The following is a 72,089-nucleotide window of genomic DNA, read 5'->3' as shown; positions in this document are numbered from 1 at the left end:
TATTATTCAATACAATATGGTCATAGTGGATCATTTGAAATTTGTGTGTTGTGGTTATCTTGGCTCAAAGAAAGTAATCAGCGAATAACTAACACATACTAACACAAACAATACCTTTGAACAAAAATGAAAAGAATTACAGAGGAAAAAATTATAAAATGTTTTTGTTCAGAGCTGTGTAGCACCCTGTTCAAATATTAATAAAAAGAAAAGGGATGGGCCCTCCATGTCCCCCCCCCCCCCGCCAGACACCCAAAAGGAATTGCTCATCTAAAAAAATATATAAAAAAAAGGCAAGGTCAAGCATCTAATCTAATTGGAGGCTCTCCAGACGCATTCTGCATCATATACCATGAAGGATTCTGCAATGTTCTATGAAGCTGGAGATGAAGAGTTCCTGAAAGAGTATCTATGTAGCTCTCCCACATACCAAAAATTCTTTCTATCTTAGTTTCTTTTTCCATTATTACTTCCACTAATTAATTCTGAAGAAATGATGCAATTTGCCTTAAAAAGAGGCAGAGGAGGTGGTTGCGAATCTATTCATGTATGTAGGATTGTTTTACAGGCTGCTGCACTTATGGCTAATAACAGACGTTTTCCTCCTGCAGAGATACGAATATTATCAGAAGAACGCCAAATATCGCCCATTCAGGCGTTAGTGGGACAAAATGTTCTAATTGCGTGGTAACATATGTCCGCACCTGTATCCAGAGCCCTCGTACCACCGGGCAGGACCACAGACAGTGGAAGATATCTGCCTCAGGAGTCCCACATCTATAACAGTTTGAAACTTTGCGACATGCCTATTAGAAAGCTCCTGTGAGGTGAAATATAGGATCTATGCCAAATATTCAGAAACATAGTAGTACAGGTTGAGTCTCCATATCCAAAATGCTTGGGACCAGGGGTATTTTGGATAACGGAATATTCTGTATTTTGGAATATTTGCATACCATAATGAGATACCTTGGGAATAGGACCCAAATATACACACAGAATGCATTTATGTATTATATACACCTTATACACACAGCCTGCAGGTAATTTTATACAATATTTTCAATAATTTTGTGGCTCAAACAAAGTTTGTGTACAGAAATTAAACTAATTTATGTTTCATATACAACTTATACACACAGCCTGAAGGTAATTGTATGCAATATTTTTAATAATTTGTGCCTTAGACAAAGTTTGTGTACATTGAACCAGCAAAAATCAAAGGTTTCATTATCTGAGTCATGCCAAAATAATTCCGTATTTCGGAATATTCCGTATTTCGGAATATTTGGATATGGGAGACTCAACCTGTATATGATGAGTAATGGGGGGTATCCACTTAGCGATTCAGCCAAGCGATTGCACGATAATGACATTGTTATCGTGCAATTGTTTTCCAATCGCGCATGCTTTGGTCTGAAGCGACCTGCGATGCGCGTGCCCGCTAGCCGCTTCTGACATCCGACATCGCCCGTACATGCAGGTCAACCTGACAATCTCGTCAGGTTCAACATGTGCGGGGATGAGGGATGTGCCAGGACTGAACGAGTGAACGTTCAGTCTAGGCACATCACTAGCTATACAAACGACAGCACGATTGCAATGTCGTAATCGTGCTGTCGTTTGTATATCGTCAAGTGGATACCCCCCTTAAGGCATTAGTGCACAGGCTTTGTCGTAGGATCGATTTAAGTTGTCTAACTGTAGAGCTGGAATCTGGGACACCCACTTAGCATAGCTTGCTGGAGATTTGTCAGGTATAAAAACTGCGCAGAAGATTATACATTTGTGATATAGTTTTTATTTCTAATGAGTATGAGCTTAGAAAGTCGTCTAAGGAGTTATTCCTATCCATGGCCGAAAAACACTGCACTGTTACTTCAATGTAATGTTTAGCCTGCCAAAATGCAAGTGGATGTCTCGTTAGTATAGGATACCTGTCCCTAGCCTCCTGGAATGTAAGGGGCCTCCCATCTTCTCTTTGTGTCAACATGCCAATATTGCTAATTTCTATGGTTTGTCATAGTGTGAATGGGTATTTAGCACCACCCTGTTGGAACTCTGGGTTTGCATGAAAAAGCAGATATAGCCAGGGGCGGATTGGGCCGCCGGGAAAGCGGGAGAGTTCCCGCTGGGCCGGTCCCATTCTCCCCTCATCAGGGCCGGCTCACCCTGTACTCATTCATAGATCAGCCGGGCCAGCTGCAGAGCTTCCTGGATTTGCGTTCTGCTGTGGATCGCAAACCAGAAGCTTAAACAGTCATCTACTCAGGCTAGCTCCGGGATCAGAGCAGCGGGGTAGTGTCCTTATTACCTTCATCCATTATTAGCTGTACCGATTAGTGTGTGTAGAGCACGCTGCTGCATGCCCTGGCTCTGCATATGAACGGTGGCCTCATGGGAGTTGTAGTGTGCTTTCCAATCCGTGGAGTGTTAGTCTGTGGCTTGGGAAACTCCATTTCCCAGCATGCTCCAGGACCCGAAAGCTTGCTAGAGCTGGAACATGTTTTAACAGGAACTGTCAGGGATCACCGAGGAGAGCTGCCGATCTACCTACGCACAGGAGACAATCTGATCTGCACAGCCCTTTTTATGTAAGCCTTCTGCTCTGGACAACTATAGTAAATGTGATTACAACACACTTAACTCAGCTCTGTCCTTCTATCACACACTATCCACCTCTGCTACATCTATCACCCTACACACTATCCTCCTCTGCTACATCTATCACCCTACATACTATCCTCCTCTGCTACATCTATCACCCTACACACTATCCTCCTCTGCTACATCTATCACCCTACACACTATCCTCCTCTGCTACATCTATCACGCTACACACTATCCTCCTCTGCTACATCTATTACACTCTGTTACACACTATCCTCCTCTGCTACATCTATCACCCTACACACTATCCTCCTCTGCTACATCTATCACCCTACACACTATCCTCCGCTGCTACATCTATCACCCTACACACTATCCTCCTCTGCTACATCTATCACCATACACACTGTCCTTCGTTGCTACATCTATCACCCTACACACTATCCTCCTCTGCTACATCTATCACACTCTGTTACACACTATCCTCCTCTGCTACATCTATCACCCTACATACTATCCTCCTCTGCTACATCTATCACCCTACACACTATCCTCCTCTGCTACATCTATCACCCTACACACTATCCTCCTTTGCTACATCTATCACCCTATACACTATCCTCCTCTGCTACATATATCACCCTACACACTATCCTCCTCTGCTACATCTATCACCCTACACACTATCCTCCTCTGCTACATCTATCACACTCTGTTACACACTATCGTCCTCTGCTACATCTATCACCCTACACACTATCCACCTCTGCTACATCTATCACCCTCAGTTACACACAATGGGGTAGATGTATTATAGCGGCACTTAGCGTGCCGCTATACCGCTTCCTCCTTCGCCTCTTTACCGAGGCGAAGCAGGAAGCACTACCGATGAGATGTAAGAACATCTCATCGGCCGGAAAGGGGGAGTGTTAACTCCCCCCTCCGGCGCTACCCGCTAGAGACAGCAGCGCATCAGCCTAGTGCTGATACGCTGTGTGTCTCTGTCCCGGCCGGCTCCACTGAGCATGCGCGGGATCTCGCAAGTATCGCGAGATCCCAGCGTGCAGCCTTGAGCCGGCAGCCACCGCAGCAGGGACAGCACTGTCCCTGCTGTGGGGATAGGCTAGCGCCAGGCTGTAGCTGTCGATAACGACAGCTACAGCCGGCCGAACGGTCATGCGGTATGACCGTTCGTTCATGGCCCTGCCGCTCGGCGCTGCTATCTGTAGATAGCAGCGCCGATAATGACAGGGGAGTATAGCGCCCCTGTCATTTACCGCCCAGACCCCCGATCATACATCGGGGAGAAGCAGTATCAGCGCACATAACGTGCGCTGATACCGCTTCAGGGCTTCATACATCTCCCACAATATACCCTACTGCTGTATCACCTCTCTACTATATCAACCCCCCCACTCCTTACCCTACCTCTCGGTTACCTAGACACAGTACTCAACATCCCAGGGGCAAGCACTAATCACCATATCACACATTCCCCACCCCCCAAAGACATACACTGCCCACCCTACTCCTGTCCCAGGTTTTTATATTTTTCCTGGGGGGCCATTGTATTTTATATTTACCTATTGTGACCAATATGTATGTTTGTTTGTTTTTTCCTGGAGGGACAATGTGTTTTAATTTATTCTTGTGCAATGTATTTTTTGTCAGCGCTTGCATTGCAGCATCTGTACACACTACTGTAGGCCCTCAGTCCTTGCATATTCAGATGTACACCAGGGAAGGACTGCGTAGTGGCGTTAGCATAAAGTTGCAGACACAGATTCAGCAAAATATGCAAGGAAAGCTACAACTGCGTCCAATTCAGAATTAGGCCCTCCCCCTTTGACAGACCCTGCCCCATTAGGGCTGCTTCCATAAATTTCCCGGGCTGGTTCTCTGACCCAATCCGCCCCTGGATATAGCGTTTTATGTGCGTTTAAAGTGAATTTATGCCTAATAATGTGCCAGGCTTTTCTTGTGAACCAAAGCTAGGGGTTTTCTTTGATCTTCTGCGGTATTTCTTGATCAGGGGCGTGTAAGAAACTAATAAGACAGCCTGAATCCAAAAATTCCTCTTCAAGAGAGGAATTAGCATATAAATCACGGTGAAACAACCAATCCTTGATGTACCTGAGATGTGCTGCATAAGAGTACACCTGCACATTGGGAAAGTTAATACCTCCCTGACTTCTAAGTTACTGCAATTTATGTAGGCCAATGCGAGACCTTTTTCCATTCCACACAAATTTCCTGAAAATGTAATTAAGTTGTTGGGCATCTTTGTTAGAAATCAAAAATGGCAAAACTTGTATGGGATACATCATTTTCGGGGAAGAAACCATCTTAATTAGGCTTGCCCTTCCTGTGTATGAAAGCAATAATTTCTTCCATCCCTCTAATTCCAAAGAAATTGATTTAATGGCAACAGTAAAGTTCAACTCATAGAGTAGGTGTGGGTTGTTAGAAATCTGTACCCCCAGGTATGTGATCTGTCTGTACGGCCCGTCGGGCAGCTCAGACGTAATGCCACTGATTTATTTACATTGACTTTAAAGCCTGATATTTCACCGAACACAGATAAAGTTTTAAAAATGTGATTCAGGGATTGCGAGGGATTCAATACAAATAATAGTGCATCATCGGCGAATGCCGTAATTTTAATCTCCTTTCTACCTATCCTAATGCCCTGAAAGGAACTGCTAGATTGTAGTATTCTAAGCAACGGGTCCAGGCTGATGTTGAATAGTAGGGGAGAGAGGGGACAGCCCTGCCTTGTACCCCTGTGCATGGTAATGGGGGAGCTACAGTAGCCATTGATCAATAAAGAGGTATGAGGGTTAGTGTAAAGAAATCTTACAAAGTTTATAAATAAAAGTGGGAACTTCCATCTTTGTAAAATTTTAAACAAGTGTACCGTATCAAACGCTTTTTTTGTATCTAAGCTGATTAATACATTGTTAGTTTTATCTGCACCATGTGAAGCGACAACAGCTGCCACCGCTGTCCTAATTCCCCTTACTGTTTGTTTGCCTCTTATAAATCCCTACTGATGAACCGTCAATATTTGTGGCATTAGCAATTGCAGTCTATCTGCCATTATCTTGGCCATTAATTTAATGTCTGTATTTAATAGGGTTTTGGGCCTATAAGAGTCTACCAGTTGAGAATTTCTATCAGGTTTCAGGATTAAAACCGCATAAGCTTTATTAAATTGTGGGGCGACCGTATCATATTTTAGAATTGAGTTAAATAGTTCGAGCAAGGCCTGGGCTAAGTAACCCTGTAGTATCTTATAATATTCATTTGTAAGCCCGTCTGGGCCAGGGGATTTATGGAGTTTCAATGAGGAGATAGCATGTGCTATCTCCTCTAGGGTTATTTCCTGACTTAGAATTTCCCCATCTCCATCAGTGAGCAAAGGGAGGTTGATGTCTGAGATCAAACGTTCATGCATCTCCTCATTGAAAGGACGGGTGTCATATAGGTTAGCATAATAATCTTCAAAATGTTGAAGAATACGTTTTGTTGAGGTGTCTATAGAATCAGAATTGGGGTCCTTAATAGCAGTAATAAACCTTTTCGATGTTCCTGGTCTAGACATGTTGGCCAACAATCTACCAGTCTTGTTGCCCCAACGAAAATACTTAAACTTTGAAAAAGTTAAATGTTTATTTGACTGCAATAACAGGAAATCATCCAATAATTGTCTGGCGTTTAGGTAGGATGTCTGGGTATCCGGATTCGGAGTGTCTATATATGTTTGCATTGTTCTAGTCAGGGAACTGTGAAGCTCCTGATATTGCGCTGAAGATTTCTTTTTTTGTCAAGCTATATATTGAATGATATGGCCCCGCATTGTAGCTTGCACTACATCTATTTAAATTCTTTGGGATGCTTTTAAATAATTTCTCAGAGGGTCTTTAATCCAAAGAGTAGCTGGTTTAAAATCTTCTATAAAAAAACTGAATTGGAGGCTTCCTGTAGGTCTTTAGAAGTGGCTTATATATGGGTCAGATTCAACTAAAGAAGCATAGATGGCTGCCCAAAACTCATGGAAAGATAGTAAGTTGGATAAGACGCACTACAAATTACTTTTTAACTCGCATTTGCAATATGCATCTGGCAATAGGCCTGGGTCTTACTTAGATAACCTGGCACGAACCGAGCATTCGTCGCCCAATACAGTGGTTAAAATAATTGGTTCTGATGATGTGCGAACTTCAGATATCGCAGAGGAATTTGTCAGCTATTATCATCAATTATATAAATCTAGATCAGTTTATACTCAACAGGAATTCATTATTTTTTATCTACTATATCCTTTCCAACACTCTCTCCAGAGGCAAGGGACTTTCTTGATTCTCCTTTGACGTTAGAGGAATTTGAGGTGGCCTTAAATTCCTTTCCTAACGGTAAAGCGCCAGGGATCGACAGGATTCCCCTCGAGCTATATAAAAAAACTTAAAAAATGTTTGTACCACAATTGTTTGATCGTTTTATCCAAATTTACAAAAACAGATGTGAAAATCCTAGCAAAAATACTGGCCTACAGGTTTAATCAGGTTATAACCCAACTGATTCATCCTGATCAGACAGGCTTTTATGGCGGTAAATCTTCATCGCTTATTCAAACAGGTCCAGCGTGGGGATGCACAAACTTCTATTATTGTGTCACTAGATGCCACTAAGGCGTTCGATTTGGTGGTATGGGCATTTCTATGGGAAACCATGGACCGTTTTGTAGTGATGAGCGGTTCAGATTCCTCAGAACGCAAGTTCGGGTGTTCCCGCCTGACTCGGATTCCACCTCGAGGCCGAACGTCAACCGTCCGGCGTCGGATTCTCGCGACACCTCGCGAGAGCCGGGTGACGTTCGGCCTCAATAAAAGGCGCGCCGCCCGGCTGTCGGCGCCATTTCGCGTGACTGTATCCAGACGGAACAGTCACGTTTAGTTAGGTAGTGATAGAGAAGGGAAAAGCGAGACTAGAGTTAGATTAGTTAGAGAGAGTAGTTCTACTTCTTGCCACTGTGTCCTCCGTGACTGGGCTTAGCCCACTGTGTGTATATTATACAAGCTCCGTGACTGGACTTAGCCAACTGTGTGCACTGTGTATTATACAAGCTCCATGACTGGACTTAGCCCACTGAGTGTATTATTTATATTATACAAGCTCCGTGACTGGGCTTAGCCCACTGTGTGTATATTATACAAGCTCCGTGACTGGACTTAGCCAACTATGTGCACTGTGTGTATATTATACAAGCTCCGTGACTGGACTTAGCCCACTGAGTGTATTATACAAGCTCCGTGACTGGTCTTAGCCCACTGAGTGTATTATTTATATTATACAAGCTCCGTGACTGGAATTAGCCCACTGAGTGTATTATTTATATTATACAAGCTCTGTGACTGGGCTTAGCCCACTGTGTGTATATTATACAAGCTCCGTGACTGGACTTAGCCAACTGTGTGCACTGTGTATTATACAAGCTCCAAGAAAGGGCTTAAGCCCACTGAGTGTATTATACAAGCTCTGTGACAGGGCATAAACCCACTGAATGTATTATACAAGCTCCGTGACAGGGCATAAGCCCACTGAGTGTATTATACAAGCTCCGTGACAGGGCATAAGCCCAGTGAGTGCATACATGCTCCGTGAAAGGGCATAGCCCACTGTGTGTATTATACAAGCTCTGTGAAAGGGCATAAACCCACTGAATGTATTATACAAGCTCCGTGACAGGGCTTAAGCCCACTGAGTGTATTATACAAGCTCTGTGACAGGGCATAAACCCACTGAATGTATTATACAAGCTCCGTGACAGGGCATAAGCCCACTGAGTGTATTATACAAGCTCCGTGACAGGGCATAAGCCCAGTGAGTGCATACATGCTCCGTGAAAGGGCATAGCCCACTGTGTGTATTATACAAGCTCTGTGAAAGGGCATAAGCCCACTGTGTCTATTATACAAGATCCGTGACAGGGCATAAGCCCACTGTGTCTTTTATACAAGATCCGTGACAGGGCATAAGCCCACTGAGTGTATTATACAAACTCCGTGACTGGGCTTAGCCCACTGTGTGTATATTATACAAACTGTGTATTATACAAGCTCCGTGACTGGACTTAGCCAACTGTGTGCACTGTGTATTATACAAGCTCTGTGACTGGACTTAGCCCACTGAGTGTATTATACAAACTCCGTGACTGGACTTAGGGCCTGATTCAGAGCTGCTCGTAACCTGCCGCTCGTTCGCACATCTGCGCATGCGTATGGGTTGTAATGCGCATGCGTCAACCTGTCAGTGCCGTCGGAAATCGTGTGCTCGCAAAATAGCGAATGCCTGCTAATTTGAGTGACAGGATGAGGCGTTTGTGGGTGGTAACAGGGGAAGGTGCTTGAAAACGGGGAGTGGAGATCCGAACGCAGGCATGCCAAACGGTCAAAACGGGCGTTTTAAGGGTGTGCATAATTAACAAAGCAGCGTCATCGACCACGTCACTTGGTTGTCTTTTAGCCTGAACTGCTCGCATGATTGCGGTAGGAAAATGCTACCACAAGCACTGCGAGCAGTTCATACGCCTTTCGATGTACTCGATTGATCTAATAAATAGCGGAGATGACGTATGATGCGAACGGTCAGGGGGCGTCTTTACAAAATAGCGAGTGCATGTTTTGTTCGCTCGTTCAGACATAGAGGCGTCAACAGACCGCAAAGAGCGAGCGCTCTATTTAAATATCCGGCCCCTTTTTCTGAAAGAGCGAGCGCAAATAGCGTCCGGCTCTGAATCAGGCCCTTAGCCCACTGTGTGTATTATACAAGCTCCGTGACTGGGCTTAGCCCACTGTGTGTATAATACAAGCTCCGTGACTGGACTTAGCCCACTGAGTGTATTATACAAACTCCGTGACTGGACTTAGCCCACTGTGTGTATTATACAAGCTCCGTGACTGGACTTAGGGTCTGATTCAGAGCCGGACGCTATTTGCGCTCGCTCGTTCAAAAAAATGGGGTGGCTATTCAAATGAACCGTTCGTTCTTTGCGGTCTGTTCACGCCTCTATGTCTGAATGAGCGAACAAAACTTGCGGTCGTAGATTTGAAAAAAACGCCCCCTGGCCGCTCGCACCATAGGTCATGTCCGCTATTTATTAGATTAATCGAGTACATCGAACAGCGTATGAACTGCTCGCTGTTCTTGTGGTTGGTTTTTCCTACCGCAATCTTGCGAGCAGTTCTGACTATAAATCAACCAAGTGACGTGGTCAATGACGCTGCTGTATTAATTATGCACACCCTTAAAACGCCCGTTTTGACCTTTAAGCACGCCTGCGTTCTGAATTCCACTTCCCGTTTTCAAGCACCTTCCCCTGTTACCACCCACATACGCCTCCTCCTGTCACTTAAAATAGTAGGCATTCGCTAATTAGAGAACAAACGATTTTCTGCCGCACTGACTGGTTCGCGCATGCGTATTACAATCCGTACGCATGTGCAGATGTGCGAACATCACTCATAACGAACGAGCGTCCGCTTACGAGCGGCTCTGAATGAATGCCTTAGCCCACTGTGTGTATATTATACAAGCTCCGTGACTGGACTTAGCCCACTGAGTGTATTATACAAGCTCCGTGACTGGGCTTAGCCCACTGAGTGTATTATACAAACTCCGTGACTGGACTTAGCCCACTGTGTGTATTATACAAGCTCCGTGACTGGGCTTAGCCCACTGTGTGAATATTATACAAGCTCCGTGACTGGACTTAGCCCACTGTGTGTATTATACAAGCTCCGTGACAGGGCATAAGCCCACTGTGTCTATTATACAAGCTCCGTGAAAGGGCATAAGCCCACTGAGTGTATTATACAAGCTCCGTGACAGGGCATAAGCCCACTAAGTGTATTATACAAGCTCCGTGACAGGGCATAAGCCCACTGAGTGTATTATACAAGCTCCGTGACAGGGCATAGCCCACTGTGTCTATTTTACAAGCTCTGTAACAGAGCATAAGCCCAGTGAGTGTATTATACAAGCTCCGTTACAGGGCATAAGCCCACTGAGTGTATTATACAAGCTCCGTGACAGGGCATAGCCCACTGTGTCTATTATACAAGCTCCGTGAAAGGGCATAAGCCCACTGAGTGTATTATACAAGCTCCGTGACAGGGCATAAGCCCAGTGAGTGCATACAAGCTCCGTGAAAGGGCATAGCCCACTGTGTCTATTATACAAGCTCCGTGAAAGGGTATAAGCCCACTGTGTGTATTATACAAGCTCCGTGACTGGACTTAGGGTCTGATTCAAAGCCGGACGCTATTTGCGCTCGCTCGTTCAAAAAAAAGGGGTGGCTATTCAAATGAACCGTTCGTTCTTTGCGGTCTGTTCACGCCTCTATGTCTCAACGAGCGAACAAAACTTGCGGACGCAAATTTAAGAAAAACGCCCCCTGGCCCCTCGCACCATAGGTCATGTCCGCTATTTATTAGATTAATCGAGTACATCGAACAGCGTATGAACTGCTCGCTATTCTTGTGGTTGGTTTTTCCTACCGCAATCTTGTGAGCAGTTCTGACTATAAATCAACCAAGTGACGTGGTCAATGACGGTGCTGTATTATTTATGCACACCCTTAAAAAGCCCGTTTTGACCTTTAAGCACGCCTGCGTTCTGATCTCCACTCCCCGGGGATCTTGCGGGTCAATGGCAGAAAAAAAGGTGGATGGCCAGGATTTCCTGTACTACAGTAGCTTTAGCACCTTGGCAGACCCTCCAGTCATTCAGTGGCAGAAGGGCTAAACAAGCCTAGGGGGGTTTACGACGAGTTGAACGGGATGATGTCAGCATTCTGGTTCAGGATTCTTCTTCCTCCACACCACTCGAGTGTGCAGCACTGAGTGACATTGAGATCAGCACCACTTTTTACAACGCACAGGAAAAACACAACTTCTTCGAATGCTGTGTGACAGAAAACTAACTGTACTAGAGGGGTGAAACTTGCAAAACCGCTTTGGGATAGTCCAAGGTCAATGTTCCCCCACTCCCTTTTAATTCACGCAGTATAGTTTATATTTTTACAAGTACAGTCTTGTTTTTTAATAGTCACACCTGTATACTCACTGAGCTGTTTAGAATCCTGCTCGGCTCAAGTTTTGCTCCATTACCAGTCTGCATGTAACAGTGAGTACAGCTGTACCTACTATATTTAAACAAATCAACACCACTGGTTAAGTTACTAGGCTTTTCAAAGAGTCATCTGCTGGTGTGTGCCTACATAACTCTGCAATAACAACACCTGCACACAAGTAATTTCCAACACTAGAATCCGATTGGTTGCTATTGGCAACTTCTCCACTTTATCTCTCTACAAGGCTTGATAAATCTCCACTAGAATGAGGTTAGCATACTCACTGGTGACATCATCACTGACAACCTCCTATACACATCCCATAAATGTTGCAGTCCTCATATGTATTTATCAGCATTTATACTTTCTTATGTTACTGGGGATACATTCAATCTCATTTTTACTGATACCCATTTATATTAATCTAATCAAATTATCTCCACTCGGCTCAAAGATCTGTAACTAAACAAAGAATCCACAAAATCACTAACCCATTTACAGAGGGCGGGTTGCAGATTTGCAGCTATTGTACTGTATATCGTGCCAAGACTTTTGTAATGATTTACAAATAAGACATCACACAAACTGGTCTCTGCTGCATATGTACATGCAGGTCTTTATTGTTTTAGAAAAACCTGTTTATGGATCGACGTCCAATTTAGAAAGCAAATTTCTATTTTTTTCGGCTTTTCTAAACAATACTAAAGATTGTGTAAAGACCATGGCCCTGATTGTTTTTTTTTGAGTCCGTCCTTCTGGACGCTCGCTTTAGCGAGCGGCCAGGTGATGGTCGCGATTGTCCCGACCATCGCGGCTTGCGACGAGATCCTTGTGGTAGGGTCTCGTCTGCCACAAGCCCCAGTGAGCTTCCGGCTCTAATAGAGCCGGAAGCTCACCTCTGACATCACTCGTGATGTCAGTGGGGCCATCCCCAAAAGGCAGGCGTTCCTTCGGGAACGCCTCCGTTTGACCAGCCACCCCCCCCACCCGCCTACCAAACGGGGCGAGCTGTCGATCAACATCGACAGCCGCCCCTTTTGGATGTGAGCCCCATAGCAAGTGATGTCTCGCTCGCTCCGGGGCTCGCGCGTGCGCACTGCCCGGCCATCGACCCGCTTGTGAGCGCATAGCGCTTGCGAGCGGGTCTGAATCAGGCACCATGTGCATACAACAGTGTGAAATGGACCTAAAACAGGGAGCCAAATTCATAAATGACTGATTTCCTTGAGAACATTAAACAAGTTTCTACAGGTCTCCTTTATGTGGAAACCTTGTTGTAGTTGGTTTATAGATGGTATCTTGAGCCATTAAAACTTCACATCCTTCTTTCTCATTCAAACTTATGATGGAGAACCTTTAACAATATATGTTGTTTATCTCGTCTGTTATGGGACTGTACAAAAGTCAAACCAACACGAAAATTTGTATATCATCACGAGAGGCATTTTGGAGGGGGATTGTGTGCAGACGTCCGTGGGCCCCCTCTCCCAAAGAAAAAAAAGCAGGCGCCAGCAGATTATGATATTATGTGCATATCTCCAGTATAGTCTACAGAAACATGGCGCCTGTGCCATAATTACAAAGCCAGTGCCGGAGACCTGCACATGCAGCGGCCAGGTGGTAGGTAAAATGATGGGTGCAGGGTGTGCAGTGTAGGCCCCTCTGGACCAAGAGGGCCATGTGCACGGTGCCCATTATAGATATGCCTATGATCATAACCATTCAACTGGTCTGCTAATGTTTTGTAAGATACATTCTGACCCGTACTCCCTATCCTGCAATCAGACAAGATCTTCAATCAAATTGTTAATGCAACTAAATACACCGTCACCAGTGTTGGAGGATACCAAACCCTCTGGTTCTGGTACAGCGTTGGACGCAATTTACTCTTAAATGCTGATATAAATTGATTCCAGAAAAGATCTGCATTTTGCGCAACGGGGAGAACCTGCAATTCTGCATAGTATTAAAAATGCTAATTTTTCAGCATGATACATTAATAGTGTAATATGTGCTTTAAATATATCGGAACTGAATCAGAGTAGTACGCAAACACAATGGCTTGCGTACAACTCCGATGTTTGAAGTTCTGCGCATACGCAAGATCTGTACTGCGCATGTGCAGATCTCTCCTGATCAATAAGCTGCGGCTGCTGAGTGGCGATGCCAGGCAGCGTCCCAGAAAACAGAGTATTGTCGACCCACGTTTTCTGGGCATTCTAAAGTCAGTAGCTTCACTGGCTTGCAAACACCGACCGTCCTGAGTAACCTGAAGGTTCACGAAAACAGTGATCTGATGCTGCGTCTACACAGTGGCTGCGCCTTTAACGTCGATCTCTGAATCAGTCTATGAGTCGGCAATTGCATCGCCCCTCGAAAAAGCACTTATGGAGCAAGTCAAAATGCTTGCCCACTTTCCCACTTATTCTAGGTACACATTGAGATGACAGGGCCTGATTCAGAGCCGCTCATAAGCGGCTGCTCATTCGCGCCGAGCGATGTTCGCACATCTGCGCATGTGTATGGGTCGTAATGCGCATGCGCCAACCAGTCAGTGCGGTCAGAAATCGTGTGCTCGCAAAATAGCGAATGCCTGCTAATTTGAGTGACAGGATGAGGCGTTTGTGGGTGGTAACAGGGGAAGGTGATTGAAAACAGGGAGTGGAGATCCGAACGCAGGCGTGCCAAACGGTCAAAACGGGCGTTTTAAGGGTGTGCATAATTAACAAAGCAGCGTCATCGACCACGTCACTTGGTTGTCTTTTAGTCTGAACTGTTCGCATGATTGCGTTAGGAAAATCCAACCACAAGCACTGCGAGCAGTTCAGGCGCCTTTCGATGTACTCGATTAATCAAATAAATAGCGGAGATGACGTATGATGCGAGCGGCCAAGGGGCGTCTTTACAAAATAGCGAGCACATGTTTCGTTCGCTCGCTCAGACATAGAGGCGTCAACAGACCGCAAAGAGCGAGCGCTCAATTTAAATATCCAGACCCTTTTTCTGAACGAGCATCCGCAAATAGCGTCCGGCTCTGAATCAGGCCCAGAATGTTTTTTTTTCAGATGTGGGCACCATTCTTGAGCATTGGAGCAAGTCCGGGAGTCTGAGGGAGCAGCAGAAGAACTTAGCACTGCCCTGGACATATATGTGCATATCGGTCTCCTTATGTACTGGATAGTGTATTATTTTACAGTATTAATTATTAACCCTATTGATGGTCTATAGCAGTGCACCCCTAACAGTGCATGTTTTCCACATCTCCTAGTTGGTGCACAGGTATATTTATTACTGGCTGACACATTTTAAAAGATCCACAGTTGGTGCTAATCATTTCATTTGTGATACTGAGAAGAACATGCAGCACTAGTAACATTCTATTATATTACTATTTCTATTGTGGTCATGGTGTGTGCTGGAGAGGGGGGTTTCCAGGCAGACAGAACCCCCCCCTGCGTTTGCCTATGAGCATCCCGGCAGCAGTGGAAATCCTGATCGTCCTCAGGTAAGTATTAGCTAACCTAATTCTACCCCCTAACCCTCCCTTAGGGGTGCCTAACCCTAACCTCCCCCCCAGTACCTAACCCTAATCCCCCATCTAAGTGGCTAACCCTAAACCCCCTTCCCCTAGCCTAAACCTAACCTCCCGGGGGAGTGCCTACTAGGTACTCCCGGGAACCCTAAACCTAATCCTCCCCCCCCGCGGCTATCCACGCTCGGCGTCCCTTCGATCGGGATGCCGGGCGTCGAGCTCCTGCTGTATGTCTAATGACAGGCGTCGGCATATCGACGCCTGTCTTTAGACCCTTGCCGGGATATGACAGTCGGGAAGTCGGCTGTCAGGATTAAGCCTGCCGGCTTCCCGACTGCATACCTTTGAAATATGGCTTCCATATGTACACACCTTATCAACCACAATAAGGGAGGTTTAAGGAAATGCTTCAATCTCACATCATGGTACAATATGGAAGTACTTAGTTCTAGAGTCCCTTTTTGAGATGTGTATCAGATTACGTTCCTTTTTATTTTTCTCATACTATGTATATCGTTAATTGGTGTACTTTATGGTGTAATTCACCCATATTTGAATGTTTCAATTTATATTGAGTGGATAATTATATAATTTTTCTAGATTGTTGTAATATGACTGTCATGTTACTGTATTTTGGTTGTGAAACACATGCCTTATGAATTATATATACCTGTCAATAAAAATTTGTTGAAAAAAAAAAAAAGTTGAAAAAAAAAAGTTTTCTTTTGCTTCTGATATCCACCAGGGGGCAGTGCAGTCTCACTTTAAACTACACAGCAGCCAGTGTGCTTGGCTCAGAACTGAAATTGCTTTATATCTGTACAATTCCTCTCACGTCTGACAAACTACTGAAAAGCGCAGTGTTTTTCTGCATTGAAAAAACAGGGAGGATTGTAGCCGCTGGGAGGGACAGTGCAAGGTATTAGCATGCATATAGATGTTTTGCTGCATTCAGCCTGCTTAATGAATATGTTAATACATAACATGTACACTTGACAATAAATATGTTTACAAGAAACATGTGTAAGCCAATTCCATCTTTATTTTGTTTGCTGCACTCATGTATATAAAAAATGTGTATGTTTAACTATTCCATCTTAGATTACAAGGATTTCATTATAAAACAAACAAACAAAACATTGAAGTGATTTCCGCAGGACGTAATCTCCAGTTCACATCAAATCTCTATTTTGCAACACTCCCGAGATGTAAAGAAAATTATGCATTTTAGGAACACAGAAGCACTATACCAGGGATGGGGAACCTCAGGCCCGGAGGCATTTGGTCTGGCCCTCAGAGCTCTTTTCTGCTAGCCTCATCTGCCTAGCAGGGTGCCTAGAATGGCACACTGCAGCTAGAATCTATGCAGCAGTGCTGTCTGCAGCATCCTTAGGACACTTCAGACAGTCACACCGCTGCCCTTACATCTTCAGGATGCTCCGGGCATTGCTGTAATCACAAGCGATTGTGGCCCCGCCCTATGTAATGTCACATGCAGGGGGCGTGGCTTGCACCAGGCCCGCAAATAATGTTATATATATAGCAAAATGGCCCTCGGCAGCAAAAAGGTTCCCCACCCCTGCACTATACAAACATTATTGCATGTTACAATGGCTCCAGAACAAACAAGTGTATTTAGAGATGTTTGGTTCCAGAATGTTTGAGGACAGACCACAGAAGGCTTACTAGATCACTTTGACATGGTTATTACATTTGATAAAAGGGTGGAGTGGAGATGATCTATTATAGAATAACTCAACTGATTTCCCAGAGCGTCCTGGAGACTCCCGAATTTCAGGAATGGACAGGAGACCAGCCCTCGAGATACTTCTCACTTCCCCAGGGAAGAGGGCAGTCCGGGACCTATGACTTGCAAATTGTGGTGCTACGCTTAGAGCTCTGATCACTTGGGCGTATCCTCGGGTATTCTTGCAGAGTGTAAATTTAGAAAGTCATAAAGAAGTATGTATTACAGCATTGCAGTGATGGTCAACTGTAGGCACATTATTCTGTGTACAATTTTTAAAAAATGGCCATACTTTTGGACTGGATATCAGCTTACTGTATTTGAAAGTGAATGGGGAGGTTTGAGAGGATGTCGGGAGAAGAAAGCATATGATTGGGCCTCATCAGAGGCTAATAATTCAGAGGACACCTTCATCCCAAGACATCACAATACACCGGTTAAAGCTTCCTTGTTCCAAGAGATTAGGAATATGTATACAGCATGCACATGTGTGGAGTTTAGTCACTGGATGTGTAATGTCAATTGTAGACAATGTGCTGTTCCTGGACGGCACATCGCTAACACCTGTATCGCAAATTTCCTGCCCCACTCTAGAGAGGTGCGAGGGAAAACGCAGTAACTGGCTGATATGTGCTTGGCAACATACAAATGAATTCCCCCAAAGACAGAGGTTCCCAAATGCGGTCCTCAAGATTCCCCAGCAGTTCAGGTTTTTCAGATATCCATGGTTGAGCACAAGTGGTTAAAACAAATTGACTGCGGTACTAATTAAGTCACCTGTGCTCAACCATGGATAGCTCTAAAACCTGAACTGTTGGTGAGCCTTGAGGACTGTGTTTGGGGACCTCTGCCCTAAGAGGTAGATTTACTACCACTTCTAAAAAAGAACACTGGAGGTGTCGCCCCACAACAACCAATCAGGTACATTCTAGAAAGGATTGGCTGCAATGGGAAACTCCTTCACGTCTTCTTTTAAGTACATCCACAACAGGGATGGGGAACCTTTTCTCTGCCGAGGGCCATTTTGGTATACAGAACATTATTCACGGGCCTGGTGCAAGCCGTGCCCCTTCCGTGTGACATGGGGGCAGGACCACAATCGTCGATGATTACAGCAATGCCTGGAATATCGTTAGGATGCTCCGGAGAGCTATAAGGGCAGCGGTGTGACCATCTGAAGCATCCTAAGGACCCTCCAGGCGGCCCTGCTGCCTAGATTCTGGCTGCATGATGCCATTCTAGCCACCCAGCTAGCCAGAGGAGTTTAGCAGAAAAAAGCTCAGAGGGCCAGACCAAATGATTCCGCGGGCCTTATACGGCCAGTGCTCAGGACCCCGGTGGTGAGAATCCCTACGCTGGCATCCCAGTTAGAAATCCGACGCCCCCAGGTAAGTAAGCCTAACCTAACCCCTAACCCTAAGCCTCTCTCCCCGATGCCTAAACCTAACCACCCCCCTAGTGCCTAACCCTCCCTCCCCGCAGCCTAACCCTAAACCTCCCCCTAGTGCCTTACCTTAACCCTAACCACAGTACTTAACTTCGGGATTCCCGGCATTCTCACCTCATCCCCTTTCAGATATATCGCTTCTGCCATGCTGCATGACCGATGCGATATATCAGTAAAAGACATTGTACACAGATATATCGTTCAGTGCATCGGGTCGTGTGTGCACGCGATACATCATTTGTCGGCTGTACGCACGATATGCCACCCAGTGTGTACCCAGCATAAGGGAAGCAGCTACTGTCTCTATTGGAATAGCTACAGTATTTATTCTCAACTAATACCAAATAAATGTGATGCGCTTAGATCGGATCATGTAATAGTCATCTTACAATAGCATTCAAAGATTTATACTATACCCGATAACAACATGTAAAAAATTCAATAAAAAAAAATCACATTTCTAAAATCTTCTAACAATTAGAAATACCTGTTGGTAACTATATAGGAGACTTCCATGTGAAAAATAGCATCATAAACACACACAAGTGTATTTTTCCAGACTAAGGGGGAAATTTACTAGGATGGAAGTTCTATTTAACCAATCAGATTCCAGGTATTATCTTCTAGAAGGTGCTAGATAAATGAGAAGTAGAATCTGATTGGCTGCTTTAGGCAACATCACTTCTTAAATATAACTCCCATCTTAGTAAATTTACCCCTAGGTGTAATGTTATGCTGCACAAATCCAAGATAATTAAATTGTGTGTACTTTTATAAGGTATATAACACAGCAGTCCAACAACTGGAGAAGAGACGTAATATCCAGGTGAATGTAGATCAAGAAGAGTCCTCCAGTATTAAATGGTGAATACGCCACTAACTTCCGAAATGTTTCTACGGGATAAAATTGTCCGCCTTGTGCCCCGCTGGGGGGTCTTACTTTGGGGACTGATGTGAGCACTCCAGTTTCACGTTAGATGTCTTAAGAGTAGTGGTGTAAATTTGTCAGAGACAATCAATACGAGTAGGTGGGATTGGGTTCACAATTGAATAGACCCACGGGTTCCAATCTTCCCTTTTGGGACCTAGAATGAGACTTTTGCCGGATATAGTCAGTGCCGGAAATGTTAATGCTTCAATGTTGTATGTGACCATACTTTTGCCGCACAGCGGGAACACTAGCTGAAGAACAAGGGGTTAGCGAGTATCAGCCACAGAGTTAGTCCAGCAACAACAGTGCCAGGAGCCATTTAGCGAGCTCACAGGCTGAAGGGAAACGTCCTTCCCCCTCTCTCGATCTCCATCATGACCTTTCTATATGGGGTATATTTAGTAATGTTAATTTAGATTATTTTTTTTTTGTGATTTGCTAGGGGGGGGGGGGCTGGCTCCTGCAGCGCCCTCCCCATTCCCACTTTCCCCCACACAACTAAGTCGTTTGTGGCATTTTTATTTTTTACGGAGAGCAGCAGCAGCATTGCTGCTGTCTCCTTCAGGTTAGGTTGAGCCAGCGGCGAGCACTAGGACCCATCGCGGCTCTAACAGCCGTGTTCCATCCTGCAGCGCACAGGCGTGCCAATGCCCCAAATAGGAGACAGCACTGCAGTGGCACGCAAAGCAGGTAAGTTCAAATGCACTGACAGCATGCAGTGCTGTGCCTTTAAAAGAGGAGGGAGGGGGCTCGATACACAGAAGGGGCCTGGCTGTACACTCATGAGATGGGGGCCTGGCTGGACACTCATGAGATGGGGCCTGGCTGGACACTCATGAAAGGGGTTCCTGGCTAGACACATAGACAGGGGCTGGATGGACACAGACAGGGGCTGGCTGGACACACAGAAGGAGACTGGATGGACACATAGAAGGGGGCAGACTGGACACACAGATGGGGGCTGGCTGGACACAGATGTGGGCTGGCTGGATACACATGAAAGGGAGGCCTGGCTGGACAGACATGAAAGGGAGGCCTGGCTGGACACTCATGAAAGGGAGGCCTGGCTGGACACTCATGAAAGGGGTTCCTGGCTAGACACATAGACAGGGCCTGGATGGACACACAGACAGGGCCTGGCTGGACACACAGACGGGGGGCTGGCTGGACACATAGAAGGGGGCTGACTGGACACAGATGGGGGCTGGGTGGACACAGACAGGGGCTGGCTGGATACACATGAAAGGGGGGGCTGGCTGGACACACAGATGGGAGCTGGCTGGACACACAGACAGGGGCTGGCTGGACTCACATAAGGGGGGTGGCTGGACACACAGATGGGGGCTGGCTGGACACAGACAGGGGCTGGCTGGACACACAGATGGGGGCTGGCTGGACACAGACGGGAGTTGGCTGGATACACATGAAAGGGGGGGCTGCTGGACACACATAAGGGGGCTGGCTGGACACACATAAGGGGGCTGGCTGGACACACATAAGGGGGGCTGGCTGGACAGATATAAGGGGGCTGGCTGGACACACATAAGGGGGGCTGGCTGGACACATTAGGGGGGTTGGTAGTACACACATTAGGGGGCCTGGCTGGATGCAGAGAAATGGGGTCTGGCAGGTTGCACATATAGTAGGGGCTGGCTTAAATCAGAAGATGGCAGGTTTGATATTTTTTGGGCAATTTTTTTTTTGTGTAGGAATAAGGTAGCGGGGGAGGGCCTGCCGATTTTGTCAGTCCTGGGCCCCACAATTTCTGATGGCAGCCCTGGTGATTTGTCATTAGATTTGCATTTGATTTTGCCTTTGTAGATTTACTTAAGGCAAAACCGAATGTCAAATCCAAAATAAAACCAAATCCCACCCAATATCGAACATCGGCAAAACATCTGTATCTTTTACATAGACCAACATACAAATCCCACATCTACTAATATTTGATTTGAAAAAGAACACCAAATCGAACTTCAAATCCCCAAAATAGTAGACCTGCTTCAACATAAAATCAACTGCAAAATCAAACTTTGATAAATATACAGCGCCCCTATATCTCCCTCACTGTCCCTCCCTCTCTGTCTCCCTCCCTCTATTTATGTTTCTCTCTCCCCCACCCTCCATCAGGGTACATCTATGGAAAGGGATCTTGCTATAACCCTGCAGCAAAAGGACCCGGGCACCTCCTCGATTCGTTAGGCTCCGCCCTCTCAAAGTAATGACCCGATTCACAGGGATATGGGGGTGGGGCTTTACATATTGGCTCTGACCCCAATGTGGCCAGTGGAGAGGAGGTATCGGTGGGGGGGGTTATGCGCTAGTGTAAAGCTGGCTCCTCACCCCCCACTAACTGTGCTGCTGCATGCAGTTTGTCGAACAGCCACGACTTCAGAGCCACTACCCGGGTGCCGCAGGACACTTGTTCTCGACAGGGCCACATAGATCCTGTGTGTGGGCTCCTCTGTATGTGGGGGCCCTGGGATGACTACTCCTGTCGCCCCCCCACCTTAATCCAGCCCTGATTGTGGATAATATTATATTGTGGTGACTGGTGAGTGCTTGCAGATAATATATTATGGGGACTGGTGTGTGCTTGCAGATAATATATTGTGGGGACTGGTGTGTGCTTGTGGATAATATATTGTGGGGACTGGTGAGGGCTTGCATATATTATATTGTGTGGACAGGTGTGTGCTTGTGGATAATATATTGTTGGGACTGGTGAGTGCTTGCAGATAATATATTGTGGGGACTGGTGAGGGTTTGCAGATAAAATATTGTGGGGACTGGTGTGTGCTTGCGGATAATATATTGTGGGGACTGGTGTGTGCTTGCAGATAATATATTGTGGGGACTGGTGTGCACTTGCAGATAATATATTGTGGGGACTGGTGTGTGCTTGTGGATAATATATTGTGGGGACTGGTGAGGGCTTGCATATATTATATTGTGTGGACAGGTGTGTGCTTGTGGATAATATATTGTGGGGACTGGTGAGGGTTTGCGGATAATATATTGTGGGGACTCGTGTGTGCTTGCAGATAATATATTGTGGGGACTTGTGTGCGCTTGCAGATAATATATTGTGGGGACTGGTGTGTGCTTGTGGATAATATATTGTGGGGACTGGTGAGGGCTTGCATATATTATATTGTGTGGACAGGTGTGTGCTTGTGGATAATATTTTGTGGGGACTGGTGAGTGCTTGCAGATAATATATTGTGGGGACTGGTGAGGGTTTGCAGATAATATATTGTGGGGACTGGTGGGTGCTTGCGGTTAATATATTGTGGGGACTGGTGTGCGCTTGCAGATAATATATTGTGGGGACTGGTGTGTGCTAGAGGATAATATATTGTGGGGACTGGTGAGGGCTTGCATATATTGTATTGTGTGGACAGGTGTGTGCTTGTGGATAATATATTGTTGGGACTGGTGAGTGCTTGCAGATAATATATTGTGGGGACTGGTGAGGGTTTGCAGATAATATATTGTGAGGACTGGTGTGTGCTTGCGGATAATATATTGTGGGGACTGGTGTGCGCTTGCAGATAATATATTGTGGGTACTCTTGTGTGCTTGTGGATAATATATTGTGGGGACTGGTCTGCACTTGCAGATAATATATTGTGGGGACTGGTGTGTGCTTGTGGATAATATATTGTGGGAACTGGTGAGGGCTTGCATATATTATATTGTGTGGACAGGTGTGTGCTTGTGGATAATATATTGTGGGGACTGGTGAGGGTTTGCGGATAATATATTGTGGGGACTCGTGTGTGCTTGCAGATAATATATTGTGGGGACTTGTGTGCGCTTGCAGATAATATATTGTGGGGACTGGTGTGTGCTTGTGGATAATATATTGTGGGGACTGGTGAGGGCTTGCATATATTATATTGTGTGGACAGGTGTGTGCTTGTGGATAATATATTGTGGGGACTGGTGAGGGTTTGCAGATAATATATTGTGGGGACTGGTGTGTGCTTGCGGATAATATATTGTGGGGACTGGTGTGCGCTTGTGGATAATATATTGTGGGGACTGGTGTGTGCTAGAGGATAATATATTGTGGGGACTGGTGAGGGCTTGCATATATTATATTGTGTGGACAGGTGTGTGCTTGTGGATAATATATTGTTGGGACTGGTGAGTGCTTGCAGATAATATATTGTGGGGACTGGTGAGGGTTTGCAGATAATATATTGTGAGGACTGGTGTGTGCTTGCGGATAATATATTGTGGGGACTGGTGTGCGCTTGCAGATAATATATTGTGGGTACTGGTGTGTGCTTGTGGATAATATATTGTGGGGACTGTTGAGGGCTTGCATATATTATATTGTGTGGACAGGTGTGTGCTTGTGGATAATTTATTGTTGGGACTGGTGAGTGCTTGCAGATAATATATTGTGAGGACTGGTGAGGGTTTGCAGATAATATATTGTGGGGACTGGTGTGTGCTTGCGGATAATATATTGTGGGGACTGGTGTGCGCTTGTGGATAATATATTGTGGGGACTGGTGAGGGCTTGCATATATTATATTGTGTGGACAGGTGTGTGCTTGTGGATAATATTTTGTGGGGACTGGTGTGTGCTTGCGGATAATATATTGTGGGGACTGGTGAGGGTTTGCAGATAATATATTGTGGGGACTGGTGTGTGCTTGCGGATAATATATTGTGGGGACTGGTGTGTGCTTGCAGATAACATATTGTGGGAACTGGTGTGTGCTTGCGGATAATTTATTGTGGGGACTGGTGAGGGCTTGCATATATTATATTGTGTGGACAGGTGTGTGCTTGTGGATAATATATTGTTGGGACTGGTGAGTGCTTCAGATGATAAGATAATATTTTGTGGGGACTGGTGAGTGCTTGTGGATAATATATTGTGGGGACTGGTGTGCGCTTGTGGATAATATATTGTGGGCACTGTTGTGAACTTGCAGATAATATATTGTTGGACTGGTGTGTGCTTGCAGATAATATATTGTGGGACTGGTGTGTGCTTGTGGATAATATATTATGGGGACTGGTGTGTGCTTGCAGATAATATATTTTAGGGACTGGTGTGTGCTTGCAGATAATATATTGTGGGGACTGGTGAGTGCTTGCGGATATTATATTGTGGGGACTGTTGTGTGCTTTCAGATAATATATAGGGCTCTATTTATTAACATTATTTTTACTAAAATAAAGTGAAAAAGGGTGTTTTCACACCCTTTTCACATTATTTTAGTTTCACCTGTTGTTATTACAGGGCAATTGGAGTAGAATTAGTAAAATTCTACTCCAACCCCCAGTATCACTTATTTTTAGTAAAGTAGATCGCATTTCCCATAATTGTAATAGGAAATGTGATCCGACCATAGTTACTAAAAATAAATTGTAAAAAAATACCGGGGGAAGTCCTGTGATAATAACACCACCTGGAGGTGGCGTTATCCAGGGTCTTCCCCGGTTACCGGGCTCCCACTCTGCTCTAACGGGGAGAGGAGAGGCGGGAGCAGGTACCAGTAATCAGCTGTGTGGTCTAAGCAGACCGCAAGCTGATTGCTGTAAAAAAAAGAAAAAAAAATTAAACATTTTTTTTTTACTTACCTGAATCCAGGGACTGGTTATTGGGCCTCCGGTGATGGCTCCTCTCCGGTCAGCTGGTCTCCCATAGTACACTGGGGCCTGGTCATCAGGTGATCGGGCCCCAGTGCAGTATGGGAGACCACCTGATCGGGAAGCCCCGAGAAGATCACCGGAGGCCAGGAGGATGCAGGTAAGTGTAATGAAGGGAGGGGGGGGCGCGGGGGGGAGGGGGGGTCACGGGGGTCCGCGATCACGGGGGGTGGAGCTTAGTGCCAGGGGCGGGGCTTAGCATTGGTGGGGGGTAGTAGCGGTGGTCGGTTGGCGCATGCGCGGGCTCTTAGTCGCGGTATTTTTTCCGAGAATACCGCGACTAGAGTGCGGATGGGATCCGCAGGGACAGAGCAGTATCGCAAGCTCTGTCCCTGCAAGGGATTTATAGTAAATCCCTGTGATATTGCCTGAATTCGCAGTGTGAATTCACTCGGTAATATCACACTACAATCTGCATTCAATATGTGGATTGTAGTAAATAGAGCCGTCAGTGAGGACTGGGGTTAATATGGGGTTGAAATTATTTCTTTCTTGTGTCAGTAAATAAATGCAGTTTTGCAGAAAACTGGAGGCAGCCCAGGGGCACAGTGATTAGCATTGCTGCCTCACTGCCCTAGGGTCAATAGTTTAAATCCCAAGCAGGACCTTTTTTGTGTGAAGTTTGTGTTCTCCCTCCGGGTGCTCTGGCTTCCTCAGACTCCGAAAACTGATGTGCATAACAATTATTCTCTTTATAGCGCTATTTAGTGGCATTATAATACTACTACTACTACTACTACTTATAATAATAATAAAAAGCTTATAGTGTCAATTGGAGCAGTACCTCAAGGCAACTGTAGATGTCACCATTGTATGCAGTAGCCACTGCTGACCTGCACTGTACAAAACTTTAGGATCATTTTCCATTGCTTTTGGTGTCATTTCAGGTAGCCAGAACAGTGTTTAAAAAGTGACACATTATTTTATTTATTGCAGATTCAATAGAGCAGTGGTTCTCAAACTGGAAAACATGCACTGTTTGGGGTCCTGAGGACCCAGTTTGAGAACCTGTGCAATAGTGGTTCCAGCACAGAAATGTACAGCATACAGAAACAGAAAATAAGCGTATAGTGTACACTGTGGGGTTCAATGCAGAGCAGAGTTGCCCACCCCGGGAGAAGCCTGGGGAGGGGAAGCAGGTGGGCGGAGCTGGGGATGGGGTCGGCCGAGTCACATAATTAAGCCCCGCAACCCCCATGGGAATTGCCCGTGACTGCCAGATATTTCCAAGAGGGGGTAAGGCCTAATGACGCGATTCTCATAGAATTGCATCATTAGGTCCTGCCCCCAACATGCGGACCCGCTGATACATGGTAATATCTCCCCATTCTGCCCACTTCACTAGGAAGTGGGCAGAATGCGAGAGAAGTGCCTACCCTTCAGGGGGTGTGAGGGGTTACCCAAAGAATCGGGAGCCTCCTGCGACTTCCGGGGGGTAGGCAAGTATGATGCAGAGTTGAATACAAATCATCCATATTTGTGTGCATGGAACTAAGGGCCTCATTCTGAGATGTATGCTGTTCCGATTTCTATGCAGTTGAGCAATTATTGGTGCAATGTGCATGCCGCCAAGCCCCCTGTGCTATGCCTAAAGGGATCGCAGTGTGGCTGACAAGAAGACATCGTTTGGGGGAGGAAACTTTGGAGTGTTCGGCAAAACGCAGCCAGGTCGCTGCCGTTTTGGGGTCAGGTCGTAGCAGGTGTCTCTAATTCCCTACATAAGACAGGGGTGCCGATATTTTGGCTGCCCCTTCCGGGAGGAAGCAGCCAGACCGGAAGGCAGGGGGTGTGGCCATAATAGGGGGCGTGGCCGGACAGGTTTGTGAGCAGCGCAATCAGGTCATTTTGGCCCCAATGCACAATGCAGAGATTACCGCCATTGTGAAGCAAGGGGCGGGGCCAAAATTACATGAATTGCATCATTGGCTGTGGGGGTTTCTCTTAAAACTGCGCGGGAGGGGGGCCGGAGCACCTGCCTTGTTTGGGGGCCAGGAGCACCACCCGATTTTCATCCAAATTGGGAGGGTAGGCAAGTATGACATAAGATGGCACCAGCGTCTCAGTCTAGACGGCCATGCTGCATGACCATAAGGTTGCGCACAAGGGCTATTATCGGAGATCCTGTGTACAGGTTGCGAATGTGTACACAGTGCTGTTTGTGTTTACTCCGGTGGGCGTCTCAGTACTGTTAGAGGAGGGATCTCAGTACTGTTAGAGGAGGGATCTCAGTACCATTAGAAGAGGGATCTCAGTAATGTTAGAGGAAGGATCTCAGTACCGTTAGAGGAGGGATCTCAGTACTGTTAGAGGAGAGATCTCAGTACTGTTAGAGGAGAGATCTCAGTACTGTTAGAGGAGGGATCTCAGTACTGTTAGTGGAGAGATCTCAGTACAGTTAGAGGAGGCATCTCAGTACTGTTAGAGGAGGGATCTCAGTACTGTTAGAGGAGGGACCTCAGTACTGTTAGAGGAAGGATCTCAGTACTGTTAGAGGAAGGATCTCAGCACTATTAGAGGAGGGATCTCAGTACTGTTAGAGGGATCTCAGTACTGTTAGAGGAGGGATCTCAGTACCATTAGAGGAGGGATCTCAGTACTGTTAGAGGAGAGATCTCAGTACCGTTAGAGGAGGGATCTCAGTACTGTTAGAGGAGAGATCTCAGTACTGTTAGAGGAGGGATCTCAGTACTGTTAGAGGGATCTCAGTACTGTTAGAGGAGCGATGTCAGTACTATTAGAGATCTCAGTACTGTTAGAGGAGGCATCTCAGTACTGTTAGAGGAGGGATCTCAGTACTGTTAGAGGAAGGATCTCAGTACTGTTAGAGGAAGGATCTCAGTACCATTAGAGGAGAGATCTCAGTACTGTTAGAGGAGGGATCTCAGTACTGTTAGAGGAGGGATCTCAGTACTGTTAGAGGAGGGATCTCAGTAATGCTAGAGGAGGGATCTCAGTACTGTTAGAGGAGGGATCTCAGTACTGTTAGAGTAAAGATCTCAGTAATGTTAGAGGAGGGTCTCAGTACTGTTAGAGCAGGTATCTCAATACTGTTAGAGGAGGGATCTCAGTACTGTTAGAGGAGGGATCTCAGTACTGTTAGAGGAGGGATCTCAGTACTGTTAGAGGAGAGATCTCAGTACTGTTAGAGGAGGGATCTCAGTACTGTTAGAGGAGGGATCTCAGTACTGTTAGAGGAGGGATCTCAGTAATGCTAGAGGAGGGATCTCAGTACTGTTAGAGGAGGGATCTCAGTACTGTTAGAGTAAAGATCTCAGTAATGTTAGAGGAGGGTCTCAGTACTGTTAGAGCAGGTATCTCAATACTGTTAGAGGAGGGATCTCAGTACTGTTAGAGGAGGGATCTCAGTACTGTTAGAGGAGGGTCTCAGTACTGTTAAAGGAGGGATCTTAGTACTGTTAAAGGAGGGATCTCAGTACTGTTGGAGGAGGGATCTCAGTACTGTTAGAGGAGGGATCTCAGTACTTTTAGAGGAGGGTGTTATTTTACAAACAATCGCACGTTCGCAGTATACAAAATCGCAGCTGTGATTGCAACACCATCTCTGAACCGGGCCCTAGATGGGTACATTCGTTCATATGCAAATTTGTATACATCTGCGTCCGGACCGCAGCTATCCATGTGCTTGGTTCACCGCCATCATCGTTATCAGTGCGCACTTATACCATCTCTATGACTGGTGCAGATCTGTCTGAAAACAGTTATAATTACGCTTACACACAACTCTACATCATACTTGCCGGGGAGTAGAAGCAGCTGGGTAGCAATGGGGGTTGGGGACATGACGGTCCGCATCATTAAGCCCCGCTCCCTCACGGTAAATTGCTGTGATGCATGCATATTTAAATATGGGGTGGAGCCAAATGACAAGATTCTATTAAACCCCGCCCCATACACGGGGACCCGCGATCGCCGCATAAATTCTCCCCATTCTGCCCACTTCACTAGGAAGTGGGCAGGAATGCGGGAGAAATGCCTACTCTACCGAGGGTGCAGGGGGTTACCCGAAAAAACGGTGACTTCCGGGAGAGTAGGCATGTATGCTCTACATATACTGCTATTCTGTTGATGATCCCCCTCCAAATTTTGCCTACACCCCGTTGCAATCCAGTTACTCCCCACCAGCTGCAAGTGGAGATGCAACTGGATCGTGTACGACTCTGTATGATCCATACTTGTGTACGATTGGTTCCAGAGCACGTGCAGTACAAAAAAACGCAAGTAATGCTTGTCAGACAGACTTGCAATGAACTCAGCCCGTGTTCCTCCACAAAAATGTATTCAATAATTGAAGCACTCAACACGGGATGGGAGAGTGGTAAGATATATTGGTATGGTCGGCTTCTCCAATAATGTCCTCGGCGCTAAAGATTTCTATAAACCTTCTATCGGATGAGGTGTTGTCATGTGTGCAAACCACTTATCATACTAAGATAAAATAAAGACACTGAGACGTGGATTTGGCAGATAACTTGATGGCGATTTATTGGAGCAATAATAATTATTATTTATTTATTATTTATTTAAGGATGTATGGTGGCAAAGAAAGGACGGCCAGAAATCAGCCAGATCTGCTATGCCCACACACAAACAACAAAAGGCATAGCAGGCGTAGATCGCCCAGAGTGCATACACATAACCATGTAAATCATGTCAACAACAAAAGGTAACGCTCACCCCCATCTTGACTTCCCACCCGTTTAGGTGGTGATACTGCCCCCCGTTAGGTTGGTACAGCCAACTACCAGTCAACGAAGGTAGCGCCCTTAAATCATAATTGCACCCGGACTGGCGACCTGCCGTTCTTTCCCGCCACCCAAAACCAAACCCACCACATACAAAATTTATAGGGGAGGGAGGGTGGGGAATCTGGAACAAAGAGGCTTTGGCCCACACTTTTAGCCGACTATATAATGTTCCTGTTACAAACCCGCCCCTGCTTGCCATAGGCTAACTCCCACAAGTAATTTGCATACATGCCTGCCCCCATCCTAGATTTTTAAAACACCTCTTTTCTTATGCAATCTTTCGGTTTCTCTGACCTAAAATGAGAATCTATCATCGTGTAATATTTGGTGTGATCAAATTTAAAAATGTCATTTCTTACGGCTCTCTCCCCACTGAGGAGCTTCATTTATACAGCTCTACATTTTTGCACAGAATCATGGGGCAAACTTACCTACTTTCAATACAAAGAATTCGGGAGAATCCCGTAGGGGCAACCAGATGTGAGGTGCAGGAGTGAAGGTGGGCACGGCGTCACAATTGCGTCATTGTTGCTCATCACCCCGCGGTATAAAGTCACGTTATGTAATATTGTGCAATGTGAGCAGGACCAGGATAATGTGATTCGCAATAAATTGCGTCATCAAGCCCCCGGACTGCCCACTTCACTCAGGAAATGGGCAGCATTCAAGAAAGTGGCTAGCACTCTAAAGGGGTATATTTACTAAAGTGCGGGTTATTAGAAGTGGAGTTGTTGCCCATAGCAACCAATCAGATTCTACTTATTTATCTAGCATCTTCTAGAAGATAAAGGCTAGAAGCTGATTGGTTGCTATGTGCAACAACACCACTTCTAAAACCCACACTTTAGTAAATATACCTCTTAGGAGGCCAGGACAGTTCCCCAAAATGAGTGAGTATCCCGACCATTCCTGGAGAGTAAGTAAGTAGGAGATAGGGGTGAGCAATTAGCCCACATTTCGTGCTCTAAAACATTTGGGGATCTTTGCCTGTATTCAGATTTTGCTTCATCTACTGTACAGTATGTAACTAGACAGCCCTATACATCCGTTTGTGAGAGTAGCACTCTTCATTATCGGTGCACAGACACGAGTGGCGTCACAAGAGGGGTGTGGGCCGCACACGGATGTCACCCGGGGTGACACCAAAGTACAGACTCCCCCTCAGTGACAGAAGCCGAGTGCTGCACTGTAGTATTAAGTGCAGCACTCGGCCCCTGACATTGTGAGGGAGCCGGCACACTGCACACAACACAGTCCGCACTTCTTGCACCCCCCCAGTAGAAGAACTGGACCACAGGGGTTCATTGCAGGGCCGGATTAAGCCCTTGGGGGGCCCGGGGCATTTAATACAGAGGGGCCCTCCCCCTCTTCTCAGCACTGCCCCCTGGCTTTGCCTGCTGTGTGCCTCCTCCCCCAAACATTTTCATGAGGCAGCAGCGCAGGTGCTACCTGCACTGGGGGTAGACTTGGAAACCTCCTCCAGGCTCCATCACCAGCAGCGTGCCATTTTGTTGTGTTGCTGCTGGGAGAGCTGCTGCTGGCAGCTGAGGCTGGAAAGGAGTAGAATCGTCCGTGGACCTGTGGCAAACACAGGAAGGGGAGGGTTTATATATATATATATATATATATAATATATATATACATACACACACACACATACATACACACTGTACATGAAAAGTCATGCGCACTGATTGCAGCTGAATACATTATCTTTTACCTTGTAGCCAATCAGGTCGGTTTCTATGATATTGGAGGTTCAGTAGCACATAATTCATTTAGAGACAGGAGAAGACTTATGGAACATATTGTAATTAGTGCATAATGCTACAGCCATTACCCTGGAGGGAAATCCGCCTCCCAGACAGACAGTGGAGCATGGTGCCCACACTACTCACCTCCTGAAGTCAAATGGCAATGGCAATGTGTAGTGTACTGTCTGCCACCGACACTAGCTGCTGACTTGCAGGGGCTCCTGCGTGCGAGTCACAGTCTCTGCAGGGTAGACACAGAGGAACTGGCATCCGCAGTGGGTTGATAGTAGAATCTATCCGACCTAACCATCAGCGGTGCTCAGGAGCTCGCTGTGATTGGGAGCTGAGCGGAAGGCAGAAAAGAAGCATCCGGCCTTGGATACATGATAAATTCAAGTCAGAGAGCTCTGCTCTGAGGAGCTGCCGTCTGCCACGCATGCGCAGCAGTGCCGATCAAGCACCGCAGGCAGCGCAGTGACAGTCCCCAACCAGTGTGAGAAGGAGTGTGTCCAGATCGGACAGCAGTGCAAGTACTCAGTCAAGGTGTCTCTGAGTATGGCTGGGAAGGGGGCCCCTTAAGAAAGGGGGGCCCGGGGGTACTAGCCTCCTATGCCCCCCCCTTAATCCGGCTCTGGTTCATTGTCACCCAGTTACACCCATTTAGCCAGAAGTGGAGATGTGGCTAAATAGCCTGCAGGTCCACAGAGGTACATATGCCCGCCTCGGACACATCCGCAGTGCGAAAACTTGCAGATGCAGCCAATTTGCGTACGACTCTTACTCAGGCCTACAGTGAGCTCTTTACGCGTATTGACTTTTTACACATGTAGTACATTTCTGCGCCAGAATCACTACTGGGTTTGTCAGGTAATTGAGATTGAAAATCTATTACATCTGGCTTACACCAAAGCCACCATTTAAAAAAAAAAAAATTATATCGTATTAATAGGTGGAAAGTATTTTTATCGGGTTTCCAGGGAACATGTCGACAATTCAAATGTTGACACAGGAATGTCAACATGTTCTGAATGTCAGCAGACCACATGAGAATATCCACAATGTCAAAATTTTCAGTATGTCGACATTGTGAATGCGGACAGTAACGGCATATGCAATTAGGGTTAGCGTTACATTACAACTAGGGTTAAACTGTAATTAGAGTTATGGATAAGCTGCAATTAGGGTTAGGCTGCAATTAGGGTTAGGGATAGGCTGAAATTAAGGTTAAATATAGGCTGCAATTACGGTTAGGCTGCAATTAGGGTTATGGATTAGCTGCAATTAGGGTTAGGCTGCAATTAGAGTTATGTATAAACTGCAATTAGGGTTAGGATGCAATTACGGTTAGGCTGCAATTAGGGTTATGGATAAGCTGCAATTAGAGTTAAGGATAAGCTGCAATTAGGGTTAGGCTGCAATTAGAGTTACGGATAAATTGCAATTAGAGTTAGGCTGAAAATAGGGTTATAAACTGCAATTATGGTTAGGCTGCAATTTGGGTTATGGATAAGCTGCAATAAGGGTTAGGCTGCAATTAGAGTTATGTATAAACTGCCATTAGGGTTAGGGATAGGCAGATATTAAGGTTAAATATAGGCTGCAATTAGGGTTAGGAATAGGCTGCAATTACGGTTAGGGTGGTATATGTTCAAAGTGTCGACAAAGAAGGGGTGTCAACATTCACAATGTTGACGATGACATAATGTCAATTAAAAAGGAAGGAAGAGGGGAAGACTTGGAAAAACAATTGCACAGGAGTAAAAGTAGGTCAGAAAATAAAGTCTACTCAGGTAGGGTCTCTACTTCAAGGAAAAGATGGGGGAGCTCCCAGTCCAGACATAATGCTGAGCATAAAGCTAAAATGAAGTCTGTTTTCCATGTAAGGAATTTGAGGGCAACAGATTCTAGTAGCTCGAAAAGTGGAAACTGAAAAGCTGAGGACTAAATTTAGGTACTAATGAGCTATCGGCAGATCAGAAGGTAACTAAATGTGCAGGGGTCCATATGTTCTTGTGAGAAGGGTACACATAGGCACCTCAATCCTGGGGAGCCTACACTGCACACCATGCACTCATATAATTATTATAATTACTTTTCCAGAGTTCCACATGGGTCGGTTCTGTATACTGAAATCACTGGGAAAATGGCGTGGCAGCCATTTTCCAGGTGACATCATCACGTTGTAGAAAGCCAGAGTCCACTATACTGCCGGAGAAAAGGAGGCCCGCCTGTGGGCTGCACACGGGCCCTCTCCTCTCCTAAATCGTCCCCGATATTAATGGTTGACCTAAGAAATTACTGAATCTGTTGTTTGATCAATCTGAGAGAGAAATATGACTAACTATAACAGTTATTAACCTCTGTGATAATATGAAAATAGGGCATGTTCTAATACAGCTTGGATAATCAGGTTTATTGATGATGGTACATGTGTGTAGTAATATATGCACTCCATGTACTTTTCAATATTATGAAATAGTGATTTCTATTAATTTCTGTCTATTTCACACATATTTATACAGATTACCCCCAGCGCCATCATCTCTTTTACCCAAGCCCGGGCCTGTTGAAGGGGCCTGGTGGGGACCCGGGTCCAGCAGCCCGCCCCCCACCCCGTCCAAGCTGCCGTTGCTGCCGTCAACTTATGGACAGCAGAGAGAAGGGACTGACTGCTGCTGAAGCAGCCTCTCCCCAGCCCACACGCTGCTGTCACGCTGTTTGCTGGGCTAGGGAGACCTCTCTCCATGCGTTAGTCAGACCTCCCTTCCTGTATTATATGCGGGAGTGGGGAACAATTGCGCCCCCACCCCCTAACACCTGCACACCCTATGCAGTACGTGCACAGCAAATGTAGTCTTTTTTTTGGGATGGAGGGGGTCTGGCCACACCTCCCCAGTAGGCCATGCCCCCTCCCTATACCTGGGCCCGGCAGAGCTGTTGGCAGCCCTGCTCAGGATACCGGCAGTCACAATCCCAATGCCAGCATCCCGACAGGGTTAGGAAACCGACAACTGTTGGTATGTATCCTAACCCTGCCTCTATCCCTAAACCTAGCCCTCCCTCCCCGCAGCCTAAACCAAACCCTCCCCCCACAGCCTAAATCTAACCCCCCCACAGCCTAATTCTAACCCTTCCCCTAGTGTCTAACCCTCCCCCTAACCCCAATACTTACCAGTAGGATTCTGGCGGTCGGGATGCTGGTGTCAGGATTCTGGCACCGGCATTCTGAGCACTGTCATCTGGACCGCCAGGATATAAACTACATCCGGAAATCAGTGCTATGTCCTCAGAAGGTCACATTTATGGGTGATAACAAAGAAATGGGCATTAATCATGGACAGATAGTCATTACACCATAGAGAATATCATTTTTTTATTATAATAACTGGACATAGTGCAAATATCAGCAGCTCACACAGTATATAAAGCAGAAGCTGGTGGAAATTGGGTCCGGCCTGTGGTGGGTGCGCACCCGCGCACGCAGGGGGGTTTCTGAGTACCTAGAAACCCCCCCTGCCAGCTGCTCCATCGCTGCGCAGCTGAACTATTTTTTTTTTTTTTTTAAAGAGAAGCTCAGGCAACTGTGCCTGCCGGTCATACTGTGCTGGCTGTAGGGGGAGCTGCAGCGGCAGCGCACAGTCCCTCCTAGGCAGTTCACATGGCAGCACCAGCATTGTGAGAGGCTGAGAGGGAGCTGCTGCCGGGTGACAGAGATCTGATGGTACTGCCGGCAGTCTCTCCTGGACTCGAGCTGCACTGCAGGTCTGTGTATAACATGTGGGGTGTAATGATGCCAGAGCTGTATTTATTTGTGTTTTTAAGTGAGAGGTGTGTGTCAGTGTAGTCTTTGTCAGTGTGTGTGTCTGTGTCTTTGTCAGTGTGTGTGTCTGTAGTCTGTGTCAGTGTGTGTATGTCTGTAGTCTGTGTCAGTGTGTGTGTGTGTGTCTGTGTCAGTGTGTGTGTCTGTAGTCTGTGTGAGTGTGTCAGTGTGAGCCAGGACTTATTGCAGTGATCACTATAGGTTTCCTGTCCAGGCCAGACTCCCCATTTATAGTAGACTCTTCTGTGACTCTTGTTCCCATGTAGACCCGCCGTCATTCTCCGCTGCCAAATGCTCCTCTGCTCTGCAAGATGAAGGCAGGATCGTTTTGTTATAAATCAGTCATGTTTATATGGGGCTACTCTGAGACTGATATTAAATCATTAGTTTATTTAAACATGGAAAAGCTGTATGGTGACTCTTCTTTTAGCACCCAAATACTGTACCACTGACCACACTACTGAGCAGAATACCCCAGAACATCACACTATGTATGGCATTTCTCATTCATACAGGGGGCATAAGCAAAACCCAATAATTTTTGAAAGATGACTCCATGAACCATTAACAGTGCTTTATACCTGCCCTCTTACCCCCATTCATAACCATGTACCATTATCCCTCATTATACTGCCCCTCACACTTACCTCCAGCCATAAGTACAGTGATCCCTCATTATACTGCCCCTCACACTTACCTCCAGCCATAATAAGTACAGTGATCCCTCATTATGCTGCCCCTCACACTTACCATCAGTGATCCCTCATTATACTGACCCTCACACTTACATCCAGCCATAACTAAGTACAGTGATCCCTCATTATACTGCTTCTCACACTTACCATCAGTGATCCCTCATTATATTGCCCCTCACACTTACATCCAGCCATAACTAAGTACAGTGATCCCTCATTATACTGCTTCTCACACTTACCATCAGTGATCCCTCATTATACTGCCCCTCACACTTACATCCAGCCATAACTAAGTACAGTGATCCCTCATTATACTGCTTCTTGTACTTACCACCAGTGATCACTCATTATCCTGCCCCTCACACTTACCTCCAGCCACAACTAAGTACAGTGATCCCTCATTATACTGCTTCTCACACTTACCAACAGTGATCCCTCATTATACTGCCCCTCACACTTACATCCAGCCATAACTAAGTACAGTGATCCCTCATTATACTGCTTCTCACACTTACCATCAGTGGTCACTCATTATGCTGCCCCTCACACTTACCTCCAGCCACAACTAAGTACAATGATCCCTCATTATAATGCCTCTCACACTTACCTCCAGCCACAACCAAGTACAATGATCCCTCATTATACTGCCCCTCACACTTACCTCCAGCCATAACTAAGCACAATGATCCCTCATTATACTGCCCCTCACACTTACCTCCAGCCATAACTAAGTACAGTGATCAGTCATTATACTGCCCCTCACACTTACTTCCAGCCATAACTAAGTACAGTGATTCCTCATTATACTGACCCTCACACTTACCTCCAGCCATAACTAAGTACAGTTATCCCTCATTATACTGCCCCTCACACTTACATCCAGCCATAACTAAGTACAGTGATTCCTCATTATACTGACCCTCACACTTACCTCTAGCCACAACTAAGTACAGTTATCCCTCATTATACTGCCCCACTTGTCACTTATTATACTATTAGTAGTTCAGGTTTTTCAGTCGGTTTGTGGACGGCTAATGGTCAATTTCAAAACCGACTGTTAGTAAATCTTCAGTTTCTATAGTCGTCTATGTGAAAGTATCATTTGTTTGTCCAATGTTCTAAACTGTTGTAAAGTCAGATTTCTGGTTGGTTTTGCATCGTTTTTTTACTTTAGTAAATCTCCACTTTGCACACAAGACAGCAAAATGCACAAGAATGCAAAATCAACCAAAACTGACTCTTAGTAACTTTAGCCCATAGTATGGAAAGGTCTTATGTACAAAGTAGTAATATATATTTACAGTTCTTCTCTCTCTATCTTACATCTGTCGAGCAGACAATTTATTACATGGGACTAGATTATAGGCTTGTTTATATCTGTGATTTATGAGTACGAGTAGCCAGTCATTGAATTAGGGTAAATAATGTATTCTGTAATCTGATAATACTGAACATTTATTTCCTATTAGTAATTTTGTTGGAATATTGACCATAGATACATCAGTGTCACTATAATGTGGTATATTGTGTTGGGGTGTGCACCATTATACACATCCTGTACATGGTGTGATTAGGGTGTAGAGATGCTGGTGACTGGTGGACCTCAGCAAATACAGAGTTGTGTACACAGCAAATCATTCTACAATCTAAATGTTATAATTTAGTCAAATACTGTAATAGAGTTGATTGTATATAAAAATATTACCTCTGCTGTCCCAAGTTTTGAAGTACAGAGGAACTGCTGCTGCAACTAACATGCCAGTTTTATGGAATGCCGAGATTATCCAGGTGCAAGAAATAATGCTGCTACAGACTTGAGGAGGACACAGCAGATGTTACTACTGTGATTGTTGGTAAACAGCAGATGTTACTACTGTGTTTGTTGGTAAACAGCAAATGTTACTACTGTGATTATTGGTAAACAGCAGATGTTACTACTGTGATTGTTGGTAAACAGCAGGTGTTACTACTGTATTGTTGATAATCAGCAGATGTTACTACTGTATTGTTGTTAATCAGCAGGTGTTATTGCTGTATTGTTGTTAATCAGCAGATGGTACTATTGTGATTGTTGGAAAACAGCAGATGTTACTACTCTGATTGTTGGTAAACAGCAGATGTTACTACTGTATTGTTGATAATCAGCAGATGTTACTACTGTATTGTTGTTAATCAGCAGGTGTTATTGCTGAATTGTTGGTATTCAGCAGATGGTATTGCTGTATTTGATGTTAATCAGCAGGTGAAAATTGCTGTGATGGAACCAGGCAGGATGTTATGCCGATCACTGGTTGTCCATGGTTCTCCACCGGTCACTTACAAACGAGAATCCATGGAACCGGCGCTCCTCCACCTTAGATATTGGTGGCTCCCATGATGCTTGAGGTGGTACCAAGTCATCCAGTTTATGATGTTCACAGGTGGTAACTGGGGTCTAGGAACAGGAGACAAATCAGATCCATCATGTAAACACAAAATAAATACACAGTAATTGGGCTCTTTGTCACTGTGTCATAATGAAAAATAATTAGGTAATGTGCAAACTCTGCTTACTAATATTATGCTATACCTGTATGTTGTGTGATTATATAAGCAATCAGTATATTAATATTAGATAATACTGTAACCTGCACATTAGGTGGCAGATATATTTATAATGGTAACTAGATGCCTCACTGACTTTGGGTTGCTGTATAATTACATTGTAGTTTGGATTTACCCTTCTACAATATCAATGCATGTTGCATGTGAAAGGAAGAATATTGCCATAGGCAAATGCAAGGGTTTTTTTGGTTGCCCCTCTCCAGCCCACACCATGACCACAATAGAAATAGTAAACTAATAGAATTATACTAGTGTTGCATGTTCTTCTCAGTATCAGAAATGGTCAGCACCATCTGTGGATCTTTTAATGTGTCAGCCAGAAATAAATACACCTGTGCACCAACTAGGAGATCTGGAAAACATGCACTAAGGGGTGCACTACTACAGACCATCTATAGGGATCATTAATCAAGTGCACAAGGAAACTAATGTGTACATATATGCCCAGGGCAGTGCTAGGTTCTTCTGCTGCTCGCCTAGACTCCTGGACTTGCTCCAATACTCTGGAATTGTGCCCACATCTGAAATAAAAACATTCAGCTCAGGCAGGATGGCCCTACTGCCACATCTAATGGGTTAACTATGTTTGCTGGCCCTTTATATGTCAGAATTATGACACACACAGTACTTTGGGCCTGATTCACTACCGATCGCATCTGAGATTACTTACGCAATCGACCGATCGTTGCATTCTGCGCATGGAACGCAGTGTGTGAACTGAACACTGCGATCGCAGTGACTATGCAGATCCATTGCAGAGTGATTGATAGAAAGTGGCGTTTGTGGGTGGTCACGCGAGGTGGTTGGCGAAACACAGGCGTGCCAGTGCGTTGGAACGCCGTTGCCTGGGCGTGTAAAAATTATCCACTGCAATGCCGTATGCAGCCTGAGGCCTCATAGCGTGAGCTGAAGTTAGCAATTCCTGAGTAAGGTCAGAGCTTGTGCAAGTGTGCGTGAGGCTGCGATGATACTCAATAGTACAGATGGTTTTGCAGTCGTACTAAACAGTACATATGTATGTGTGTAAGGTAAAGTGGGCGTCCTTATGTTCTGCGATGGCATAGTGATCGCAATGGATTAGCATACTACTATCGCAGTGAGTCTGCGTGCATAATCGCTATTGCATTCGCAGTTACGATCCTTGCTGAATCAGGCCCTTTGTATGACACAGTGTAAGTGCTAATGATGCCCTCTCCATGGACTGGCCACACTCGCTCAAAATCAAGGATTTCTAAACTCCCTCTAGAAATTCTGCATTTGCCACCGATTGCAATAAATTGGCTGAAAGTAACATATACGGCTGATAATAAACATATACTGTCCATGTGTTTACAATTGAATTTCAAAAACATTCTACAAAATATTCTCCACATTCTGCATTTGGCCACAACATTTTTACTGCAGTCATTTAGCCATACTGTGGGCCTGATCCAGCAAGGATGACAAGTAAGAGATTGCATGTACTTGTCCGCTGCGAGAATATGCTAATGAATGTTATCTCAATGCCATCACACAGCCAGCATAGAGATGCCTACTGCTACCGAGTAACATCGGCCCCTCACGCACAATTACAGCAGGGTTGACCTTACTCAGAAATTGCTAACCTCATCGCACGCAGTGTGTGCACAAGCTGTGTATGTCGTTGCAGTGGCTAATTTATGCACGCCCATGAAAATGGACAGACACGCCTGCGTTTCACCAACCACTCCCCCGCCACCATCCCCAAATGCTCACGGCCTGTCACTCACTCTGCGATGGATTCCTATCTGTGAAGGTGAACGCAGTGTGATCGCAATGCTAACTCGTGCAGTGCATGCGCAGTACGCACCATCGGCCGATCTGCATACACTGTTGCAGTTGCGATCTGTAATGAATCAGGCCCATTGTCCCTCTAGATTGGCATTTGTGTGACCATTTGTACTATAACATTCATCTCTCCTGATCACCAGCATTGTCTATGAGATAATAGGACTGTATGATGGAGCACATATTGTGTACATTCCTATATTGTACATATACTTACCGGCGGCATTATGAATGGGGGACATATCCTGCCAGCCTCCAGGTCTTCCCAGTTAATGGCCCAGAAAAACTGATGATCTTTGATGTTAATATATAGTCGCTGCCTTCTTTCTGGGGATTTGCATAGGAACTATCAAAGGAATAAACAGAAAAGTATAGAGTGTTAATGGTAGATAAGCACTAGCTGACCAATGTCATACCTTTTCCTTATGCTACTTTATTCTCAGGATGACATGTATAAAATATTACATTTTGTCTTACAACTACAGCCATGGCCAAAAGTTTTGAGAATGACACACGTATTGGTTTTCACAAAGTCTGCTGCTTCAGTTTTTGCATATACTCCAGAATGTCATGAAGAGTGATCAGATGATTTGCAATTAATTGCAAAGTCCCTCTTTGCCATGACAATGAACTTAAGAGCTGATTCAGAGCCGCTCGCTAGATGTGTATGCAAATTGCGTAGGCAGTGCAATCGCACAGCAATGCATTTGCACGCCCAGTATTTCTTAAGCTGCATACACACACAACGATTTTTTTAATGAACGATTTGAGTAAATGATTTTTTCCCTTGAAAAATGTACTAAAATCGTTTACTAAAGTTGTTCATTTACTAAGTGTCATGAACGATTTTTATGAACTACAAACGATTTTTGCATATTCCCTTAATGAAAATCGTTGAGTTGACAAGTCTGACTGAACGACAAACTACAAACGTGAACGCGCATGAACGATAATCATTCATCGTTTGACTCAGAAAGTGAACGATTTTTGCCATCAATTTTTGTTAAACGATATCGTTTAACGATAATCATTTAAAAAATCGTTGTGTGTGTATGCAGCTTTAGAGAGCGATCACATAGTGTATGCAGACATCCCCCAGCCTGTCTTAAGATCCTCACTTGTGCACATCATGCCCAGGAAGTGTATCCAACCATCGGTACATGACCATACCCTGCCGCAAGCACTGCGAGCACTTCTGTGTAAATACAAGCCAGGTGACGTGTACTATGATGCTGTCTTATAATTATGCACACTACTAAAATGCAGTTGAGATGCTCAGGCATGCCTGTGTTTGCACCTCCACTCCCTTGTTTTTAATGGCCAGCCCCTGTTACCACCTACAAACTGCTTCCCCTGTCACTCACTCTGCTGGGCTGTCTATGCGCAGTGAGCAAACACATTGTGAGCTTTCGCTAAGGTATGCGCACTGCAATGCATACACACTGCATACCATCGGCAGCAGCGAACGTTTGCATCTTAGCAAGTGGGTCTGAATGAGCTCCTTAATCCCAAAAACAAAGGCCCTCATTCAGAGCCGTTCGCTATTTGCGGTCGTTCGTTTAAAAACAAGGGGTGGCTATTCAAATGATCCGTACGCACATTGCAGTCTGTTCACACCTCTAAGTCTGAACGAACGAGCAAAACATACGCTCGTTTATTTGTTAAAAACGCCCCCTGGCCGCACGCATCCTACGTCATGTCCGCTATTTATTAGATTAATCGAGTACATCGACCAGCGTATGAACTGCTCGCTATTCTTGTGGTTGGTGTTTGCTACCACAAATTTGCGAGCAGTTCTGGCTCTAAAATAATCCAGTGACGTGGTCAATGACGCTGCTGTTTTAAATATACACACCCATAAAACGCCCGTTTTGACCTTTAAGCACGCCTGCGTTCGGATCTCCACTCCCCATTTTCAACCACCTTCCCCTGTTACCACCCACATACGCCTCATTCTGTCACTCAAAATAGCAGGCACTCGCTATATAGCGTACAAACGATTTTCGGCCGCACTGACTGGTTCGCGCATGCGTACTAAAAAGCGTACGCATGCGCAGATGTGCAAACATCGCTCGGAACGAGCGTACTGCCGCTAACGAGCGGCTCTGAATGAGGGCCAAAATTTCCACAGCATTTCACCCCTGCCACAAAAGGACCAGCTGGCGACATATCAGTGATTCTCTCGTTAACACAGGTGATGCTGATTGAGTTAGAATTAACAGACTGGAAGCTTTAAAAGGAGGGTGGTGCTTGAAATCATTATTCTTCCTCTGTTAACCATGGTTACCTGCAAGGAAACACGTGCAGTCATCATTGCTTTGTACAAAAAGGGCTTCACAGGCAAGGATACTTTTGCTAGTAAGATTGCACCTAAATCAACCATTTATCGGATCATGAAGAACTTCAAGGAGAGAGGTTCAATAGTTGTGAAGAAGGCTTCGGTGTGCCCAAGAAAGTCCAGCATGCACCAGGACCGTCTCCTAAAGTTGATGCAGCGGGATTGGGGCACCAACAGTGCAGAGCTTGCTCAGGAATGGCAGCAGGCAGATGTGAGTGCATATTAACGCACAGTGAGGCGATGACTTTTGAAGGATGGCCTGGTGTCAAGAAGTGCAGCAAAGAAGCCACTTCTCTCTAGAAAAAACATCAGGGACAGACTGATATTCTGCAAAAGGTACAGGGATTGACTGCTGAGGACTGGGGTAAAGTTATTTTCTCTGATGAATCCCCTTTCAGATTGTTTAGGGCATCTGGAAAATCACTTGTCTGGAGAAGGAAAGGTGAGCACTACCTTCAGTCCTGTGTCATGCCAACAGTAAAGCATCCTGAGGCCATTCATGTGTGGGGTTGCTTCTCAGCCAAGGGAGTGGGCTCACTCACAATTTTGCCTAAGAGCACAGCCATGAATAAAGAATGGTACCAAAACATCCTCCAAGAGCAACTTCTCCCAAGAACAGTTTGGTGTCAAACAATGCCTTTTCCAGCATGATGGAGCACCTTGCCATAAGGCAAAAGTGATAACTAAGTGGCTAGGGGAACAGGTCCATGGCCAGGAAACTCCCCAGCAGAGCTGTAACTAGACTTTTTGGTGCCCTGAGCCAGAAAGGACATTAGCACCCCCCATTTTTCAAATAGGGACATAACGCACCCAAAAAAAGGGGAAAGGCCTCATGGGAAAGGACCAGGGAAGAGATGGGGTAGGCCAGAAAATGCTTGGATGAAATAAGAGGAAGCTAGAAGTGAGAATGATAATAAACAGAAAATTAACAGGCCTGAACATTGCCGCTTGTCCTGCGGAGCCCTAGTTACAGCCCTGCTCCCCAGACCTTAATCCCATTGAGAACTTTTGGTCAATCCTCAAGAGGCGGGTGGACAAACAAAAACCCACAAATTCTGACAAACTCCAAGCATTGATTAGGCAAGAATGGGCGGCCATCAGTCAGTATGTGGCCCAGAAGTTGATTGACAGCATGCCAGGGCGAATTGCAGAGGTCTTGAAAAAGAAGGGTCAGCACTGCAAATATTGACTCATTGCATAAATAAACTTAATGTAATTGCCAATAAAAGCCTGACACTTATGAAATGCTTGTAATTTTACTTCAGTATACCATAGTAACATCTGACAAAAACACAGAAGCAGCAAACTTTGTGAAAACCAATACTTGTGTCATTCAAAACATTTGGCCATGGCTGTACATTTGCTGGGAGTGTATTCATTAGTATTAATGTATGTTCTCAGACCTGTGCCTTATTTCCCCTGTGACAGTATAATCTCCTGACCCTGTGATAAGCCTGTATACTGCATACTCACTCGCTTTAGGATGTTACTGATGCCAGGACTGAGTTCCTTTGGGTAGACTGGGTTATCATTGAGGACAGATTTTATAACCTCAACAGACTCTTCACCACAGTAAAAGGGTTGGTCTCCTGTGGCCATCTCAAATACCATGACACCCAAGGAAAAAATGTCTGCCATGGCATCATACGGCTTCTTTCTAAGCATCTGTAAAAACATGATGGAGAAACAGATGATTAGTACATTGTCCAACCTGGCAGGAGGCACCGGGTTATGCTGACAGCTCTCCTTTTTGTGCATAATGAAACATCTGATGGAAGGAAGAATATCAATGAACATATACAGGCAATTACACAGACAGCATTCAGCTGAGGGTTTATATGAGGGAAATCAATTACTAAATTAAAATAACTGTTATGATAAATAATGACCGTGTATATTATACTAGAGAGCCAAAGCAAACACCGAGACAAATGAGGCAATCACAGCAATAAATATGGAGAAAGTGCAATGGTTACTGTTATATAGAAATATGATCATGTACATAAAGCTGTGGTGCCCAGTAGAGTAGTCAGCAGTTGGTATACATGGAGCTGCAGCGTGATGCTGGCACATTAGTGGGTGGAGAGACTTGGCAGCATTACTCGTCAGTGGAATCTTCTGTGAATGATGGAAGACAGAAGACACAAGTGACGGGGAAGCTACTGATACTTTCAGCCGCTTATGTCACAGGAAGCGCTGGATAAGCTGCAGCGTGCAGAAGTACACCTGGGGGACTGCAGAGGAAGGACAGCTTGGCCATCTTTTTGGAAGCTATTTAAATATGGAAGTGGGAACATCAAGAGGGGTGAGAGCTCCCTGACTGAATGTACCACAAGGTCATAAGACTCATTTGGGGAATGAATACCCTGTGGAAGCCATTCATACACTGTACTGCTTACTATATATTGTTACTGAATCATTCCTGGTATAGGCTTTTACTCTTTGGTAAAAGGTTTTTATTAATGTAAACTCACTCATCTACTAAGCTCTCACCCACACCTCTCCTCCCTACATCTCCAGCCTCATCTCCTCACATGCTTCCTCCCACCCTCATCTCTCTGCTAATCTCCCTGATCACCACTTCCCACTCTCACAGTCAGGACTTCTCCTGGGCCTCTCCTAACCTCTGGAACTCCCTCCCTCACTCCATTAGTCTTTCACCTGCTTCCCAGACTTTACATGTATTGTTTTCATTCTACCCTACTACCCTCCCTACTACCTCTATAGTCTCTGTCCCCTCTCTACTTTACCCTCTGCCCCCTATTGTGTCCACCCATATCCCCTATAGATCATAAGATCGTGAGAGCAGGGCCCTCTTCCCTTTTTTCATCTCTACATAATTATGCTAAGTGAACATTGCAATGCTTGGGTCTATTCATAAATAACAATGTTCCCACACCATGTTGCCGCATATCACAGTGATATGCAATATGACATCTTATATAGGAAGAAGCAGTGATAGCCTCTTTCTCTGGCCAAAAACTCCACTTCACTGCCTAATAATTACACCCCTATGTGACTATGGGCCTAATACAGAGGTGAATGCAGTGCAGCGATTTTTTTCCACATACTGTGATTGATTAGTAACGATGGGGGGAGGTAACGGGTGTGAAGATACAAAAACACAGGCATGTCACCACCGTATTCTGGGCCCCTCCTAGTCAGTCTCTGCGCATTTGTTTGCAGATGGACTGGGCCCGGCCTCTTAGTTGAGACGGACATTATGAGACACCGTAGGGTTGCTCAGAAGTTCAATTCTGGGACCGATGTTGGGGCTATTGTATGTAAGCGGCGGGTCCGAGACGCCAGCCGGTGGGCATCTCTGTACACAAGACAGCGGCTGAGTCATTAACATATTTTCACAAGTCCGCTGCATCTGAAATCTCAGTTACAGTACGAATGCAACAGCTGCCACCTCTGCATCAGCCCCTATGTAACATTGCTTACTTGGATATATTAGTCTGTACTTATATAATTTTGTGTCACTTCTCTTCCTCTTGAAAATATTCTTCTGGACTATAACCTGATTCAGAGATGGACCCTAATCGTGCTGCAAATGTGTACACAGCGACTGTGCAAGAATATGCAAATGTCACAGTCACCTAGATTTGTATTGAGCCGCCCACCGGTGACTTCACAAATCCAAGTGACTGTACAAAGACCCAGCATTAGTCATAGATCAGTCGATTATAGGAGTCCTGAGTAACCCTATTGTCACACAGAGTGTCCACGGCAACTGAGAACCATTTTTCTGCGTACGGGATCACAGACAGCGACATGTACCCAAAATGGTCACCAAATGCCTCCCCCTTTACTCCCCCCAAATGTTCCCGGCCTGTCAATCACACTGCAAGAAAATAGTCGCTCAGACAGCTGGCGGTAATGGAACTTGATACATGCTCAGATTCCGATAATTGCTCAATTGCGCAAACATCTGCATTGCGGTCCTGATTCAAAGTAATATGCAAACCCGATGGTATGTGTACTATTGCGATGTTAGAAAACTGGTGCATGAGCAGGATCTGTACTACACAGGCGCCAGTCTCTACTGCAAGATCTCTCACAGTTCCCCAAAGCTAGAGCCTAATTCACAGGCTGCGGCCATTTGGGGGTGGGGAGTGGGTGGAGCTAGCCTCCATGTCTTGTCCCATTATTGTAAGAGTGTTGAGGCCAGGGTCTGCGTCTTCCAACACAAACTTCCTGGCCTCGACTACGCAGCTGCTAGGGGCAATCTGAGTAACCTCAGGGTTACTCAGATTGCAGGTTGTCTTGAAGAACATCTGATGCTGCATCTTAGGGCACAGCAATTGTATATGCGATGCTGTCATGAGGCCTCTATGTACACAAGACGCTTCCTGCTGCATTAGTATATCAGCTGTACGGTATTGCACAGCTAATTCCCTGCAGCTGTGCAATACCACACAATGCTGGCTTAGGCCCTGACTCAGACCCTGCGTCCATCCCTGACTCAGACCCAGCGTCCATCCCTGACTCAGACCCTGCGTCCATCCCTGACTCAGACCCTGCATCCATCCCTGACTCAGGCCCTGCGTCCATCCCTGACTAAGACCCTGCATCCATCCCTGACTCAGGCCCTGCGTCCATCCCTGACTCAGACCCTGCATCCATCCCTGACTAAGACCCTGTGTTTAGATATCATTAAGAACCAAGATGTTGTCCGATTAATAGTGAAATGGAGATACAGTATGAGAAGCCTGTAGCCAATTAATCTGTTACTCACCTCAGGGGCCATGTAACCCACCGTCCCAGCAGCTCCTGATATCTTCTGGCCATTGGTGTTTTTAACTGCGAGGCCAAAATCACCAATTTTGGCATGGCCAACAGCATCCAGGAGCACATTCTCTGGTTTGATGTCCCTGTGAGGAGAATGAGTGTAAGTTCTGCCTGTCAGACAGCTACCAGCTGTACAACTTTGTTTGTTACAGAGAAAGATTCCCAGAGACACAATAAGAACCATGTCAGCGACACAGTGGGAAAAAGGGATCAGTGGTGTAAAACATGGTGACTGTAGGGAGGCAATCACTGTGACTGACAGCTGCATAGAGTCACTATGGGGCCTATTTATTAGTTATCAGCTTTTAGACCTAATAAACATAATTTCTTATCTATATCTATAGAGGCAGCCATTGCCGTGCAGACATCCTATGGATCCCTTTCCCAATAACTATCTGAAGATGGTGTTAGCTACTGGGGCCAAGCTCCAGAATACTTCACATTCCAGAGCTTGGTAAAATCGGCATATACAGTATGCAGCCCCCATATAAACCTATAGAAACCTATGGGGGCTGCTTTTGTGATTAAACTGGGGGATTGCAGCAGATATCCCCAATATGTGCTGAGATTCCCTATACATACATTCAGGGGTTACTTAATATTTGCAGGTACCACCTAAAAAATTGTATTTTCAGGGGAAATCTATGATAAATAGGCCCCTATGTATGCGGTTGGATAAAGAGGGAGATAAGAGGGTGTGTGAAGCAGTCACAAGAACCTCGCCCTACATATCATGTAACTCAAGAATGAATGATCCCCCATTTGCAGAAAAGGGCAGCGACACTTCTCTATAGCCTGACCCCCAGCAACATAATAGCTATACTGTAACTGCATATAGGGGGTTACTGTATGTGATCATTAGAAATAATGAGTTACCTATGGATAATGCCCCTTGAGTGGAGGAATTGGAGCCCACAAAGGATTTCTGCTGTTAAAAATCTGATGAGGAAGAAAGAACATAAATATTAATAGCAAATATTTTTAAAGTAAAATGACCAATAATGAGATAGTACATTCCCCCTGATATAGTATCAGAGTATAAGAGTGACACGTGACATATTATTATCACACATGGGGCGGGATGCATGATGCATTGCACTCGCGATGCATTCCACCGGTCATCGCATGCATGCTGGCGTTGGTATAGCTGGTATGCATGACGATCACCGCAAAGGACCGCTCTGTCGGTACGAGCATCCCTTTGCGAAGGAGGGACATTCGGGTCTTTGACCCAGAAGCCCCTCTGGCATGTGCTGTGGAGGATGCTGGGAAGGATTCAATTGGAAACCTCTCTCAGCACTCTGCTGAGAGAAGCCCATGGGCTCCTATTGATAATCCCAACAGGAAGATGTCGTTACCCACCGCGCCCTCCGAGGCTAGGTGCATATGAGAAATGCACATTTTCGACCACATTTCTGCCCTTGATGAATCCCGCCCATGCTCTTTGTATAGCTGAGTAACACAATGGAGCCCCTGTGTCCAGGAGACTCTGTATTATACACAGACCTGTCACCATGGACACCTATAAAGGCCCAGCCTGGATTTGTTAGGCCGCATAGGCCAGGTCCTACTGCAGCCCAGGTGCAGGGATGGAAACACTGATGTTACTATTTGTCATATCAATAATAATAATAATAGTAATAATATACCCACGTTCTTTCTTACCTGCTAGTGGCATCACCTAATGGGGCACTCTTCTCTATTAGCTGGTATAGATCTCCCCCACTCAGGTACTCCATGATGAATATGATGTGTTCCTGTATAGGAATCAGAGAGTATGATATAAGTTACATTATGGACATTACTCTGACACACAGCAGATTATAATCAGTAATACTCAGTCACCACTAGTGATGTGAATGAGCCCAATGTATACGCTGTATACAGCCCATCTTCTGTCTGAGATGGGCCTCTACATATATAATGCCCACAGGACACGGGGTAAGTGATTGAGTCAGTGCTGGACAGTGAGGAGCACGGGATGAAGGATCCCAGATACTACACAAATGTACAGAATTAGGATAATAAACCTCTGTGTCAGAATAATGCGTCATACAATATGTGCCATTGGAATTATGCGGGGGTCCAGTAATGGTAAAATAATTGTCTTATATTACAGAAGCTGTGATATTCAGAAGTTAGTTACAATTATGACAGATACAGAGACTCTTACCGGGGTCTGGGATGCTGCATAGCCATGGGTGAAGAAAGTGCTGTTGCCAGTGACTTGCAGGATGTCCCGCTCTATAAATATAGGGTTCTTGCCCCTGAGTAGTGTCCTCTTCTTCACCAGTTTTACTGCCAGCTGCTCTCTGCTGTTGGGGTGGGATGCCAGCAGTACCTGCATGAGACAGATAATTTTACTGGTATGAATACCCCTTTCCCACTGCTGCAATAACCCTGGTTATTGCCGGGTCGATCCAGGTCACTGCTGAGTGGAAAATGGTCCTGGAAAAATAACCCAAGTCAAGTGACCGAGGAATCTAACCCAGGTCACGACCAGAGTTGATATCAGAAAGGAACTGAGTATCGGTCCACTATAAACAGCATGACCAGAGTCACGATGACCCGGGTCATTCCTCAAACCAGGGGTTGGCCTGGCTTCAGTAACGCTTGGAGAATACATCAGCTTCAAAAGTCCACTGTAATGCCGGACCTGGGATATAACTCAGGTCCAGCTGCTGGTGTAAAAGGGGTAAAACCTGGCTCTGACCCGTGCTTACTCTGTGCTCAGTGCTCACAGCTGGGTTTTTGGTGGGATAGGGTATAAGAGTTAGAAGAAATTTGCAATGTTATTTAGCTGTGGAACCTGCCTGGCTGACACTCCCAAAGATCATTGTACAAACAGGAGACAGCAAGATAAATTGATAACAGCAAGGTGAGAATGTCCCATCACCCCGTATGGAAAGTACAGGGGATGAGCGTCTTCCCTGAGCCCAGGATTGTAGATCTTTTGTGCCCAACATTTATTACAGAAAGCCCAATCTCCCCATCTAGTAGATCCTTGTGGGTCTTCACTTGTTCCTGAGATACCAACCATCACCAGCTTCTCAGCCCCTATAGTCTCTGTAATAGCCTGTACACAAATAGGACATTGAAGTGAGGTTATTTGGTGACTGTTCTGGGCAACAAAATGTAAGAACAATGGAGCCCCAGTTTTGAGCAGACAGCACCATATCCATACCTCCCAACTGTCCTGCATTCAGCGGGACAGTCCGGTTTTTCTGGGACTGTCCCACTGTCCCACCCACGGGCCGCAGTGTCCAGCGGTAGGGGGAAGTTGGGGGAAGCATACACCACTGCTCTGCATAGCAGAGCAGCGGATATGCAGAGCACAGCATCTATTCACAGCATCCGGGGGCAGCCCAGCATCTCGGAGATGCTGGGCACGCCTTTTCGTGATGTAAATGGGGGTGTGCCATTAGGCCACACCTCCTTTACCATCTCGTAATGCCCCCTTTTCGGGCGCGCATCTCCAGTCACAAATGTTGGGAAGTATGCCATATCTAACATTGGCCTATTACATGTACTATAGCTCAGCTCTGTTAAAACGCAGAGCAGAACTGTCCCCTAGCACCTCAGAGGTAACAGAGGATTTCAGAGCAGGGAGTGGTACAACAGGCTGTATGATAATAACTAATATCATTGCCATGCATGTGTGACCTAGCTCCGCCCTGACACCTACACTGGCCACGCCCCTGTCAGCTGTTCTAAGCAACAGTCCAAAACCATATATGGAGGTGAGTGTGGGAATGTGCCACTGTATCCTCTATATTTGCCTATTTACATAGGCCCCATTGTATTTTTAATGGAGAGCTCCCAATGTAAACACCTATGTGCATGTAATGATAATTATATTTAGATATGAGCGGTAAAGATTCTGTGGAATCCAAATCGCTCTGAACATAGGGGATCCGAGTCCACCCGAACCCTGTTCAAGTGTTCCCTGCCTGACTCAGATCCCCGTTAGAGGCCGAGCCGCAGCCTCCTGATGTCGGATTCTCGCGAGAGAATCCAACGTCAGGGCTCCTCTAGTGTAGGGCAGACCACTGTGATAGCTGTCTGCCCTACACAGACACAAACACACAGCCGCCAGCGGCAGCTGTGTGTTTGTAAAAGCAGCCAATGAGAGTCAGGCAGACTCTTATTGGCTGCTGCACGGAGGGAGACGGTTGGAGCTCACTCATGAGCTCCGTCTTCCGCCTCCCTCCACGCGTAACAGAGTAGAGCAGAGTGTACGGAGACAGGAGCGGGGATTCAGGTAAGTACTACTGGGGGCCTGCTAATGGGGGCACTACTACTGGGGGCCTACTACTGGGGGCACTACTACTGGGGGGCATACTACTGGGGGCATGCTAATGGGGTCACTGATACTGGGGGGCATACTACTACTGGGGGCATGCTTATGGGGGACTACTGCTGGGGGCCTGCTACGGAGGGCATACTACTATGGGGCATACTACTGGGGGAATGCTAATGGGGGCACTACTACTAGAGGGCATACTACTACTGGAGGCATACTACTGGGGGCCTGCTAATGGGGGCATTACTACTGAGGACCTGCTAATGGGGGCACTACTACTTTGGGGCATACTACTATTGGGGCTTGCTACTGGGGGCACTGCTACTGGGGGCACTGTTACTGGGGCCTGCTACTGGGGCATGCTAATGGGGGCACTACTACTGGGGGCCTGCTAATGGGGGCACTGCTACTGGGGGGCATACTACTACTGTGGGCACTACTATTGGGGGCCTGCTAATGGGGCACTACTACTGGGGGCACCACTACTGGGGGCATGCTAATGGGGGCACTACTACTGGGGGCCTGCTAATGGGGGCACTACTACTGGGGGGCATACTACTAGGGCATGCTACTGGGGGCATTACTACTGGGGGCCTGCTAATGGGGGGCATACTACTGGGGGGCACTACTACTGGGTGCCTGCTAATGGGGTGCACTGCTACTAGGGGGGCATGCTACTACTGGGGGCACTGCTTCTTGGGGCATACTACTGGGGGCATGCTAATGGGGGCACTGTTACTGGGGGCATACTGCTACTGGGGGCACTACACTGGGGGCCTGCTAATGGGGGCCTGCTAATGGGGGCACTGCTACTGGGTGGCATACTACTACTGGGGGCACTACTAATGGGGGCACTACTACTGGGGGGCATACTACTGGGGGCCTGCTAATGGGGGCACTACTACTGGGGGGCATACTACTGGGGGCACTGCTAATGGGGGCACTACTACTGGGGGGCATTCTACTGGGGGCACTGCTACTGGGGGGCATACTACTACTGGGGGCACTGCATAGGGAGCCCTCCTACTAAGGGGACTGCATAGGGGGCACCACTACTAGGGGCATTGTGTAAGGGACACCACTGCTGTGGGCATTGTATAAGTGGCACTACTACTGTGGGCATTGTATAAGGGGCATTACTACTTTGGGCTTTGTGTATAAGGGTCATTACTGTGGACATTGTGTAAAATGGTCACTACTGTGGGCATTGTGTAAAAGGGTCACTACTGTGGGCTTTGTGTATAAGGGTCACTACTGTGGGCATTGTGTAAAAGGGTCACTACTGTTGGCATTGTGTAAAAGGAGCACTCCTGTGGGCATTGTGTAAAAGGAGCACTCCTGTGGGCATTGTGTAAAAGGGTCACTACTGTGGGCATTGTGTAAAAGGGGCACTACTGTGTCGTAACATAAATAAGAGACACTACTTTATGGTGTAATGTGAATCAGGGGCACTATGTGCTGTGTAATGTGAATAAGATTGTGCACTGTGACTCCTAAGGCCGTAGCCCACTTTGTAAACAAGTACTGTGATTCTGCTGGCCGTACCCCACTGGGTGGGTGCACTACTTTTCATTTCTGCCACTGCTGTGTGGCAATCTGTCATTGATGTGCTTTATACTGTGGTGTCTGCGCCGCTGCTTTGTCGCTTGGTAACCAGTCAGATCACTGCAACCTTTGGCCAATAATGGTGAAAACTATAATTTAAACTGTGAGGTGGTCTAAATTGACTGTAAATGACTGGAAATCAAGGTTATTTAGGTTAATAATACTCTAGGAAGAAAAAAAAGCCCAATTTATGTGATTTTAGCTTTTGTTTGTCAAATTTTGTAAAAAAATCCAAATCCAAATCCAAAGCAAGACGACGAATTAGAACCAAATCCAAATCCGTCAAAAATGGTCCTGCGCACATTCCTAATTATATTATATAGTTATTAAAGCAAAGTTCTTAAGATATATTTGCTGCATTGTTTACAGGTAAGTCACCAAATATGTACTAATCACTTACCTTCCCGAAACCGCCCTCTCCAATAATACTGTGGTAGATCAAACATTCCAATATATGAGAGGCAGCGGCTGTTTCCAGGGGGCTGGCTGGAGGGGTCCCACTTACACCTTGTGGCATAAAGAGAAATCACATTTATTGACTGATATAAACATAGATATTTGGCAATATTTAATTTAAAGGTTTGAGATAATTATATCATAGAAAGTATTTATACCCTGTATTATATAGTATCTGGTAAGAATATTGTTATGTTGCCTAATTATATGTTGTTGGGGTGTAAGAGAAATGAAATACATGAATAGGGAATAGCTGCCAGCATTGGATAGGACAATGTAACAGTCACAGGTGCTGCAGAATAGTAATAACAAGTAATAAAGATGTTGCAGAGTTAGGTGATAGGGAAAGGACGTGAATGGTGGTGAGAGGTGAGAACATGACGTCACCGTATTGCACGTAAGTACTAACCTACACCTCACTTACTTCTCTATTACATTACATGTGGGGGGAGATGTATCAAACCTATAGCAACCAATCAGCTTCTGTAATTTTAAAGCTTTTTATTGTTAGACAATTTGATACATCTCTCCCTTATTAGTGTTTTCAAGCAAAAGGCTTTTTACCTGCTGTTCCCTTTTTAAATTTCTTTTGATGGTCTGGGTCTTCACTTTTGTGAGTTCTCTTATTGCCCCTCCGAGCTGTGAGCTCTATGATGGGAGCACTGGGTCCCTCTCCTGGGCTGTCATGTCTCAGCTCCTTCTTCTTTTTCTTATTGCAGCCAGTGTCCCCGGTCTTGTCTAAGGGTCTCTTTACAGCTGATCTCTTGCTGATGGTGTTGTCTACCTTGGGCCTCTTATTAGGGGCCTTACCTGGCTGCTTTGATGTTCTAGCCTGGTTCCTGTTGTTCTTACACTGATGGTCCTCTCTCACCTCAATATCTCCTCCCTCTGTGATATTGGGAGAATCTCCTCTTCCCACACAGATATCCTCCTTATTACTCCTACTACTCTCCTTAATAGCAGACCTGTTGTTATCTGGTCGCCTTTTCCTCTTTCTTGATCTCATATCAAGATAAATCAAGAAAAATAAACAAAAATTCGCTAAGCACGAATAAAATCGCCTTCACACTGCAATAGGTGAAAACACACAAATGTATCTTGTGCAGGTAAGCAACTGAGCCAACAGCTCTCTGACATCATAAAGCTTTGTGACATCACCAGCTGCTGTAGGCCCAGTGTCACTGCCTGTTACCCACAGTGCCTATAATACAACCATGTTTATATAAATTACTGGTGGGCCCTGTCCCAAGCACTGTGATGGGAATCTTTGGGGTCCAATGTGTCACCCAAATCTCATATGTAATTACTGTACTTATTTAGCCTATCAGGGTCAGGTGATACCTGTCTGCTTGTAAAAAACAATAAAAATGGGCTGCTATAGTGTGATCCACAGGTTACATTCAGCTTTTATTTTATATCAGTAAAATTATATACAAAATTATTAAAATTTAGCAAAATATAATAATAGAGCAATCTTAGGGCCTCATTTACTAACGAGTTTTATCACCAAAATGAGTGATAAATGTCACTGTGTATGATAAATGGTGCTCCAGCCAATCAGCTCCCAACTGTCATCTGTTAGAAAAATGACAGTTGGGAGGGAGCTGATTGGCTGGAGCACCATTTATCATACACAGTGAAACTTATCACTCGTTTTGATTATAAAACTCGTTTGGAAATGGGGGCCTTAGTGTCAAAAAGATAGGAAATTATGAAATAAAAACTACTGTATTTTTATTCCTGAGATATCTCAAAAACTTTCTGGGGCTGTTTCAGAGTTGGGTGCAATGCAAAGAAAAAAGGAATCACTTTGCACCAGGACAAACCATATTGTACTGCAGGTGGGGCGGATTTATAATATGCAGAGATATTTAATTTTGGGAGGGGCATGTCCTATCTGAACTCTAATTTGAAGTGTAAAAATAAAGCTGCCCAGCATTGTAGGCTACATGCTAAATCAGCCATTATTTACCCTGCATTCAGAAGGACAGCGTAAGGCAGGTGCAATCTGACTGAGCCAGGTTAAACCCCGTGGTTGTGATAGCAGTATACCTATGAGAATGTTGTTGTTAGTGTCAGACATTAGAATTAGCCTATAGGGTTCCTAGGGGGTGTGGCCTTGCTGGTATATTCGGTCTGATATGCATACAGTAGATTCAGCCTCTTTGTTTCTGGAAATAATGTTTTTGTTTTTGCATGTTTGTTTGCTATGAGTGTTGTGGCGGAAAGAACGGTAGTGTGTTTTTAGTCGTTATACAAGTTAGATGGGTGCGCTCTCCTTGTTCAATTATAGGCCAAAATGTCCTACAGGGAAATGACACAGCCCGTCTGGGTGTGCTTTTTCTGGAGAGTTGAACTCTAACGAGTGATGTGTTTGGTCTGCCTGTTTTTGTGGGAGTGTCCGTTCTTTGTTGTCCACCACCATACTAACTTTAAGCTCACAATCAATTTCAATTGGCAAGATCTAATGGTCTAATTCGATAGCCCAAATTCAATATTTAATTAATTATTATTAATTATTAATAATCTGTTGTCAAATAAAATTGACCTTTAATTTTAAATCCAACTGTTGTTGTCCGTGTGTTTAGTTTTAGATACGTTTTTAGTCGTTTTAAGTCTGTAAGGTATAGTGCACATATCAACCATTAGGGAGTTTAATAAAATACATGCATTTGTACCTTTGCATTGTAACATGGTTTGTCCAGGTGCAAAGTTACTGGCTTTGTTTTAGTTGACTTTGCTCCAAATTTAGAATCAGCCCCTTTTTCTCATATTAGGGGTGTTGCAAATAAGGGCCAAATGTAATTGCAAGCGAATTGTGGAAGCCGCCATGATTCCGGCGAGATAGTCTTTACATTTAAAGTGATAATTAGTTTAAAGGCAATATCAGCTTTAAACCTAGTGACTATCTCACCAGAATTGTGCCGGCTCCTGTAAATCGCAGGCTATTACATTTGGCCAAGATACTTTAATATCTACACTAGGGGTCAAAAGATTTACAACACCCCCATTTTTTCAGTTTTTATTGACATTTTTTTTGCAATTCAAGTCCAGTTAATAACCTTACACAGGGAAGCCCTGAGCTGTTAGAGGATATGGAAAAGAGTTTAGCTTAGCCAAAACTGTGTAAATGTTACAGTTATAAGAAAACACCTTTTTCAGGGAACAAGCAATGGGCTAAGGGCCTGATTCAGAGCCGCTCGTAAGCGGCAGTACGCTCATTCTGAGCGATGTTCGCCCATCTGCGCATGCGTAGGGTTTTTAATACGCATGCGTGCAGGGCCGCCATCAGGGGGGGACTGCCGGTACTCGAGTCCCGGGCCCGGACCCTGGCAGAAAGGGAGGGGGTCCAGTGCTGCTCCTGCAACTGCTGCATAGTCCCCCGCAGTGCCCGCACTACCCCCTTGAGTGAAAAGGGAGTGGGGCACTGCTACCAACCTGAGAAACCCCTTCCTTCACGATTCCCCTACTTCCCCCTTCAGTCGGCTTGAAATGGGTGCGGAGCCAGTGTCAAACCCCGCCCCCCGAACACCCGCGAATCGCGTCGTTCCTTGGGGGCGGGGCCTAATAATGCAAGATGCCAGCCACCCATTAGCAACCAGGTGCTGTGCAGAATTGTAAGTAATAAATATTTTTGTGTTTGTCTGTGTTAGTGTGTATGTACTGTATATGTCTATGTGCTAGTGTGTATATATGTGTATGTACTGTATATGTCTGTGTTAGTGTGTATATATGTGTATGTACTGTATATGTCTATGTGTTAGTGTGTATATACGTGTATGTGTACTGTATATGTCTGTGTTTGTGTGTATATATGGGTATGTACTGTATATGTCTGTGTTTGTGTGTATATATGTGTATGTACTGTATATATCTGTGTTAGTGTGTATATATGGGTATGTACTGTATATGTGTTAGTGTGTATGTACTGTATATGTCTGTGTTAGTGTGTATATATGGGTATGTACTGTATATGTCTGTGTTAGTGTGTATGTACTGTATATGTCTATGTGTTAGTGTGTATATATGTGTATGTACTGTATATGTCTATGTGTTAGTGTGTATAAATGTGTATGTACTGTATATGTCTGTGTTAGTGTGTATATATGGGTATGTATTTCGGTATGTGTTAGTGTGTATATATGCGTATGTATATCTGTATGTGTTAGAGTGTACATATGTGTATGTATGTTTGTGTGGATGTATGTGTATGTACCTATGTTAGCGTGGATATATGTATATGTGTTATATATACATGTACATGTATGTTATGCTGCATATATTATATGTGTATGTGTGTGTTTAACTATATATATATATATATATATATATATATACACACAGTATATATATATATATATATATATATATATTTATTTTATTTTAATTATTTTATTAGAAACCCCCTCCCTCTCCCTCAGAAAATCCTGTATTTGCCCCTGCACTTGTTTAATAAATTTTCTTTTCCTTTGGCGTTGGGGTGCATGACATCACGCCACTGGATGGGAGATGTCAGATGAGCCACGGCATGTGAGGAGCAGCGCCAGCCAGCCCTGGAGGAGAAGAAGCCAGAAGGAAGAAGCACAAGGCGATAAGGTAAGTCATAATCAATTAGACCTAGCAGTAGCGGGAGGGGGGGCACAGGGGCCCTGCCTATTTTGTCAGTCCTGGGCCCCACAATATCTGATGGCAGCCCTGCATGCGTGAACCAGTCAGTGCGGCCGAAAATTGTTTGTTCGCTATATAGCGAATGCCTGCTATTTTGAGTGACAGAATGAGGCATATGTGGGTGATAACAGGGGAAGGTGCTTGAAAACGGGGAGTGGAGATCAGAACGCAGGCGTGCTTAAAGGTCAAAACGGGCGTTTTATGGGTGTGCATAATTAATACAGCAGCGTCATTGACCACGTCAGTTGGTTGTTTTATAGTCAGAACTGCTCGCAATATAGTGGTAGGAAAAACCATCCACAAGAATAGCGAGCAGTTCATACGCTGTTCAATGTACTCGATTAATCTAATATATAGCGGACATGACGTATGATGCGAGCGGCCAGGGGGCGTATTTTTCAAATAAACGTCTGCATGTTTTGTTCGCTCATTCAGACATGGAGGCGTCAACAGACCGCAAGGAGCGAACGGTTCATTTGAATAGCCATCCCCTTTTTCTGAACGAGCGAGCGCTAATTGCGTCCGGCTCTGAATCAGGCCCTAAGACCTTACAGCTGTTCTGCAGCAATGACAAAGAGACTTGCCTGGGCCATGATGCACAGTCAGTGCACTACTGAAGACTGGGAGAAGGTCTTTTGGGCTGATGAATCCAAACTTTAAATCTTTGGCTCATCATGCAGGGTTTTGTACACTATCGAGTAGACAAAAGGATGGTTTATCAATATGTGGGGTTTATTTACTAAGCGTTGGCTTGTAATAGCCACCACTTCCACACATGTTTTAGCCAAATATTTAAAAGGCCAATGCTTTTAATAGCAAAGCTCTCCATGTTTTGTAGTAAAAGCATTGACCTTTTTAAATTTCAGGCTGAAACACACCAGAGTAGGAAGCAAGATCGTCTGGGACTCTTTTGCTGGAACCGAAGCCAGCAACTTGCATGAAGTTACTGTCACCTGGAACCAAAAGGGTGACCTCAGCATTTTGCAGTGCCATGCAATACCCACTGCTCTGCATCTAATTGGTCAAGAGTTCATCCTATAACATTAACCTGAAACATATGTCCAGGCTATGGGGCAGATGTACTAAGCTCTGGAAAGTGATAAATTGGAGAGTGATAAACTACTAACCAATCAGCTCCTAACTGTCATTTTTCAAACACAGCCTGTAACCATGACAGGAGCTGACTGGCTGGTAGTTTATCACTCTCCAATTTATCACTTTCCAGAGCTTAGTACATCTCCCCCTATGTCAGAACTGCCTTCCGAGGAAAATAATTAGACGGTAGGCTTCATATCATGGAATGGACAGCACAGTCTCCAGACTTAGGGCCTGATTCAGCTTTGGGAATAGAGTAAGATATAGCAAGTAACTGTGAACCTGGACAAACCATGTTACAATGTAAGGGGTGCAAATAGTATTACATATATTTTGTGTGGTAAATACTGGCTGCTTTTGCATGTAGCCCACAAATACTGCACAACTTTATTTTTACACTGCAACTTAGATGACAGTTTGGGCTCATCCCTCCCAAATCTAAATCTATCTGCACATTTTACATCTGCCCGACCTGCAGTGCAGCATGGTTTTACCAAGGTGCACAGTTACTTGCTATATCTTACTATATTCCCAAGGCTGAATCAGCCTGTTAAACCCAATTGAGCTGGCTTGGGATAAACTGCACAGAAGGGTAAAAACAACTAACCAATAAGCTCAATACATTTGTGAGAACTTCAGCAACAGTGTTGGAAAGAACTTCCCGAACTCTGAGCCTTATACAGAGATGCACGCCATGCTGATATTTACGCAGATTGAGCGATTGTTTACCATCGTACATGCATGTAAGCTGCATTGTGCATGTGCATAGATTATTTTGTGACTGCGCTCGCACAGAGGAGTCAATCGCAGAGTGAGTGACAGGTAGTCAGCATTTGGGGAGGTAACGGGGGGGCGACTAGGCATATGCAGGTGTGTCTGACCGTTTAAATGCCATTTCATGGGTGTGCATAAATAAGCCATTGCGATCTCCTTCGCAGCATGAGAGCTCTCTGTGTGTCAGTCGCTGTGTTTGAGACAGGTCAGACTTGCCACCTATGCTGCATGGCTGCCCGATCTACATCGATGTTACCGATGTTTATGCTGGTGTGAGACATTGGATGCATATGAGAAGGCAGCAGTGAGCGTCTCTATGCTTGTGCAAGGTTTGGAGACATTAGCATATTTCTGCAATTGCGACCCATGCAAAATTGCAGCTCTGAATCAGGCCCTCTATGTGATTTCCATGGTAGAAAGAATGACTATGAGTAAAAAATGTAGATTAAAACTTGTACAATGAGACAATAAACTGCAAGCACTTCACTAAGAACTGGAAACATGTGGGTGTACTAAATCTTTTGAATTTGTACCCCTATATTGGGCCTGATTCATCATAGATCACAACTGCATAAATTAGCCACTGCGATGCCATACAAAGCCAGGGCCGAAATCAGGGGGGGACTGGCAGGCCTCGAGTCCCGGGCCCGGAGACAGCGGAAAGAGAGGGGTCCCGGGTGCTGCAGTCCTGCACTTGCAGCCCTGTTCAATGGAAATACAACACTGCCGGCTGCTTGTCATTTATTGTGCCGCCGCGAGCCAGCCGGAGCTCGCGGACCGGCAGCCAATCAGGAGCAGCCGCTCCTGATTGGCTGCTGGTCCGCAAGCTGTGATTGGCTCACAGTCACGCCATATTGGAAATGCCGATGCACGGATGCAGCGCTACTACTAAAGCCACCCCGGCCCCTCCCTCTCTCTGCACTCAGCGCTGACTCTGGTTGGCTGGCTGCACCAGCGCAGCCAGTTGAAAAAAAATCGAAAAAAGGTACCATACTACTCACCCCCCAGTCCAGAAAGCTGTCCCTGCCATTCTTCCTTGCCCTGTGCTTCTCCCTAGTCCTACCAGCCTTCCCTGTCCTGCCCCCTCCTCACAGGTCTTAGTAGCAATTGTAGTAAATAAGTATATGGAGTAGTGTCTCTTTATTTACTACTATTGCTACTAAGACCTGTGAGTGCCACTCGTGACTCTCTTTTATATATATATATATATATATATATATATATGCTGCCTTACTGCTTTTCAAATTGGTTTACGCAAATTGGTGTCCGACCCTCTGGTGTAGCTCCACCCACCTCTGCCAACTCTCCCCCCCCCTCCTTGGTGGGGGCCCTGCCTATTCTCTCCCCACGATTTCTGATGGCAGCCCTGTACACAGCTCAGGCTTGCCTACCCTCCTGATTTGGCCAGGAGCCTCCCGAATATCGGGTGCTGCTCCCGGCCCCCCAGAAAGGCAGGCAAGCATCCCGACATTCCCCAACCCTCCCGACCTCCCCCCAGAATACACTAGAAATCCCCACAGCGGGGAGACTGTTGACACGATTCGCGCTGAATCGCGTCATCGTGGCCCTGTCCCTGCTTCACAGTGCTGAAAATAACGGCATTGTGAAGAGGGGGCGGGGCCACGATGGTGCGATCGCACAGCCCCGCTCTCGGCTCCACCACCAAACGTGTCACAGCTGTCCGGACATGACCCCCCCTGTTAGCCGACAATCAGCTCCATCCCGGAAGGAGGTAGCTGATTGTCGGCAAGTATGACACAGCCTGAGGTTACATTGCATGCGATGAGGTTAGCAAATTCTGAGTCAGACCTGTAATTGTGTGTTAGGTTCCGATGGTGCTCGATGTTACCGATGGTTTTGCAGACTTGCAATGTGTTACGGATGTGAATAAGGTGAAGTGGGCGTCCTTATGTTAGGCTGTAACGGGATTGTGATTGCAAACATTAGCATATTTTCGCAGTGGGTCTCCGTGCGTAATTGCAGCTACGATCGCAATAGCAATTGTAATGAATCAGGCCGTGTGTTACTTATCTCAGGGGGAACACTGATGGTAAGTCTGGTCACTGAGTGATCCTTAAATGGACCCAGTTTTCCAAAATATTGATTATGTTTTATTTTTGTAGTTCAAATACCTAAATAATATTATGGGGTGTGTCCACCATTATATATGTGAGAATTATATTACACAGTGGTGATACTGACATGCATTGTGCTATTGGTGCTTCAATAAGTTTTATTTCTTATGTCTGTAAGTATTTAATAGAATATTTATTATTGAAATGTTAGAACTCGGGGAGAGAAGATCCCTGACAGGTGCTCACTGTCATAGTGTCCCTAGTAGGGTCCTCCTCCTAAGCGCCATTGAAGACCATCAGTAGGGACCTCCGGCCGTTGTCACTAAGGAAAAAAAGAATAGAATTAACTATTCAGCGCGTTTCGTCCTTTAGGGTGACAAGCAAGGGAATAGTCACGGGTGATGGTGACCTTCACCGGGAGGATAAACGGTCATCACAAGCACTGGTGCCTCAGCCACCCAGGTATCACCTAATAGTACTTGTGCACTGAGGGTGAAATGTGGGTGTGCAAGGATCACTGATACCGGAAGGAAGGGGACAAGGACAGGACACACACACGGAGTGTATACTCACCATTGTAATACTTGTCACCTTGATTGAGGGTCAGTCAGCACCTGTGAGGAGATATTACACAGCCACCCACACAACTACCTCCATACTAACCTAAGTAAGACCGAAGGCTGTCAATTTAAGCCTAAGGGACATTAAACCACAAGTGTTTTGAGTGTTGCCAGTTTAATAACGTGTTGGTTATTGCCACTTTAAGTGTAGCTGGTCTTATGCAGCCAATAAATCTTTCATGGGGAGTGGTCTAAGAGTATATAATGGAGTGATGTATGCAAATCTGCCTCTTTGTTACAGTTTTTTTCCAGGACAGGGAAGTACAATGTGTGATGTGAATCTCCTGTATTTATCTCCTTTTTTCCTTTTCTCTTTCTCCTGTTCTCTACCCTCCAGCTATTCTTTTGTTCTCTTACCCTATACTTTCATTCTTTTCCCTTTTCTTCCATGCTATCCCTCAATCTTCTATACCCCTGGGATTCCTTCCTGGTCTCTCCCTCTTGCCCTTCATAATGTCCCCCCATCCACTCCTGTTAACACTGCCCGCTATGTGTGCTGCTGGGCTAAAACAGCAGGCTCCCATGCTGCCCAGCTCTTTCTCTCCCCCCCCCCCCGAGCAGGCCGCCGCGCTTATCGTGGACAGGGCCTGAGGCAGCGCTTGTGCAGTAGGGCAGGGCCGCAGCTATGGCCGTGGCTGTCGTTCCTGACCTTTATCTTTGCTGTACGGAGGCAACTGGCGGTATCCACCGCCTCCGATGCTGCCTCCACATGGTGCCCGGCGTGGCCGCGCGCCTTAGCAGAGCCGAGGCCCGAAACTTCGGCCCCGCCTGTGCTGTGAGACGGAGCGCGGCATGTTGCCGCTGGCTCCGTCTCTATTTTGTTTAACCAGAGGCAGGCAGCATTGGCTGCTCCGCTGGTTTGGTTCAGTGAGCGGCCTGCGGGCCGTTGGGCACCCGCTATTGGGGTGGCGAAGGGCGAAGGGGGTATGGCTTTGCCCCGAGTGCGGCCGCCATCTTAATACTGGGGGGCTGCTCCTGCCTGCTCTAGGCGCGGCAGGAAATCCTCCCAGGTTCCACAGTCTGCCCTATTTGTGCCCCATAGTATAAGGGACCATACAAAATTAGGATCCCCTTAGTAATGTCACTAATTAACTAACTGGCACACTTCAGTCCTTGTTGATCTTTTAAAATGTGTTACTAGGAGATCTGGAAAACATGCAATGAATATGGTTGTGCAGCCGGTAGTAAATAAATTGGACAGCCAGTAATAAATAACGTGGTGCATCGACTAGGGGATCTGGAAAACATGTAATGAATATAGTGGTGCAGCAAGTAGTAAATAAATTGGAAAGCCAGTAATGAATATAGTTGAGCACCGACAAGGTGACCTGGAAAACATGTACTGTTCGGGGTGCACTGATATAGCCCATCTATAGGATCAATTATTAATACTGAATAATACCCTATCCAGTACATAAAGAGACCAATCTGTGCATCTATGTCCACGGCAGTACATGTTTCTTTTTCTGCCCTCCCCCAGATTCCCCAACTTGCTCAAATGATCTGTAATAGAGCCCACATATGTAATAAAAAGATTCAGCTCAGACAGGATGACTCTACTTTTTACATTGAATTGATTACTGAAGCTGTTTGTCCTGGCTGTATATGGAAGAATTATTTAATTCTGTATATTCGTATGATGCCTGTTATAGCTGGTTTTCAGTGCTGATTATGCCCTCTTAGTGGTAACATGCTAAAAATCAGGCATTTGAAAGCCCCTCTGTAGAAATTCTGCGTTTGCCTCTGAGCCCTATCCCCCTTTACAAACAAGGGCTGTTAGGTTTGCCCAAGTGGGAGGCACAGGCAGGCCCCTCCTACATATATTTAGCAGAGGTCGCGTGTGTGACCAGTAGCAGTGGGCTCTCCACTACCACAGTACGCAGTTACGCCAGCAGTTATTTAGTCTCCTATGCATAGAACTAGGCAGTCCTGGCTCCGCTGACCCAGAGTGCTGCCTGGTCGGCTGCCCAACACTGCATCAGTTGTTACCAGAGTTGGGACCATGGCGCCCGTAAAAAGTGTATGTCATAGCACCCACCCCCCTGCACACACACTCCCTGTACTGAACCGAGCTAGTGGGGTATGGCAAGCTTGCGGGGGAATACTGGAGTGAAGAGTAAAAACAGCAAACAGTGGCAGTATCCAGTATCTGGGCACTGAGGTCCTATTGGTAATAGAACATTTTAGTTATGCACTATCTGACATTAATGGGTAGCTGCTTTGACACTGCTTATTTAAGTATAGCACCTAGGATCTAACTGTGATCTCCTTTGAATCATTGATATCAATTGATGAAAGAGCTTGGCCCACAAAGTCACGGTGCTTGTATTTTTGGGCCCACAAAGTCACGGTGCTTGTATTTGTTATACACAGAGGGCTATGGCCCACATTCACGGTGCTTGTATTTGTTATACACAGAGGGCTATGGCCCACAAAGTCACGGTGCTTGTATTTGTTATACACAGAGGGCTATGGCCCACAAAGTCACAGTGCTTGTATTTGTTATACACAGAGGGCTATGGCCCACAAGTCACATTGCTTGTATTTGTTATACACAGAGGGCTATTGCCCACAAAGTCACGGTGCTTGTATTTGTTATACACAGAGGGCTATGGCCCACAGTCACTGTACTTCTATTTGTTATACACAGAGGGCTATGGCCCACAAAGTCACAGTGCTTGTATTTTTTATACACAGAGGGCTATGGCCAACAAAGTCACGGTGCTTGTATTTGTTATACACAGTGGGCTATGGCCCACAGTCAAGGTGGTTGTATTTGTTATACACAGAGGGCTATGGCCCACAATGTCATGGTGCTTGTATTTGTTATACACAGAGGGCTATTTTTTATTTTTTTTACACACAGCCACTTCTTGTAGTCAGTGTGCCCCCTTAAACAGTCACCTCCACTTGTGAGTCTCTGGACACCGCACTTAATCAGCAGAGTATAGTGCAGCATACATCAGCATGCAGTGTGCCCCCTTACATACACAGTCACTTTTGCCAGCGCAGCCACTTAGCAGAGTATAATGCAGCATCAGTGTGTGTCCCCTTATACAGCCACTCAGTGATCAATGCTAGTGATCTAGCCACTCGGTGCCCCCTCAGCCCAGTTGCAGAGTAGCGCACTATCGGAGTGTGCAGGACAAATGGCGCTGAGTCGCGGGACTCGGCACCTTATGTAGAGGCGAACTCTTGCCTCTCGCGAGAGTTCAGCACTCTTGCAAGATCCCATGTCAGGACGCAGACGTCTGGCTCGCAGTGGGGATCAGAGTTGGCAGGAACACCCGAGCCTCAGCTCAGGTGGACTCGGATCCCTACTGTTCTGAGCGGTTCGGATTCCACAGAATCCGAACCGCTCATCTCTAACTAAAATTCGCACCAACAGCCAAGATGGACAAGTTTGACACATACATGGACCTCAAATAATTATTTGCTAAGACACCCATGCCCCCAACACAAACCAACAAGTAACGACATATACAAACACACCAATCATAAACCCACCTATCAATTCTACCCCAGTTACATCATGGAGAACCATATACAAAGGAACAAAAACATCATTATCAAACCGGCAGACAAATGGGGTGGAATAGTCCTACTAGACAAAGCTGACTACCTTAAAGAAGCGTTAAGAATACTTAGCGATGAAACCACATATAGTAATCTGAAACAGGACCCCACCAAAAATTTTTAGTCAGTACTTCAGAGATTACTTAAAAAGGGACTTCTTGAAAGAATACTCACGAAACAAGAACATGAATTCATTAATATAAAAAATTTGGTAATTCCTGTATTTTACTACTTACTCAAAATTCATAAAGACCAGACACAACCACCAAGCAGGCCCATCATATCCGGAATTAAGTCACTCACCGCCAACCTCTCACAATATTTTGATACCTACCTACAACCATATCTAAAGGCGCAAAGAGCATACCTCCGAGACACAACAGACATTCTCAACTGACTAAAAAGCATGAAATGGAATGAAGACTATTGGTTAGTTACTTGTGATGTGGCATCTTTATATTCCATCATAGATCATGAACAGGGTTTAGAGATCACCAGACACTACCTCACTTTGGACCCAGAAATGGAAGAAAAACAAATAGACTTCATCATTGAAAGCATAAATTTTATCCTAACACACAACTACTTTTGGTTCGGCGATGAGTTCTACATACAGACCAAGGGAACCGCTATGAGAACAAGGTTCACGCCAAGCTTTGCAAATCTCTTTATGAGTTACTGGGAGGACAAAAACATCTGGTCCCATCCTAAACTCGACGCGAACCTCGTTACATGGACGAGATTCATAGACAATGTCTTTTTTATTTGGAAAGGAGACATCATTTCACTCACAAACTTCATTACATACGTCAATGACAATGAAAACAACCTTGTATTCCCCACCAAATATAGCAAATCCCTAGTAGAGTTCCTAGACTTAAACATCTTTATCGAGAACAACAAAATCCAGACAAACACGTTCCGCAAAACAGTTGATGTGAACAGTATGATCTTAGCCTCAAGTGAACACCACCCCAACTGGTTGAATAACATACCAGTTGGGCAGTTCAAGAGGCTAAGACGTAACTGTTCAAAGCTAACAGACTATGACAAACAAAGCACGACAGTAAGATCACAATTTCTGGAGAAGAACTACAACAAAGACCTAGAACAACAAGCATACAAAGAAGTGAGAGAACAAAATAGAGAACCACTTCTAGAATATAAATCAAAGACAGAATCAAATAAGCAAAACAAAGTCCTCTTCATCACACAGTACAATAGACAAGCAAGTCAAATCAAACATGTACTGAAAAAACACTGGCACATATTACTCCAGGACGAGACCTTGGGGGACATCCTACCAAATGTACCAAAGATAGTGTTTCGTAAAGCACCTGATGTGAGAAGCTAAGTAATCAAAAATCACATTCCCCCCACCAAAACTATCCAAACAACACTAAAACCAAAACCAATTACAGGGGGTTTCTACTACTGTGGGACATGCATAGCATGCAAAACAACCAAAGAAGCACAACACCCATACATGCAATAACACTCACTAGCAATGGAAAGGAACTTAAAATAACACTGAATCTCATAGTCATGATTGAGTAACACAGGTCTAGAGACATTTAGTATTGTACACATTAGTTTCCTGTCCAATGACAAGTACCAATCCACCAAGGGAAGAGCGCAATCAGTAACCTTATGGTTATTTTCACATAAGTTACTGTAGGGACCTGTGATCGACGATCGCGGGTCGCTACAGTCATCGGTAAGTTGGTGGTGTGCTGGATGATCGATATTGATCATCGAGCATACCAGGGAGGGTGCATTTCGATCTGCCATCGATATCGTATCACTGGCAGATAGCTACGTGTGTGCGCATCATTACTGAGTGTTGGAGAACAGCTGCCACAGACAAGTGTGTAACTGTATCCGCCGAGAAGCCGCTTCTTCATATATATAGCCCCAAGTGTCAAGATGAAAATGATATGGTAATAAAAAAGAACTGTAAGAATGGCCCCTGAAATGTGCTGATATTTGCATGTGCCTAGTTTGCCTTTAGGGTGAAAACGAACTACAGCACTAGTCAACATACAAACCAGATGCCATATAAACTTATAAAGCTACATATATACTAAAAATTAAAATGAATAGTCATGTATCGGAATGGATCTGAGAGGACTTGAACATTTGCTCAATGGCCTCCCCTCATGTCTTGAACTGCAGATGGTTCACCTATTTACAACACAGCAGTGTTACTGAGGTATGGATAGGTTACTGTACTCAGTGCCTCTCAAATTCAATACACGGACACACTAACAGTGCATGTTTTCCAGGTCTCACAAGTGAAATAATTAGAATTACCTGTGGATCTTTCAAAACACATCAGTTGGTAATGAATACACCTGTCTCCAACAAGAATATATTGAAAACATGCACTGTAAGTGTGTCCCGAGGGCTGGATTTGAGGAGCACTGCTCTACTATGAGCTGCAGCCAATAACCTGATCCAAAATGTAATCCTAATGCATGTTTTCCAGGTCTCCTCATAGAATCACAAGTTAAATAAATAGTACATTTTAAAATATGTTAAGTCAGTCAGTAATGAATACACTTGTGATCCAGCACAGAGTATGGGAATCATGCACTGTTTCCTGAGACCTGGGGATATATATTTTAGAAGTGGAGATGTTGCCAATAGAAACCAATCAGAATCTACTTAACATTTAACTAGCACCTTCTAGAACAGGGGTGGGCAATAAGCGGCTCTTCAGCTGTTGTTGAACTACAAATCCCAGCATGCCTTGCAACAGTTTTAGCATGGCCAAATAGAAAAACTATGGCAGGGCATGATGGGATGTATAGTTCTACAACAGCTGGGGGGCCGCTTATTGCCCACCAATATTCTAGAAGGTTATAGCTAAAATCTGATTGGTTGCTATGGGCAACATCTCCATTTCTAAAAACTCTCACTTTACTAAATAGACCTCCTGGAGAACAGAAAAACTGATATAGTCTAAACATGGGCACACACTATACCAGAGTTTATCAAACTCCGCCTCTACATACTAAGTTTTAAGGATATCTATGTTTGAGCACAGGAGACATAATTAGTAGCTTAGTCAATTTGATTTACCTATCTGGACTCAAGTATGGATATCCTTAAAACCTGGACTGTGGCGGCGTGGCTTGGACGCTGAAGATTACGGCAGCATGGCGCCGGAGCTCCGCTGTTTTTAATCTTCAAACAGCGCCTGCCGCCATGCTATCCCATTCCCCGGGTCAGTCCTGCACTTTCTGTCAAATTAAAGACCCCCGGGCAGATAATTCACCTGCCAGACAGCCTCACTAGCCTCCAGACAAAGGGCCCTGGGAGCCAGCAGCAGCGGAGACGCCAGTGCTGAGGCTCTGACTTCTCCCTGACACGCCGGGATAAAAAGCTGCCGCATCCCCTGCCGCCGATTTATATCCCCGCTCATTACTCACCACAGCTTGCGGAGACATGAGAGAATGCCGCCGGTCGGGCCCTCGCTCCTGTCCCAACATTACAGGTGACAGTTATTCAAGAGAGGGAACTCCCTGGGGAGAAAGGAGTTCCGGGCGCCTTTTTAAGTTTATACAAACTCTCACTTTCTCACTAAGCGCTCCCATTCTATTTTCAGAGCGGCATTTGAGCACAATATTATCTGAAAGTTCTCTAATTAATTACCACAACAGCCTTAGTGCTCCTAATTAATAGGCACCTAAAGAGCTCTACATTAACCCCGGTATTCCAATCCATAAAGCTGCACTAGCAGCACCTTAAATACAGCAAGATATCCCAGTGTTAAAAGGAGTTGAGGCTCTAACATCAGATGGAGCATTCTGGCCCTTCTCAAAGGCAGCCCAAACAACAAAGAGCTCGCTCTGAGAAAAGAAGAGCTGAAATCAACATGGCTTCTGCCTCTGAGACACAGTGCTCCATTGCAGACATGGATACAAGCACTGCTATATCTCAGCCCGCTTCCCCTGCCTCAGATCATCAAGATAACCCTGTTACCTATGGAGAAGTGGTTAAAGTGATCCAGGAGGCTATGGGCCCTATAATGGACACTCATTCAGCTAAACTAACACAAGCGGTCTCGGACATAAAATCTCAGATTTCAGACCACTGAGAATAGACTGGAAGTCATGTTCCACGATGTTGATGAGTTAAAAACCAATACTGCTTCTCTACAAAAATCACATTACCAAGTATTGAGTAAACTTGATGATTTAGAAAATAGATCACGAATGAACAACCTTCGCATCACTGGCCTACCCGAAACCCTTAAGGGCACAGAACTGTCTCGATTTCTTATGTCGACCTTACCAAAACTACTGAATATAACGGATATATGTTCTGATATGGTAGTGGAAAGGGCGCATAGAATTGGCCCAGTGCATGACTCTAAGGACTCTAGACCACGTGTTATTATCCTCATATGCTTAAACTTTCTCCACAAGGATGCCATTTGGAGCGCTTCACGCTGACATGGAGAACTTCAAGACTATTCTGCAGAGGTGACACGGGCAAGGAGAGAGTTTTCTCCTCTTTGTTCCTGTTTATACAAGGCCAATCGCAAATTTGCTCTGCTTTACCCTGCGAGACTGCGATTGTTTAATGGAGATTCCTTTAAGGACTTCACTTTGGTTGCTGATGTGGATCTATTCATTTCCGAGGAGATGGTGTCTTCCTCTACATTTGACCCATGAATCTATTAAGCCATCCACGTGAGCTGAAGTCAAAGTGCAGTTTAGTTTTCTTCATATGTCTTCATATATTTGTTTTTGAAGTCTAATTTAATACAAAAAGCTAACGTAAGGGGACTTATTTCTATGCTGTCTGATTATTAGAGGTCTCTATAAATTTCTTAGACATATCTTTTTTATTAAAATTAGACTAGGAAGTTCTAATAAGTATAATGGTAACGTTATATTATGTTATGCTGTATGACGATTTATTTGTCTTCAAATGCCGGGGTATGTCAAATGCATACCTAAATTGTTAAAGAGATGTTTTTGCGCTCTAATGCATTGAAAATCTGTCTGTATTCAAATCTTAGGGAACTTCTTGACCCTAACAGTTTTTTGTTTGTCTTCACCCTTTTTTTTCATTTTAGTAATCCTCATGTGTCTTGTCTTGCTTATCTTATGATACGATCTATATGGTGTTCTCACTATCTGATGATATTAAAGTGGCTCAGTGGTTACTATGCTTCTTCCATATTTCATCATGACTAGTTTTGTTTATGGTACCTGGAATGTGGGTGGGATTAGCTCCCCGATAAAAAGAAA

General features: G+C 45.2%; 1 protein-coding gene across 1 annotated transcript; it reads right to left on the bottom strand.

The window, feature by feature from the left end:
• Positions 1-38,395: 38,395 nt before the first annotated feature.
• Positions 38,396-49,392, bottom strand: LOC148517502 (protein kinase C theta type-like). Its single transcript, XM_088478574.1, has 5 exons — positions 49,319-49,392; positions 47,601-47,736; positions 44,333-44,524; positions 40,739-40,867; positions 38,396-38,545 (listed from the first exon to the last, which is right to left on the bottom strand). The coding sequence occupies exons 1-5, from the start codon at positions 49,390-49,392 to the stop codon at positions 38,396-38,398; spliced, it is 681 nt and encodes a 226-aa protein (XP_088334700.1).
• Positions 49,393-72,089: the final 22,697 nt, after the last annotated feature.

The sequence above is a fragment of the Taudactylus pleione genome, unplaced genomic scaffold, assembly GCF_031769625.1.
Source record: "Taudactylus pleione unplaced genomic scaffold, aTauple2 ptg000215l, whole genome shotgun sequence".
Lineage (NCBI taxonomy): Eukaryota > Metazoa > Chordata > Amphibia > Anura > Myobatrachidae > Taudactylus > Taudactylus pleione.
This window is presented reverse-complemented; position numbering and strand designations above follow the sequence as displayed.

Excerpts from the sequence above, each read along its gene's own strand:
- LOC148517502 (XM_088478574.1), bottom strand. The coding sequence starts at position 49,392 with ATGGAGTACCTGAGTGGGGGAGATCTATACCAGCTAATAGAGAAGAGT. Across the intron at positions 44,525-47,600 it reads TGGGTTACATGGCCCCTGAG|ATGCTTAGAAAGAAGCCGTA; the intron begins GTGAGTAACAGA and ends ATGTTTTTACAG. Across the intron at positions 40,868-44,332 it reads TCAGTAACATCCTAAAGCGA|TTCCTATGCAAATCCCCAGA; the intron begins GTGAGTATGCAG and ends TTCCTTTGATAG.